At 36.7% G+C, this 72089-nt stretch overlaps 1 protein-coding gene across 4 annotated transcripts; it reads left to right on the top strand.

The window, feature by feature from the left end:
* The first annotated feature begins 22434 nt into the window (after window positions 1–22434).
* TMX3 (thioredoxin related transmembrane protein 3) lies at window positions 22435–53968 on the top strand. 4 transcript variants are annotated; one of them, XM_072852808.1, is made up of 16 exons: window positions 22435–22534; window positions 22838–22892; window positions 27298–27337; window positions 28593–28716; window positions 31944–31989; window positions 33567–33647; window positions 35060–35159; window positions 35412–35489; window positions 37735–37801; window positions 40367–40465; window positions 42512–42569; window positions 43428–43481; window positions 43800–43856; window positions 47403–47532; window positions 49813–49881; window positions 50966–53968. In XM_072852808.1, the coding sequence occupies exons 1-16, from the start codon at window positions 22489–22491 to the stop codon at window positions 51230–51232; spliced, it is 1371 nt and encodes a 456-aa protein (XP_072708909.1). In that variant the 5' UTR covers window positions 22435–22488; the 3' UTR covers window positions 51233–53968. The 4 variants fall into 4 exon arrangements, with proteins under 4 accessions (XP_072708909.1, XP_072708912.1, XP_072708911.1 ...); XM_072852811.1 differs by lacking the exon at window positions 47403–47532 and having other exon boundaries at window positions 50966–51105; XM_072852810.1 differs by lacking the exon at window positions 50966–53968 and having other exon boundaries at window positions 49736–49876.
* The last annotated feature ends 18121 nt before the right edge of the window (window positions 53969–72089 follow it).

The raw sequence follows: 72089 nt of genomic DNA, 5'->3' as shown, positions 1-72089 counted from the left end.
GTTAGTGTCGTAGCACTACTTACAGGTCAACAGCAGTTAAAGAGGCCATAAAAAGCATGGATGTATTTAAGACCTTGCTCCACACTCCTGTGATGACTTTGATTAGGTCAGTGGTCCTTACCCAGGATTAAATCAAAATTAGAACCTAGATCACGTTTATATGTAGAAAGTCAAGCATGAGTCTGTTTCTTGGTTTTGGATAGGATCAATGTAATTTTTTTTTTTCATTTTTCATACACAAGTAATAACTAAAGCAATAGAATACTTTTATCTTTCTGTAGTTTTCTTTACTCAAGGTTATTCTGCACCACTAAAGCATGATCAAAAATGTACTTCCTTTGGATAATTCAATAACCAATTTTAGTTAATAAGTAACTTCTCAGCAGCCTAATGAGAAACACAGGAATCTCTTCCTGCAAGCTTTTACTCTATTGTTTGTTAACCTACCTTGTAGGTTATTTGTAAATTTGTAGGTTAAATTTGTAAAATTTAATCATAGCTTCAAAACTTTATTAATCACCTAAGACTATTTTATACAACGTAAGACAGTACCATGAAGTTATATGCAAACTACTTCCAACAGTATTACTGAAGAGCATAAAAAAAAAGAATGCATTGGTCTGGGCAGAGTGTCAGGCAAATGTCTTGAATTAAAGTTGCGGTACAAATCACTTTTCAGTTACAACAGCAGGAACAGTATTTGTGGATGTACTCGTATGTTACAAATAAACTGCAAGTACTACACCATACCATGTGCTAGAAGTGGTTGTAAAAGAGAGTTGACATTAATCTAAAGACATGAATTTTTATTATAGTTTAAAAATACCCGCTTATTAAAAGTACTATGCACAATTTATCTGGCTCTTTCCCTGTAGTCTCACAGCCATCTCTATGACCATCTCAAAGTTTACCTGTCAGCAATGGTCTGACAGATGAACACCCATGAAGACAGCATGGCACAGCTGCAGGTCAAGGTTGTCGCAAATGTCTTGCACCTAATATGACCCACACTTCTTGCAGAACATCTTTTTTAAAAAACTCTTCCACATAATCCCTCAGTAATGAGAAGCCCCTTGGTAAACTAAGCCATTCTAACTGTACCCTTGAAAGCCCTAAAGTTAACACATATGAAAGTGACTGCTATGGATTAGCCTGAGAAGTACATCCATTTCCCAGGAAATTATTAAGATTACTACTGAGTTAACTGAATTTTCTTTTGAATGGTTATGTTCAATAGGAACATATCAATGGGAATCCTGAGTCCAGTTTAAACTTTAGTTTCCATTTTAATGAGACTAGAGCTTTGGCCATGTTGTTTTATGACTTTTTTACTGAAATGGAAAAGGACACTGCTTATCACCTGCATTCTGACCTTGTCAGGGACTCATGTGTCCTCATCATTTCTAAATGTACTACAGACTGATGTGTATACATTAAAAATATTTACTCTCTCATTTAACATTTTTACATTTTAACTTCTTCATGTTTTTTAATAGCAAACTGCTCAGCACAATCTTGTACTGCTTCAGAGTATCCTTGCACTAATGTATTCTGCTTAATCTAATTCTTTCTTTCTATTCTTAGTGGCTTTCCATTATAATTAAGCACAGGAATGCCCAGCAGAAATGAACAGATGAACTTTCCCAATATCCAAGATCCTATCACAGATAAGCCAAAGAAATACATTCTGTACTGTTTAACTTGACCCAAGTTGATTTAGAATCCACTGAGGTCAATCTGAAGAAGTGAACTTGTTAGTTTAAATTATGTGTGGTTTTAGCCTTGTCTTTATTCACAAATAAGTGCAGTGTTCTGTTATGTATCTTGTGACAAAAGTATCTCTTTGATGCAGAAAAAACCCCCACACTCATGCATATTACCATGGATATATTTTAGTTAAAATTAATTTTATAGTCTGGCTACAAAGTATTTTGATTTACATGAAAAGAGAAATTAGATGGCAAGCTGATATTCACTGAAATAGGAGATGAAACCTACTACCAGCTGTTTACCATTCCTGAAGGTTGTGTGTATAAATAAAAGAATATACAAGTATATAAGGCAGAGATAATTTAAATGAATCAAAAAAAAGATTCATAATCCTGATACTAATATGCTTTCATACTCAAAAAAGCACTCATGAAATAATAAAAACACCTTATCTTTGGCATGAGCTTTTTCTTCCTTGTTGGCTTTAGCAGATGTTAAATCCCAAGAAGAGACACATGACATCAGGTTATTTTAAATCAACCACATGCTTTTGGCTTTAAACTGTTCTTCTTTAGGTGCACCAAGATCTGATGTCTGCTAATAATCCAGGAATTCTGTTTTATACATCTAAATTAAATTGTAATTTGACCTGTTAGTCCTTAGTTATTAATTTTTCCAGTTTCAACATCACATATAGTTAGAACATATATGTGCACAGGTGGCTTGTGCCCTCCAAGGCCAAGCTATACCATTTCCACATTAAAGATAGGATACCACTTTCAGAGCACATTTACCTTACTGTATCTCATCTAAAAGATTATTATCTTCCAAAGCTTGAAATTCTGAGTGATATGTGGAAATGGCTCTACAAGATTTCATTAGCAAGCAGAAGGACAGAGAAACTAGAAAGACTGCTTTCAGCAGATTATAAATCTGTAGATGTCTGATTTTCGTGATGAGTGAGAACACCTGTGTTGGTATTAGCTTTTTCTGCATTTCCTGCTGTAGTTGTCCCTGGGCAGCTGTGGGGAGGCTCAGCGAATTGTAGATCCTTTCTGGCAGGGAAGGTAGGACTGCCAAAGGTGCCTGGCCTGAGTGCCTTGCACTAGAGCCCTAGATTTCTCCATGAGGATAGAAAATTACTTCCTTCCAATCCTCTCCCAGTCACTTAATATTTCCCCTTAGTTCTCTCCAACTTGTGCAATATTTCTAGATGAAATCAAGGAGGTACATGACAAAATTTCTAACTCTTCTAAAGTTCATTCCATGTTTTTTATATAAGGCTGAGCACATGGTTAATTTGTACTCGTATGGTTTACTGGTGTATAATATTTCATTGGAGTTATGTTTGATTAATCTAAAAATATTTTCTTTGCCAATTGAAAACTAGATTTAACTGAAGTCAGAAAGAACATTAATAGGAACCTTTTAACTTCTAACTAAGGCTATGTCCTGGTTTCAGCTGGGATAGAATTAATTTTCTTCCTAGTGACTGGTATAGTGCTGTGTTTTGGATTTAGGATGAGAATAATATTGATAACACACTGATGGTTTAATTGTTGCTAAGTAATTTTTACACTAGTCAAGGAGTTTTCAGCTTCCCATGCTCTGCCGGGCACACAAGAAGCTGGGAGGAGGCACAGCCAAACTGGCCAAAGGGCTATTCCATACCATATGACACCATGCTCAGTATATAAACTGGGGGGAGCTGGCCAGGGGGCAGCGATCGCTGCTTGGGGACTGGCTGGGCATTGGTTGGTGGGTGGTGAGCAGTTGCATCAATTGGGGGTTTTTTTGTTTTTACTTGGGTTTTGTTGCTCTCTCTCGTTATTTTCCTTTTCATTACAGTATTATTATTATTATTGTTATTATTATTATTATTTCAATTATTAAACTGTTCTTATCTCAGCCCACGAGTTTTCTTACTTGTACTTTTCAGATTCTCTCCCCCATCCCACTGGGAGGGGGGCGGGTGAGTGGCTGCATGGTACTTAGTTGCTGACTGGGGTTAAACCATGACGGGCTAAAAGCAGCAAAGATCATGATTATGCTGATACATAATCATATAAGCATTCCTTTATGCTACAAAGGAATCGCTGTCAACCAGTGCCAACAGCTGCAACTTGAAAGGTAGAACTGATGTAGTTTGTCATCTTAATATACTCTTCTACACTTGAGGAAAGTGGATAATGTACAGAACCAAAGAAATGGTGATAGCTCTCTCCTACTTTGCCCAAGTATAATATTTTTAATGTTTGAAGACACTGAAAAATTTTGCATTTTGTCGGTTAGATTTCCTGTTCAAGTTCTCTTCAAAGACTTGTTATATACATGATCGCCTACATATATGAAAGCAGCAAGATCTTTGGGAGAGGTAACATATCTTAGAAAAGCTTGCCCAAAAATATGACTTTTTTTTGCAACAATGTAAAAATGTCTAATACAAAATGTTAACTACCTGTGCAAATATTGTCTTTCTTACTCAATATTTATGCATTTATGTATTTTATAATTCTCCTAATATATCTATGATGTGTCAATTGCCATACGAACATAACTGTTACCAACCTCAATTTGTTTGTGTATTTAGTCAACACAATACAATTAAAAAAGAGAATAGGTTATCTAATATTAAACAGCATAAGGTTATAATCAGGCTTTCTGTATGTGTTCCCTGAAGTAGACTACAACTAAAGTTAGAAGTTATTCTGGTATCTCTTTTTTCCCTGTGAGCACATAACCGCAGTTAGCTCAGATTTTTTTTTTCTACTAATAATATTAATATTCTAGAATAGGAGAAATGGATAATTTTAATAGAAACAGCTAATAAATCAGTTTAAAGAGCATTTATGTTATCTATATGAAATTGTGCTGAAATCAAGAAAATCTTTGCTTAAATAAAATCTTCTGCATATACTATGATACAAATAATTTGCAAGCTTGCAAAGCTAACTGTATTGAGTTATGGAAACAACTACAATTTTTTAGAATATTTTTATATTTATATTATTGTTTATATAATATTTAAAATAACTATTTTCCTAACTATTTATCTTAATTTGTTTCTTCTGATAGTGACCTAACTTTCTCTAGGAAATACTTGCTTCTGGAGTAATAATAGTGCTGCAGAAGTCACTGTTTATAAATCTAATAAGGTACGAAAGTACACACTCACATTCTGAAAAAGAAACCTTGGCTATACACTAAAATGATGGCTCTTGTCATCACTGCAAAATACAGAGAGAAAAAATGTTGTAAATGGAAAATTTTTTAACTTCCCAATAAAACTGACCCAGCAGCAAAAATATTCTGAACAATTATCAGCACATGTGCTATAATTTCCAAACATGTGAAAAGCATCAGTTCTGCCACCTTTTGAAGATTGGACATAGATGTATTAGTGTTTTCAGATGTTTTTGCTCAATTATATGGTTACCTTCTGGGAGAGATACATGTTTCCAGGTAGTAGGAAACATATTCTGTTTCAACTTTACTCCATGTGACTCCTGCATGGGCAAAGATTAAATCAGTTCCTATATCAGTTTTATTAAAACTTTTTATGGTTTAGTTAAAACTTTTTATGGTTTAGTCCTTACCAGTAGGTTATTCTGATTGGAGCTGACTAGTGAAGCTGAGACAATGGTACAGGCACTTGGGCTTAAGAATAACCTGTTTCAAATGAAGGCAACCAAGGAAATATTGATAAACAGTTAAGCAACTGTAAATTATTTATCCATAATGACGTTTACAAGACTCAAAAATTAGTAACAAACAATGTTTTGCTGTTCTGTGGAACACTATGTACCTTATGCACTGTGAGTCAGACAATAGTATCCAAACTCAACACTACTGTATGATCATATAAAGCTTTTCTACTGTCAAAATAAGCTTAAAAATCAAATCACATATAATGAATAAGCCAGAAGTCTTGCCTGGTTCATTTCCAGAAATGAGCGCTGTGAGCAGACACTGAAGAGTGAAGATGAACAGCCTTATTCACCGAATTCCACCCAACCTGAACCTACTGTGAGACTGGCACAATACAGAGGTATTTGAATAATAATTCAACCTGTGTGTTGTCAGGCACAATAGTTATTGAAACTGTTTCAGCAGATTTTGGCTAAGGCATATCATGCACACATATGAAATACTAGATATCAGTTCTTCGTCCACAGATCTCAGCAAAAAAAAGCGAAACAAATCTCTACAAAGCAGATTTCAACAAAAGCAAAAGTATCATTATTCTTATGTTCCCATAGAGAAATTAGGTGGAAAGTTATTTGACTTTATCATACTTAGAAGCATCTCAATAGCAGAACCATGAGAAAAAGAAAATAATGTCCTGAGCATCAATGCAGTAGTACTAACCGGTCTACATTACCTCCCTCACGGTTAAATTTCACCTGCTCTTTGAATCGATACTAATATATTCATTACAAGACAGTAACATTTCTTTTGGGCATCCTGTGCCTTGATGAATAGTCCTGTGGGTAGGACTTTTTGCTGCTAATATTCTGTGAATACAGTTTTGTGCAAGGTGTCAGGGCACCACAGGGGCTGGGAGGGCAGCAGGGGCTCCCCAGGGGTCTGTCAGGGCACAGCCTGCAGCTAGAGCCCTGCCCCGGCCAGGAGCAAGGCAGCCAGGGGCATGGGGCAGCCCCAGCCCCGGGCATGGGGCACCTCCCTGGGGACGGGGATGGGGACAGGCTGAGGCCGTGTCCTGGTTTCGGCTGGGATAGAGTTAATTTTCTTCCTAGTAGCTGGTAGAGTGCTGTGTTTTGGATTTAGGATGAGAATAATATTGATAACACACTGATGTTTTAGATGTTGCTAAGTGGCGTTTACACCAGTCAAGGACTTTTCAGCTTCCCATGCTCTGCCGGGCGCACAAGAAGCTGGGAGGGGGCACAGCCAGGACAGCTGACCCAAACTCGCCAAAGGGCTATTCCATACCATATGATGTCATGCTCAGTATATAAACTGGGGGGAGTTGGCTGGGGGGCAGCGATCGCTGCTTGGGGACTGGCTGGGCATGTGTCAGTGGGTGGTGAGTGGTTGTATCACTGTTTTTTTTCCCCTGGGTTTTGTTCCTCTCTCTCTCTTTTGTTGTTTTCATTACATTTATTATTATTATTATTATTATTGTTGTTGTTGTTTTCCTCTTTTTCACAATTATTAAACTGTTCTTATCTCAACCCATGAGATTTCTTGCTTTTGCTCTTCCGATACTCTCCCCCATCCCACCGGTGCCGGGGAGGGTGAGCGAGCAGCTGCATGGTGCTTCGCTGCCGACTGAAGCTAGAGCAGGACAGGCCGTGACGTGGGCCTGGCTCTGGGGGCCGATGGCCAGGCGGGGCAGGGCTGTGGGGAGCTGGAGACCAGCCTGGCCAGAGCATCACTGGGGCAGGGGCCACAATGGGGTGCTGGGCTGTGGGCAGGGCGGGGGGAGACCCAGGGGTGGGCAGGGACAGGCAAGGCTGGCGATGCCTCAGGGACATGACGCAAGGCACCTAACGATGGCTTTTTTCCCAATTCAGTCAATATCGGATATTTTAAAACAAATCAATATAAACCAAAAATGTGTTACAGAAGTCGACTGAATTACATATATGAATTTAAAAAGATCTAATTATCTTTGATACCTTTAATAGTTACCTTTCATCATCACACCTTGATACTTGGCCATGACTTCATACCTGCATGCAGGGACATGAAATTCAAAGCTAAACTTTAAATAGATCATACTTGTATGATGAATCCAGTGTCTTAAACCATTTATACTATGCTCTTTTGCCCATTTTTCCCATCTCTGACTTTGATTTTTTGTTTCACTGCCTTCTTGGCTTCTCTACCAGTACTTTTCTCCCAGTAACTTCTCTCATTTATTGCTGTGTGACCCTCTGCTGTGGGATTCAGCCATCCGAGATCTACAGCTCTAGTTTGTACGGCCCTTCCACCTGACCTTGGCTCCAGTTCACTGAGAAAACTCTCGTAGGTGTGAGAAAGCAGGCGAGCTAAAATTAGGCAAGATAAGGAAAGTAAAAACAGATGGAAGTGCAACCGTTGGAGCTGCAACATTTAACAGCTTCAGGACTCAAAAGAAAAAGTACTGACTTAAAACTGTAAGACCTTTCCCTGCTGCCAGCTCCAGGGAACTGGAAGACAGTAACTCAGCAGCAGCCGCAGGGCAGGTCAGCCCGTTTGGAGCCTGGCCCTTCCCCAGGCGACCGACAGCTTGTCTGGCCCGTGAGGACTCAGCCACCCTCGAAGGGATGGTGAGCACATTAATATCTAACCGAGGAGCTTGCTAGTCCTAGCCCATCGTCACATGTATTATCCAAGAAACAATCCCTTTGTACCACTCAGTTGTATCTTGCTACAGAGATGAAAATATAGAGGAAAAATTTAGAAAGGATAAAATGAGAGCACTTAATGTCTTTGTGTAGACTTCTCAAAATTCAAAATTAGTGACTGAAAAAGTAAAGATATTTTATTCATTTTCAAAGTTGTCCCATTTTTAGAATTTAAGCCACCCTTTTCTTTGCACCCATGTAAAGTTAATTGAAAACAACACTTTTGCATCAATAATTTTATTGCTGATATGCATTTTCAGTGAAAAACGTTTTGCTGAAAATTCCTACCTAGTCCTTTGTATTTGGATTTGGTGTGGGTCCTCCGTTACAATAAAGCAGATTAAGGCGTGATAGCTCTACAAAACTGAAGTTTCTAGAAACTGTGTATTCATCTAACAACACTATGGAAGAATCCACATAGAAACTAATTTTCAGTTACTGGCACCCATGTTCTCAATGTAAGCAGATAATAAAAGTACATCTAAATTAGCATGAACTGATACAAGCCATTCTGATTAAATCCTGTTAGGAAATTCCTGCAGATATCTGGAAACATAAGATTCTCAGAATATCTAAATTCTTGCAAATTTATGTTAGCACGCTATTTCCCTTCCTTGAAACTAAGACCCTAAGACACAGTGACTGTGATTTCTCAGAAACAAAGTCTCTGGTATAGCAGGTTATTAAATTCTGTCCTTTAAATTCTACTCCAGACTTTACCTGGGACCCTGCCTCTCACATTTTCTGTGATGTTCATGGGTATTTTGAATTCATCCATATTGTACTATGAGGTTTAATGATAAAACTATTCGTATAAAGACAGATGCTATTACAAATACAAAAAAATAATGTTAAACTATACTTTATAAGCAATGATATCAGGGGAAATTTAATATCTGGGATAAAGGAATGACAGAAATTACAAAAACTTTATTTCATGTAATGTGTCAACTTCTCCCACATTCCCTTTCCACTGTATAAGAACTTAAACTCCTTAATCCTTTTTTTTTTTCCATATTGGTATGGGTATAATGCAGGGGATATCTATAAATCATACATAATATTGAATTATTTAACTCGAAGCCAAAGTAAATCATCCCAGAATGAGATTTTAAATTATATGTGTAGTTCATATGTTCATATTCTTCAGAGCTAATGTTCTGAACAATATAAATTTTCTCGCATGAGACTTCTGAATGGAAAGGATTAGAGTGTGCTTTACAAACATTAGATCCAACAACACCCTTATGATAATAATATTTGTATGTGTCTTTGCAGATTAAGTAAATGCATACAGTGTATGTCACACAGGAAGTAAATTACATAGATGACGTGGAATTCAGACTCTTAGACTCTGTCAGATTAGAATCTTTAAAGAAATGTGCACAAACCCTATTCTTAGATATAGGAGAAAAAGAGTGCCAAAACAAGCAAATAAATTTTAAAGAGTATAAATAAAAATGCTGGGGTGTTTTGTTTCTTTTTTAATTCAAACAAAGTTCTATGATTGCCTACCAGAACATAATGTTTTCAGATCAGTAAAAGGAGAATAATTTCTCACATGGATGGAAGAATCAGAACAGAATAACAGCAACCCTCAAAAATATTTTTACCAGATACCTCATTTAGTCTCTTATTATATTATCTCTTCCAGTTTCTGCTGCTGCTAATAATCACAAGATGCTGACATGTGTACAACTAGTTTCTGCCAATCCAAGCAAACTGTAGTAAGCATGCTGTAATTTACAGTCCTGAGATGTTGACAGACTGGTTCACAAGCCAACAAAACATTACTTTCGTTTGCAGCTTCAAAGCCCGAAAGGAGGACATAAAGTTCTGTGAAAATCAGTGGGATGCTGGAAAGCTAAGGCACTGGCTAAGCTGTTCCTTACAAAGATGCTGGCCATCATTCCAGAGGCAATATCACAGATCTAACTTCAACAAAACATCTGGCAACAGAGTTGTTTTCTACACAGGCTGTAAAAAATAGGCTGAGAAAGTTTTTCTTAGGGGCCTCAGCCTGGCATCCAGCTGTGTGTCATTTTTGTGCACTACCAGTTACGTAAAACAGTAATATTTTATTAAAGTATGTTGTATTGTCTAGGTAATTCTGTACCTTGTGCAGGTATTTTCCTGACAAGATAAGTGTGTCCTTTTGAAATTTTGGTATTTCAGGACAGCATTTAGAAAATTCTTCTGTAATTATACTTCTGTCAATTACATGAGGTTGGAAACCTAAAAATCTCTCCAGTTGCTATTGAAACTCTTGTCTGGCAAATGCTGAATTTTTGCATGTGTAATTGAATCTCAAACCCAAAAAGGATGGATAATATGTTAATACTCTCAGATTACTTTAAAGAAAAATACATCTTACTTTTGAACCATGGGAAAACATTAACCTTAATTTTAAGCCTCTAACCTCAGGACAATGGGAGATTACAAACAAAGCCAGGACAGAGCAAAGGTCATCACAGACTGGATGCCTACTGACAGAAAATGTCTGGCTCTAAAAGAAAATTCACAGTACTGTTACATTCACTTGGATGTTTCAAATACCAAGAACGATCTTTGTGGGTTCTGCTGTATCCTTCTACTCAAACAGAACAATCCCATTTGCACTCTGCAGCCACCAGCCCCTGCCCCAGCGACACCCCAGCAGGGCTGGTCTCTAGCTCCCCACAGCCCTGCCCTGCCCACCCATGGGCGCAGGGACATGCCCAATGCTCGGGGCTGCCCCGGTGTCCCCTGGCTGCTCTGCTGCTGGCTGGGGCAGCGGGACAGGCTCTAGCTGCCAGGCCCTGCCCTGACGGCCCATGGGGAGACCCTGCTGGCCTCCTGGCCCCCTGGGGCCACCAGCCTCCTGACGGTTTCCCCCTTTGTGTTGCGCAGTCTCAGAGGCTCAGGCTGTTGATAGATGACCCCGTGGAGCACCCTTCAGCTCATCTGCCCATGTGCAACCATGGAAAGATGTCCTGCGTGAAAGATGATGCATGTAATATGGTTTAAGTTCTTCTAACATACTGCAGCGCCTCTTTTTCAAAAGAAGACAACTTTTCTTACGTGGAAAGTATACAGAGAGGGATGCAATACAGAAATCATAATAGTTACCAGCCAAAGAGGTTGGTTTTCTTTACTACAGTGTCTGTTTTTTATCACAGCTATTACATTAGCACCCCACAATCTACTTGCATCCTGTTGGCTCTACAAATAGAGCTCTGCAGATGTTTGCTATTACGCACAATTTAGAAACTATTTCACCAAAGGAAAAAACCCTGGGAATTAATCACCCTCTTTGTCAAAGGGCCCTTGAAGAATCAAAAATGTCAGAATCATTGCAAACAAATAAAAATCTGCTTGCATGTCCATCTAAAACAATATAACATTGTTCTTATTAAACAAAAATTAATTTAGTTTTATTTTTTTTTTCACCATGCAAGCATATTACAGCCCATGCTACAGTATGTCTATCAACCCCTTCCATTAGAAGGAGGAGAAAGAAAATACTGAGGTATCTGGTGATACATGGACATGTGCAGACCAAGAGTAACAAATTAACCTACTCAGATTCAAGAAGGCTAGTGGTCATCAAACACATAGTGACACATAACTTGCATAAACTAAATGAGATTATTCTTGTGTGGTTAATGACATCTATAGGTACTAAAATGACAGTGGCCGGTATTAAGAAGATATTTTACTCACATTTAATCAGATATGGCACCTAAACCTGATATTGCAAAATAATTTTCTATTTTAACCGTAAAAAATTTTAACCATGGAGTTGCCAAAGAAAGAATAAGGAAGCTACAGAGCAACTATAATTATGTTTTGTCCCAATTCCTCACACAGATGTTGCATAGTGGCTCATTGACAATATGTTTTCCACATACATGAAATAGGGCCTAGTGAGGGGCAAAACCAGATTTTTCAAAATACCAGGATAATAACTTATAGTAAACTATTTAAATAAAGTAAATTTAATTTTTTTCTTTCTTTGCCTTTGTTTACAATTGTTTCCTTCAAAATTTTTCTGTCCATTTATCCTTTATGTAACTGGCAAATTATATCTATGTAATTTCTAGTCTATGCATTCTGAGCATACAGTAACTGACTGCTTTGGCTGGTAGGATCAAATAAAATTAAAATCCAACTTCTAATACAAATGCTTGTTTATTACATTTTATGTCAATAGCTGTGATATTTATGTAGATTTGCTTACTGATGACTAATTATGAGAATTAAATTGGGCACATAAAATAATTCAAAATTGGTAGAAGTATATTTCAAGCAAATTGATTAAAAATGAAAACTATTAGCATCTCATTATTCACCCTATAGTGAATACAATATTTAACAATCGAATAATTAGAAAATTCTACTAGCTACTTAGCTACTAAAGTTGTATCCTTGATTGCACAGGCATAAGTAATTTCTTCAGATGAAAATTATATAAAATAACATTATTATTAGCTGGACTCTTCACAAGCAAAACGTCCATGTTGCAGAGTAGGTGCAATAAGAATGAAGTCATATACAGCAAAATGCAGTATTTCAAACTAGAAAACGTAGTCTTTATAGTTCAAACATATTTGTCATTAATTTTGAGATACAATATAGATGATAAGTTCTAAATGTATGCTGTGACTATTTTCAAGGTAGTGTAGTTATCACAGGAGAAAGGATCTTTGGTATCATTTTTGTAGATTTCTCCCTTTCATTTAAGACACGCCTGGCTCATTTGCATTTATCTGTCCTTGACTAATGCAGTATATTTCCTGTAGCTGAATGGCTACTTGTTTTCCATGTAGTTTTCCATCTCCAATATTTTCCATGTAGCTGAATGGCTGCTTGTTAGAATTACTGATTTTGCACTCCAGGTGCTAGTTTTGGCTTTTGATGTGGTTTTATTACAGGACCCTGGGTTATCTCTTAAAGCTGCAGTGCATAGACACCTCACTTTCTTTTTTTTGTGTGTGTCTGTTTCCCCACCTCCAAAACAGGAAAATACTTTAAGATTTTCAGAGAATTTTGCTTTATAGAATCTACATATTGTCACTTATATGGGAACAAGGAGTGGGGGGAAGCAAGAAACTTGAAAATCTGAAATATTCTCTGCATCTAAAGAATCAGGTAAACACATAAACTTTATCATCAGAGGGCAGCTATGTTTTGATTAATGAAACTGTTATAGAGAGGTCCTAAAAATAAACAAACAAGGATGGTCTGCAGCATGTCCAGACAAAGCACTCCTCTTCTGTAAAGGCTGTATCTTAACACTACTGGCTTGTTACTGTATTACCATGTGTCAGCTAGCTAGAACATGATTTAGCCCCGAGGGAATTCTTAGTCCCTTGATGGCACTAGACAAGGTAACCCTCTCCACCTACCTGATTTGTCCCTGGGCCACAACTGGAATCTTTATGTAATCTGCAGTGCACCAAATTTAGTGTATTTGCTTCTTGACCTCATGATCAGCAGTTACAGATCTGCTCTGGTGTGACTGGTGAGGGACGCTCATGGACACGGCACTGCCCACAGAGGCAGCCAACAGACGCAGCAGTGGGCACAGAAGGGTGCACAGAAAGGGACAGATGCTCTGCCAAGAAGAGTGTCCCTATGCTCAGCAGTGGTGGTGACATCCCACAGGGCACAGTCCCCCACCTTCCCTGGAGGAACTACCTCCGCACAGCAGAGGCCTCAACCCAGAGCGAGCTCCCAAAGGAGCTGCAGCTCTGAAGAGCTGTGGCTGCAGGGATGCCTGGGGCCTCTTGCTGAGGCTGGGACAGGGGCAGATGGGCTCCTTGCCTGCCTGCTCATCTTGTGACGGAGCAAAGGAGCTGCGGGAGGAGGTCACCGGCCTGTACAGCGTCAGAGATGATGAGAAATAGATTGGTGTAAGGGGAAAGAGAAGAGCACCTGCTTCATTAAGGTCATCATCTGATCAAGGACCTTTTCAATGCATTGATCATTATTTACTCAATAATCAGTAAAGGGGGGAACCACAAACAAGAGCCCACAGAGGGACAAACCTGGTCACAAACGAGGGATAACAGAGACAATGCCAAGGACCAGAAGCCTCCAGTTGCTAATTGATGGGCCATCAAGAAACTGCAAGCACAGCTTTGGCCAACCTGGACCTTGTAACTAGTAAGAAGTAGGAAACAAGAGGAACATGAGGTCAAGGGCATGCAAAACTTTTGAAGGAATGTTTAGAGGAAGGGTATTGGGGAGGAACAAAGTGGGAAATAGACAGAAAAGGCTATAAAAGTGACCAGTCACATGTAAAACATGGCCAGCCAGCCCACTGGTCTGACCAAGCCTTGCACCTGATCGCTGCAGTCTGTCCTATCCTTTCATTAAATCCTTTCTTAACTACCTTTCTGTGGAATCTCACTCTCTCATGAATGTGAGTACTGCTAGGGCTAGGTGATAGCTACAGGTGAGATAGACAGGTGTCAGTGGGTTTGTTGCCAGCTACTGGAGCAGGCGAGGGTCTTAGCATCAGTAGCTGGCAGGGGGCCATAGCTCTTGGGAGCATCTCTATGGGTCCTACAGACTTTGTGTCTGGTGTGCCAGCTATGGGAGGGACCAGTGAATACAGACAAGGCCAGCAACTGGAGACAGACTGAGAGCACAGACACCCCTGGCCTGTGGTGTCAGCAGCTGGAGTGCATGGGGGTCTCCGCTCCAGCCACTGGGGTGGGTGTTCCAGGCGCAGCTACTGGGGGGACTGGGGTGAGGAAAGCGAGAGGCTCAGCGACAGCAGCTGCAGCAGGACTGTGAGTCACAGCCCATGTGGCTGGTGCCGGCTGCTGGGGGTCGCTGGAGTGTTTGCAGCTTCCCCAAACCTGGTGTGCATGGGAGCGTGCATGTGTAATTCACTATCAAACTTCAAGCCAGACCAGACGGTGAGTAGGAGGCCCTTGGTTTGGGCAGAGGGTCTGTGCTGGTATTTTGGAGGGGACCCATGAGTGTGGGGTGCCTGTGAGATGCCTCAGTGAGCGCATGCATGTTTGCTAGTGAGCACGGAGCTGAACCACCCAGCAAGTAGGAGACCTGTGGAGCAGGTAAGAGGACCGGGGATCCAGACAGTGCTATCAGACAGACAGAGGGGCTGTGCTGATACTTAAGGGATCTATGACTGTTCATGTGTTTCTGGATTCAGAGTGGTGTGTGCTTTCATTAATGAACTTCTATCTCTACCAACCAAAGAGGAGGAAGGAGACTTGCCCATCTATACTTATGTTTTATGTGAGTCCTGGATGTAGGTGCTGTTGAAGGCAATATATAGCCAGCCATGTCAGCGTCCTTTGTGCATCTCTGTGTGTGTCTCTGGGATACACATTCAGCTTTGCTGCTGGTTGAACAACCAAATGGGAAAGCGGCAGCCACATTCATTGGCCTGGGATGGAGATCCCCATCTGTCTGGGCACACTGGGCTGGGCTCCAGTGGCCAGGCAGGAAGAACTCCTGTGCCCAGAGCTGATGGAGGTGATGGTCACTTTATAACATCCCTTAACAATTGGATCTTCTCCGAGACTCTGAAGCTTCAAGAGTCTGAACCTTCAACAATAATGATGGAGGTGCAGGTAGAGTCTGTGCTTACCAGGTTGGAAAATGGAGCCTCCCATGAAGGTGAAGGCTGGAAGGTGGTGACTTCTGGCACTCAGAGGATGCCTCCTGCTCCACCTGCAGATTTGCAACTTTCTGACATGCAAGTGTTGTCACTTACATGACACTACCCAATCAGGTAGTCATCAGGATGACAGAAAAAGCTATGTAACATTGTTTATCGGCAAGGAACCATTGCTTTAGTAACTCTATTATGTCAAACACTGACATAACTGAAAAGTCTGAAATGGAAAAGATAACTCTACTTACTAGTGCTAAGAAACAAGGAAACTTTTTTTAAAAAAAAAACCTGATAAAAGCTAATAGGAAAGTGTATTCTAGTTTAACTTTACATCTGGTGTGGGTTCAGAGTGTATGGGACATGTAAGTCATTCAGTCCGTACCACTGGGAGCCGTTCCCTTATTAAGTGAGTGACAATAATGGAAGCTTTCTCTCAGATCCTGGATTCTGGACAGTTCCATCAAGTTAAAGAAGAACTTCCTGCCAAACAAGTCGATGTAAATTCCAAAAGCATTATTACTTTGGCTGCAACCGTCTTTCTCCGTTAAAGAAAAACAAAACTTGCAAATACAGGCATTCAGTTTTCTAGACCAGGTCTAAAAATCATCAAGATGTACAAGTAATCTTTGTTTTAATTCGTCTGAATCAGGTCCTTAAGAATTCACTAAAAATTTTGTCTGTGTGTCATTTCAACTTCTTGCTGCCTGGCAAATAACCTTGTAGTTTGGGTCAGGAGACAGGCATCTGCTGCACATGAAGAATACTTCTAAATTTATCTGACCATACCATTACTAATATGTTTTGACTTAAATTACACTACCAGCTATGTTAACTAACATTAATTTAAAGCATATTTTATTTTGTTATCATGTTCTTTCTTCTTATATGCTGAATATTTTGGTAGAAAATGATGTGGCTAAGTTAGGGAGAAAATACCGTTGAATAACTCTTTACATTTCCTCTGGATCTTCCAAAAATACCACGAATCTGTCCTGGTTCCTACAGTCAGAGTGATGGGCAAGTTTTCTGGCAGCCAGCAGAAGTGTAAAAATTAAAGTATAATAAAACTAAATACAAATCTTGCATAGGACAGCTCCTTAGAGTTTCATACATTTCTTTTGCATGAATTATTCTCTTGGAGTTTCAAACGATATCAAATCATTGTTGCAACATACAGAAAATCACTGCACTAAGCATAACAGAAATTCAGATGTGAAAACCACTCCTCAACTGAAATGCAGTTGTAAGTGTTGCAAAAAATAACTTCAAAATGTCTGTAAACTTTTCTAAAAAAAACCCAAACAAACCAAACCTGCATTAATTAGCTCTTAAAGACTGTTAAATGACATCATGGGCACAGGTCTGATAACTGCCAAATGAAAAAAAAAAAACAAAAACAACCCACAAAGATAACTTCCAATAAAAATAACTGCAATGCCAATTTTGTTTCACTAAGGTAAAAGCTGTAAAATCACATTCTAAATTTGGATAAGAATGCTCCTATGTTACTTGAAGTGAATAGCATTCATTTTAGCTGCAAAAGTTCAGTTTGACTCCCACCCACCCCCACCCTGTGTAAAATATAGATACCTAGCATTTAAAACTTCCTTTGCAGTACATGCCCATGCGGAAAGTGTGGATGGGGGTATTTTTTTTACCTAAAAGCCAAACCTGGCTGCTGGTTAAGAACGCCATGGCTGGATGACAGCACCTGTCCAGCTGCTTGTGGCCATGCCCAGCTGCGTTACAAGGTCATGAATCTGCTGAGCTGTGCAACAGGTCCCTGCTGTGGGTGTCAAGAGCTGCTGTGGCAGGATGGAAACGGGAAGAAGCTGCTGTAACACCAGAGGATCCAGGATCTGATTGATTCTGTCTGCCTGCCGGTCTGGGCATGGTGTGAGAAGAGATCTAGCATTAGTATCCCATGTAATTACCTATTATGCTGTGTAATTACCTGTAATTGCCTATTATTTATAAAATGTCATATGCATGGAGTATTATTAAAACTTTTCTATGGTAGCATAGTCCTGTTCTTGTCAGTGTTTCTAGTGTAGAAAGCACTTCCTTGATGTACTAACATGTCAATCTGGACATTAAACTGGTTCTGACATAACTTTTTGGTCATCATTTCAATCTCTTAAAACAGACAGAAATAAAACACATAAACTGAATGCTGAAAACATGAAAAACAAATACTGATTATTCTAACATTAAATTTTGGAAGAAACATATTTTTGCTTCACTTAGCCTATAATATGCCCAAATCTCTCCTCCATATAGCTCTGATAGGGAAGATGCAAGAAAAATATCCATGATAACCATGAGAATCAATATCCAGTACATACTGGATAATATGTAAATGTTCTCAATTTAATTTTCAAATGATGTAGTACCATAATGTAGGAGGTCCTAAATATGTCATATATTATAAATGATAAAGCAAACTTTAAAGTAAACCCAGACAAAAAAAAAGAAAATGTTATTTTCATAAATACACCCAAAGACCACCAGGTGTCTCCGTAATAAAAGGAAAGTAAAAATGTAATGTTTAAAAAAAAAATAAAATTCAATCTCCAAGCCACAAACCACCCCCCCAAAAAAGGCTAAGTTCAAGCTGTTCTAAAAACTAAAGTTATATGGAAAGGTGACATGTTAATACAATATCAGCCAAATTCTGCTGTCAGTGTCAACGGTATTAATGCCACCACATTATGTTTTTAATTCAGATTCTACTTCATGTTGTGCCTTGCAAAAACTGCAAGCATTCTCATGCAAAGCATGTAAAAAAATCCCCAAAGTGTACCAGAACATGTGCAATTACCTGTTCTTCCAATTAGACATGAAATTATTTCACTACAAGTTTATCACTGCTTTGAATTTAACTATGATTAATGACAACCATATTACTGGTTTAGTTCACTTTATGAAACAGCCTTAGGCTGTATCTATAGGAAGGTACTGACACAGTTAAAGTGGTACAAAACCACTATCATAGATGCAGTCACTATGGGAAGATACTACATATCAGTACAGCTTATTCCTGTAACAGAAGAGAAATAAACAGCACTAATATAAACTATTTATAGCAGCATAACTTTGCATATTGTCTATTACAAAATTCAATACTGAATGATACAGTTACTGATATTCTTGTTTGTAATAGTACTTGTATTACACATGAAGACAAACAATTCTGTAGCCGGCATGTAGTTATAAGAGTGCATAGATGTAAAAATGTAACAACACAAGAAGCGTTTGTTCACAAGTGTTCACTTACCACTTTCAAATTAAAGTACATATCCTCCCTTCCCCTTCATTGCTACAGTCTATCTGCTTTATGCGAAAAGCTACTTGAGTAGTATTTATTTAGACCTTTGTTTTGCTTAACATGTCTTTGACAGCAGTTCTTAATTGTGAGCACTGTAATCTTAACAGTTTGATAAAAGGTAAATACCAAGGAGGTGAATATTCTCAAAGTATGAAACACCTGTACCTTATTAACTAATAAGAAACATATTTTTGTATACTTTCAAAAAGAAATCTTTTTTAATTTTGAAGTTACTAAGTTAGTTCTGGGACTAATTCTACTAAAATTAAAATATATATTTTTCCACACATTCTCAGATTTCACATAACAGCAAGGAAAACATGAATAGTTGGAAAACATCTTGCGTAAAATCTTTGTGTAAATGTTCAGAAATAGCATTTTGTAAACTTCATTTTTATGTTTACACATTTCATGTTCTATAACAGCAAATATATTTAGTAAATAATATACAATGAAGTCAAAATATACAGTAAAATTTATATAAAACAAGTATTAAAATGTACCCCAAAATAGTAGCATCATCGAGAAATACTACTGGTGGCAAAATTAGAAGGCATGTGAATTTCTTGGTTTGCCTTCTTCATTAGATAGAAGCCATCCTCTCTGCAGCATCTCAGCTTTTTGGCTTTTCGTAACTCGTAACTTCTTCCCTCCCTATCATAAGCCCTTCATGTAGGTTGCATTATCATCTCACCACCAAGTCTAGCTCCAAAACTTTGTCCACCTCAGAATGCTCTTCCATCTTCTTCTGTGCCTCTTTTTCTCGTTCAAGCTCTCATGTTGCCTTCTTTCCTCTTTTTCTCCCCCCGTCTTTCTTCTTTTCTTTCTTTCCACTCTTCCCTCCCCTCTCTACACTTTTAGTCAGATCTTCCCTACAACCTTTCATGCCTGGCTGGGCAGTGATGGGAAGTCTCCTTTAGCATGGTGTCACAGATACGCTGTTCATTGTATAATAATAAAGTTGTGCACAAAGAACTTTAATATTCTAAGTATTTTATTTATGCCTATGTGTATTGAAACTGACCTTGGTATTCTGTTTACAATGTTAATGAATCTTAGACAGGAAATTATTTGAAAGAGACTATTTCTGTTAAGGCAAAATTCCACACATTCCAGTAAAAATAAGTCCACATCGTATAATTTAGACAGAGTTCTAGATAAGTCCTTTTCCCTGCCCTTCACACGGGGCAAGAAGAGTGGACAACCTGCAAAAACAGACTGAAAATCTTGCAACAGCAAAAAAGCTCTGAAAAGCAGCCTTAGCAGGCCACGAGGCAAAGCTTGTATGTTGCCTTTGTTGAACCTCCCCATCTATCAGATTCAAAAAAAGAACTATCTGGGACAGCAGGACCATTAAATCTTCCTACGCAATATGGATTGGAAGGAGCCTTTGAAACCTTGCATGTGAACTTGTCTGTTCAATTTCCAATGTTTCATTGATTGCTGATCTTGCTATAGTTCCTACTTTTGCCTGCAGTACCTCCCAGGATTTCAACAGTATTCTCTGTGCTTTTTGCTTCCTATCCTTCTCTGTGGTTTTTTTTTTTTCCATACCTCCTGCTCAGTTCATTTACCAAAGTCATCCCTTTTCTTCTCTAATTATCTTTCTTACACTAAACTCCAGTGAGTTTAGTAATCTATTAATAGTAATCTATTAATCCCGTATTTTTTCCAAATGAAATGTTCATAGTAGAAATAACACACACACAAAAACCCCTTGAGATTTCTCTAGATCTCATCTATCATTATTCTATTTATTTCTTTTCATGTCACATGCTTTTCCCACGATACTTTGTTACTTGGCTTCAGTGCAAGAACAATCTTTTATATGCATATCGGATTTTAGGCAGTAAAGCTGCACTATAAATTGTATAAATAAATATAGCATAGTGTTGTGTATGTGGGTGTACATAAATTTAGTTACAAAGAAGTAAATATACAGTTACTCCTTCAATTTCAAAATAATACAGTTCAAGAATAGTGTACAGGCTTGCAGAAGACGACTTTGGCTCACAAAATGCAAAAGTTAGAAAAATCATATTCCATTATTTGCAGAGAGAATAAACTTCAAAGCTGACAAAAAGGACTTAAAGGATGTGCAAATAACTTTATTCAAATCTATACAAAACTATATAAAATGTTCCTTCCATTTTAAAAGTTATTTAAAACCAACCATAAACTGAGTAAGAGAACAGGATTATACTAATTTAACAGTTACTTGGATATTCCCATTTTCTCCCATATGGATTTTCCACTAAAGGATTGATGGGGTAAATTGTTTTCATTGTCTCAGTCTAGACAGCAGCTAGATTAGGATCAAAGCAGATGCCAGCTCTCATTTGGTCAGGCATACAGACACCGCTTAGCTAACTGTGAGACGTTAGCTATACAGAAAGTGAAACGTTGTGGAACAGAAATTCTCTGTATTCAGTGAATGATCCTCATAGTTTATCCAATACAGATGTTAGCAACTTATTAGTTCTCTTACTGATGGGGGTGGGGGGAAGAGAAAAAAAAAAAGTTAGTCTTATCAAAATGTGTAATGCTGCATAATTTTTCAGTGAAGCATGGGTAAGAAAAAGATACATCCACCATAGGTCAGAGTCGGATAGTTTTGAATTCGAATGTGAGCTATGGCATACACTCTCAGGTCTTAACCTGTTTCTCAGCCAATAAACCTATGATATGGTAGTTGGCTTTTCTAAAGGGCTGGACAGGCTGAATAGTCCCAGACCTGCTTTAACTGAATTTTTTTAAAAAAGGTTTCTCAGCTGGACTACTTGCCCTTCCAGGACCTGCAGATCTGTACTGAAAGAAAGACAAGCTAGTTGAAGATAGGAAAGCCTCAACACGTTTGAAAGAATGAGGAAAGCTAAAGGGAATGATATGGACGTTAAGCAGCAAGGAGCAAGCCCGTAGTTTTCATAAAGGTGCTGAAGGAGGGCTGCTGACATAGCAGCACCAGTCAGTGGTGCGGGATGAGCTCTACCCATGGAAGACAGCGGGCAACATGACACGTAGTACACGTTTTTCTGCTGAAACTCACTTTCCAAGGAATCAGAGCATTGATTTTACTGAATGAGAGAGTCTGGCGGGCCAGACTCTGGAAACCACTGGGGAGATGACAACGTCCACCCACGCCGCGTCCCCTCACCGTGTCAGGGTGTCACAATTCCCCCCCTCCCCCCGCCTCCAAGGGCGCCTTTCGGCGGCGCGGAGACCCGGGAGTGGGCGGGGGGCACGCCGCCCCCGGGCCGGGCCGTGGCGGCCGGTACTCCCCTCAGGCAGAACCGCCGCCGCCGCCTTCTTCCCACGCGCACGCTGCCTCAGTTCGCGGAAAGCTGCCGCAACCGCCGCTACCGGACCCCGCCCGCCGACCGCGGCCTCCGCGCCTGCGCAGTGGGGAAAGGTCGACGGCGCCGCTTGCCGCTTCCCTTTCCGGCCGTGCCGCGGCTCCTGTCAACATGGCAGCGGCGGGCGGGCGGCGGCAGTGCCTGCTCTGGGCGGCAGGTAACCGCCGGGCGGCCGCCAGCCGCTCCGGGCGGGGAGCTGTGGCCTGGTGGGCGGAGGGGGGAAAAGCGGTGGGCTTCGGAGGCGGGAGAAGGGCCGAGGGGAGCAGCGGGCAGCGCTGCGGCGGCCGGGGACGGGCGGGAGGTGCGGGGCAGCGGGGAAGGCTGGGGCTGTGGGAAGGCGTTGGAGCCGTGAGGGAGGAGGGGGAAGGGCGCGCTGACGGTGAGCCTGTCAGCTGGCGTGGGTGAGCACCCCCAGTTTGGTTTGGAGATCACTCACGGTACGCTTTTCCTTACCTCGCAGTGGTTGCACATGTAGTGGTATCAGGTGCGGGTTTTGTGGAGGATCTAGATGAGTCGTAAGTACTGAGGTGTCTTGTCTTCTTACTTAACTATTCTTTGTCTTTTTGCGGGGGGGGATGACCCCAGACTGACAGCTTTGTGCAGAGCGTGGTTGTCAAGAAAGCTACATTGGAAAAGTTTGTCTTAGCAGGAATGGCAGAAAGATTGTGGCCTGTATTAAGTAGGTGCAATTAAGGAAGCTGAGGAACACTTTAATTTTGCAACTTTTTTTAAAGCTGTTGTTATAGGTGCTGTTGCCAAAAACGTTCTCAGGTGTCCTTGCTCTTTCTTTCTTTTTGGTAGGGTAAATATATTGGTGGATTGATGCCTTCCCCAAATAAAAGCTGATTGTGTTTAACCAAATTCTTCATTAGAGTTTGCTGTGTGGCTGCCACAAGGAGTTGGGAGAACGAGTATAAGTGCATTCATGCATGGCCAGAAACGGAAGGGAGAAGGAGGCCTGCAGGACTAGTTCATGGCTGCTTGAAGTGCCAATTATATTCCAGTGTAAAAATGTGCTTTCACAACAGATTTAGCCCTGAGACTGTGGAGGTGTTGAAATGGGTAGTCCTGCCCTTAACTTGGTTGTGTAGTGTCATTGTTCGTGTACTGCCTTGCTTTAGCAGTTTGATGGCTACATACTTGCTGTTCCCAAGAAAAACTAACTTTCAAAAAATGAATTTTTTTTCTTTGTTGTCAGATCAGCAGGTTGATCTAAAGTGCTACAAAGCAGCACAATTATTAGAACTGAAATAGAAAGTATAGAAAATACTAGCTGGTAGGGGAGGAGAAGGTGGCATTAGATGGCTGCTTTATGATAAATTTAAGCCAGTCAAAGGCGATGTTTTTGTGAGGGTTCAATCCATGATAAATTGCATCATAGAGCTAAACAGTTAGAAAACCGTTCACTTTTTTACCATATTGCTTATTCAGCTAGAGCAGATAATCATAGGATCAAATGAGGTGCAGTGGAATTATGGGGGAGGGAATGGGAACATATAGAAGGGGTACTGAAGAGAGATACATCAGCATCTCTGAGTTGTGTTTAAAGTGTTGTGAAAAAGAAACCGAAGCACAGGAACTGCTTGGACTTGATTTTCGAAGCTTGTTTTTGAAACTTGCCTCATATTTTCAAGGAGTGAAGATAAAGAGGCTAAGTGAATAAAATAGCGTGTATCTGTGCTCCCGCATCATGTTCCCATATCATGTTTCCACAGGTGTAAATTTAAATGTAATTGATGTTTTGGAGTGAAGAAGCATAATTCTGTAGTCACATAACTTTTTTGAAATAGCTGATAAAAGAAAATCATATTTTAGAACAGTTGATTTTTTCAACTAGAAGACTATACAGATGCCTGTGTTTGCAATTGGGAATAAGAATTAAATGGTGAGTTGTTCGGGACAGGTTTTTTTTTTGTTTTGGGTTTATTTTAGCTAATTGGCGAATGGTGAAAAAGATCAGGAAAACAATTTAAAAAAAAAAAAGATTGGGAGCAGTGACTGGTGAAAGTTTCAAGTTTTCCATTTTATAGGTACCTAAACATTATGGACTTTTTGCTGTTGCTGAAAACTTTGGGTTTTATTTGAATTTTGGTAGTTGCAAACAATGCCTACTGGCACAAGGTGCAGGTCCCTTTTCCAAGCTTACAGGATATAGGAAAACAAGTAGCAGAGAAGAACTAACAGAGGTGCAAGTTACCCAGCATCACCCAACTGGGCTGTGGAAGGGATGCAGGATACGAGCTGTTATTCTTATCAGCTTATGCTGATTGAACTGCTGGCTGCCTCAGATCAGTACTCATCTCGCTGTGATATTTGCTGACTTGTTCCAGTGTGGTAATGAAGCAGATAAGTAATCTGACTAAAAAAGGAAGTATTTTTCTGTCTGTTAGGATGCATTGGTGGCTCAGCCCAGGATCAGAAGCATCAGAAATGGTGCAAGGAGGTTGAGAAGGGAGACAGGGAGGAATAGAAACAGCAGCTGGGTTGGTTTAAGGCCCTTGGAATTGTGGCCTTGGTCTTCAGTTTTGCTTCATGCTGGTTTCTTTTAACCATTAATGATTGAGGGGTACATGGATTAAGTGGAGGTTGAGGCAACATTTGATCATGTAGTGCCTAATGTTGGGAAGTTGTATGTATTTGAGACAAATAATTTTGATTCAAGGATGTGCAACACCTATGTCATCTTCCCACCAGTATGATTGTGTCTGTGTCAGCTGACAGAGAGAGGATTGCATAGCACAGTTAAAAAGAGACACTGAAATTGTACACTCAGAAATATATTTACAGGGCTGAGTAACAGCACCTTCAGAAAATGCTTAAATACCCATTTGTACAGAGATTTCCATTTTTTTTCAACAGTGTGTTGAACTTTCTTAATATTGTCTAACAATTTAATCACTGACATTACCAAAACTAGAATGAGTTTAGATAGTTGGTTTTTGTCACACTTCAGATTTTAGTTTCTGTGGAAGTTTTATTAAATAGGTGCTTGTAAATGAGTGGTACATCTTGAAATTTATTATTGTAAAAACTACAGTATTTTTTGTAGTATCTTAGGCCAAAGTTATTAAATTTCATTGGAATGTTCTGCCTCCAGACGTTTCCTTTCTTTCCCTCTTTTCCTTGCTGTCTACTGGTTTTGTAAGATTTTAGCCTACCTCTCTCAGTGCTTTAATGCTCTTTGCAATCTCCCGTAACAGTTATACTGTGGCAGGGGGAGGAGAACATTTCCTAATAAATTCTTCTGTTACAAACCGAAGGTGATATTCTAAATTGAAGCATGGCCCAGGATCTGATGATTCAGTAGCTGCTTTCTGCCTCTTGCATCATAACTGCTTATTTGACATTGTAATTGGAAGTTAGCTGGAGCTTCGTTAGAGTTCTCAAGAGATGCTAGACTCTTAACTAGTTCTCTCATTAGCTCTGTAGCACTTAGGGTGGTGAAATAAATTTTTAGTGAGGTGGTTGACTAAGCAATTTTGTGACAAAAATGCTGCTTTCCTGTTGCAGTTTTATGTTAGTCCCTGCAAATACTTTTTCTGCTGTACAAACTTTGCAACCTTGGTATGCCATCAATAAAACAAAAAAGGCTTGAATTTACCAGTGAAATGCTGCCATTCTAAGTTTTAGACACTCAGCGCTGTAATTAGATTATATTCATGATTTCTGAATTCTTTCTTTCAAACAGTAGGCTAGCATCAGCATTAGTATTTCTTCAAGACCATTATGGACCATTACAAATATATTCAACTTTAAATAAAATATAATAAATGTTCTTTGATTCTGCTTACTGCCTATGAGCCATTTATAGGCATGCTGCATATTGGGAATTGATGAATTGGGCTATAACTTCTATTAGTTGGATCTTAACTTAGAGCGTAGATCACACACTTATTGTGTAATTATATGTATATATATTCATCTCCTTTTACAATAGGAGTGTTACAGTAAGAGTGTTATGTATTTTATAGCATGTGACATTACTCCCAGTTCTAGTCACTTTTACAAAGCCTATCTTTTACAAAAATAAACCTTAGGTTAAAATTCTGGCTTATTTAATTCTCAACGTAGAAATAGTTAAGTAATGCAATAATTTCTATGATCTGTAGTGACAACAGTTCAGTGAAATGTGTAAGCAACATTTCAAGAGGTATCAAGGAACTTTGATTTATCGTGTTCTATTTTTGGTTTAGAGGTTTTAGCATTTAGTGACAGATTTACAGTTGTTAAAGCTAGTCAGTTCATTAAGATTTCATTTGTTTAGCATTAAGATCATTCAGTAGTACCTGTGTATCTCTGTTTTTTATCAATAACTTGAACATTTTTATTCTAATAAGTTGGTTTCTTGTGTGCACCTTTGATAAAAACAGACACACCTGTAGTAGAATGTTGAAGGAAGTTGAACTAAAACTGGTTTGCCTGTTAACATTAAAGATAATTTAGTTAGTCTACATTCAGTAAAGCTAAGACTAACAGTGTAAACCAATGCTCTAGGAGTCTGTATTAGTTGATCTATAAAAATGCAACACTTTCTAAACAGTCAACAACAGTATTTAATATAACTAAAACAGCTGCAAAATACTTCTTCCCCTTAGATTACATATCCTAATCAAATATCTTTTGTGTGTTTTCTGATTTCTTACTGTTTTCCTGTTTTGGGTTTTTTTTGGTCTTGGCAAATAGTTATAGAAACCTAATTGGCACAACTTTGTATGTAGTATCACGTGCAGGGGCAATCTTGATACTGAAAAATAACTATGTCCTCCTTCCCCCCCATCCCCAAAGAAAGAAACAAAACAGAATTCTTGTATCTACAGTTTTATACCAACTTAATTGTAGACTTTGCCTGTTTCACACATGCACTTCACTTATTTATTTTCAGATATATCATATACTGATTTAATTTTTTTCCTCTCCTAGGTTTAAAGAAAACCGTAAAGATGATATTTGGCTTGTAGATGTGAGTATACGAGAAAAATGGGAAGACCTGCTAGTGGAAATCAAAACACAAAATGTACAATACTGCATTCTTTAGTAAGGCTGCTTCATTGCTTGGAAAAATCGTTTGTACATGGTACAGAAAAATTGCATGACAGTAATTCTTCTGACAGGATGGATAAGCAATCTGTCTGTATTGTTCAGGATGAACCAGGAATTAGGCTGAGTACTGGATGCAGACAGGCTTCATCCTATATTTTACAGTCTTTAAAAAATGAAAGCAGATTACTTAACACTTAACAGTCAGGAGGTGATAACCTCTGTTCAGAACTTTTACAGTTCCATTCTCTAGTTATACCAGCTAATTTGTGTTCTAGATGTTTAGCACTGCAACATCAAATATATGAGAGGCTTCTTTTACTTTTCTAACATATTTGGAAAGATTCAGTGCTCCTTATTTCAGAGGCAAGGAATTATTAAAAAGATTGAGCTTGTTTGGGAATGAGCTAAAATTCTTTTTAGCTCACCCAGATGTGAACTGTAATTCCCAAATTGTATAATTCAGTGGGGAAAACTATATATGCTGATTCAGAATTGATCAGTAATGTATAGTAAAACAAAATCCAACTTTGTCAAGTTGTGACCTGATCTTGTTATACCAAAACATTGGTATCTTCCCTATTAATTTCACTAAGGTGTTGCAACAAGGCATAGGCAGAAAGATGAAATTAAGTCTCTCAGCTCTACTTGGCTCTGAGAAAATGGCATCAATTTTACAGTGTGCTTGTATAAAAGTAGTTGCTGAAGAACTGAAATCCAGAGGGCAGCTTGGGGAAATATACATGCTGTTCCTTTCAAAGAATAGTGTTCCCCTATTGGCAAATAAATTCATATTCCTGGATAGCTTGATTACGTGATCTTTTAACTTTCAAAAAAAAGAGGAAAATATTCCAAAATATATTTTTTTTAAAAAAGAAAATAAATGTTACCGCACAGTCTATTTTAAAATAAGAAATCATATAATAGTCCAGCAATCAAATGTATTCTTTTCAAAATTGTGCTTTCATATTAAAAGTAGCAGCAAATCATAAAAGCTCTGTTTGTCACTCCAGCGTGGTAATTAACTTGCAGTTTTATTAAGACTTAAAGAACACCAAGACGGGAAAATAAGGCTTGCTAATGTATTTGAAGGTTAATCATAGAATCAGCTTCTCTTAAGTATTTCTCTTTGTTAACTTCTCTTCCCCCCCCCCAAATCAAATGTATTTGCTTCTCAGTTTTACGCACCTTGGTGTGGCCACTGCAAGAAACTGGAGCCTGTGTGGAATGAAGTCGGTATAGAAATGAAAAACATGGGCTCTCCAGTAAAAGTTGGGAAGATGGATGCAACTTCCTTTTCTAGTAAGTATGGTTTGGTTAGGGGTAATTTCATGACAGCCTCTGTTTTGAAACTGTTCTTAATTTTTTTCATTAAGTTATTCTTCTGTTCTCTATCATAGCAAATGTATGCAGTCATTGGAGAACAATTTCCTGATCTTTTTCTTTCTAAAAGTGACAACATGCTGTAGTATGCCTTTTTTTATCACACTTGTTTCTGCTTGTGTAGGGAATTCTTCCTGACAAATGGAAGGTAAAAGCTTTTCAAAGATTTGCTTTTGATATGCTTCTTAGAGTACCATTATACAAACATCTTTATGTGGTGCGTCTCTTGACAGCATCCAATTTTAGGTTCCTTGTATTACTGTTGGACAAGTGCTTGTGTTCTTGCTGTTATTCAGGTAATCAGTCTTTAAGATGCTACACCAAAAGCCTGCTGAAATCACTGAAGTCAGTACATCAGTGTTGAACCAATTTCTCCCCGTGTTTCTCTGTAAATGTCTTCTTGAAGAACCAATTTCAGCTATTTTAATGCTTTCTTTTTTGATTATGCCTTTCATACGTACTGACCTTTTCAGAGAAAACCCAAAACTTTAGGTATTCAGAGAAGTGGTTTGGGTAGACATGAGAGGATTTTTGCATGCTTAACAGTATTTTCTTAGTTTTAGTGTGCTTGTTTATTGTCATTTCACTTAAATCTGTGTTGAACCAGGACGATAGTTAAGAGGGAAGGCATAGGGACCAGTGGGGCCCAAGTGAGATCTGTATGTAATAAAACTCTGTTAATACACATAAAGTTTTTAGTTAATACCTGTTAAACCTGATTATTCAGGATTGTTATATTTGCATGAAATATTATGCAGAATACTTTTTTCAGTGATATTTGAGCTTTTCTGTGCTTATACATAGCAGAGTTTGGTCTTTTGAGATCAAAATGATCTTGTCTCAAACACCAATTTATTGTATGTAGCTTTTTTCTGTAAAACCACATAAATTTGATATCATGTTTAATCTTAAAGGTACTTATTTGCTAAATAAAAATAAGTCTGGACAAATAAAAGTTTCAAGATCACACAACCAGGTAACTTCAAAATTGGGAGTAGATTTGGTGGATCTCTAATATTCCAGTCATGTATATAAAATTCTAAATCATTTTAATTGTATAAACTCTTACCCTGAAATATTTGCATCTGTCATCCTGATACTAAATTTTTGTATTTGATACCTAGAACAGAATTGGCACTTTGTTCTAAAAATCAGTTTTGCATATTTAAAAATTACTAAAAACTGCAAGGGTTCCTTTGTGCCCTGGAAATGTTTTTCTTCTCAGATTTGTTACCAGTTTTATGAAGAATAGAGTCCAATAAATCTTTTGAAATAGTTTCATGCTTTTATTTTGAAAGTGGAAATTTTACAACATCTGGATATGAAAAGCTCAGTCAATTGCTTAATGTCTTCCCAATCTAAAGATTCTCTGAAATCAAAGTGATTCAGCGTTGAGAATATCAGAAGGAAATGCAGCTGGGCACACATGTAACTAGGAAGGAACATGAATGGCTGGCTCTGCATAGTTTGTGTTCCTAATAGGAACGTGAAGTAGTGTGAAAAATCTGGACTTTGGGTAGCTTGTCATCAGAGAGTTGAGATCACAGCTGAACATATAAAGCATCCAATAAGCGTTGCCTCTGGTAGCTGTGTGGAATGAGGGTACAGCAGTTACATCAACAGAACAGTCACCTGGTGTGGTATCAGTGGAATTTTCGTGGGGATTAGCCTCAGAAGTCCACTGGATGTGATCAAAGTATAAATATGTCACATCTGGGGCTAGCATAATTGCTGCTGTTTGCCTATACTGCATTTTTCATATCAACAAGTGGATGTGATGATGTAAATAAGTAAGTCACTTCCATGATATTGAGAGGATTTGACTAATCTCCATGACTGGGATGTTTAAAATAATATATTTAAAAAATGTCTATTTTGTAGTTCTCCTGACTGTGCTCAAGAGCTGTACAAGGAGAAATTAACTGCCTGTCGACAGCTCTTGTGATTGAATGTTCTAATACACACTTGAATGCATTCTAGTTCAATGTAGTACAGCTATGAGAGAAAAGGATCAGAATCAAATTGTTCCTAGTATGCATATTTCTTAGATCAGTCTCCTTTGGCTAAGATGCCGGTAGGTGAGCTGCTAGTTTTACTTGTAGTTCTGTGCAATAATTAGGGTTTTGATCCAGGCAGGATCAAAATGGTTTTGATCCACAATTTAGAAATTGTGACCTTAGGGTCACAATTTCTAAACTACTATTCAGAGCCCTGCACACAAGTCCTCCCACATCTGCTGCTCTGGCATGTGGTCGGTAGCTTCAGAATGTTTATGTTAAAAGTATTGAATTTTGGTGCATTTTGAGTGCAGGGGTTGTTTTTCAGTAGGGAATTGCACAAGCATTGTCAGAATTTTAGACTTATTTTAGCCTTTTTTGAAGACTACTTAGTTTAACTTTTGGAAAACACTGAACTGACTGGAAAGTGTAGTTTAAGGTGGCAGTCGCTATGTTCACAAGTGGAAGGGCAGTTGCAAATTGTACTCGTTTGATGGGAGCAAGATACAAGGTTTTTAAACAAACGTGAGGTGGGGGGAAAGGTTCTGCAATTGTCTTAGTTTTTACCACTTTAGTAAGCAGCAGGTAAGTAACTGGTTGTTATTGTTGCTTATTTCTGGTGAAGTTGATGACTGTAGACATTTACCTCTGCAGAATATGCTTTAAAACCTGACTTTTTTGTAACTGCTACAGTATGATACTGCACTTTTGTTACCCGTTACTGTAGCACATGAGTAGTTAATTGTCTTTTATATTTCTTTTAAGCATTAGTATTCACAACTCTACGTCCATGATGCTTAATTCTTGCCTCTGATATTTTCAGCCAATTATATATGCATATTAAATGCATACTACCTTTTGGTGAAAACTGACCAAGCATGTCTCTAGAGGATTCTCATGCCATTTGACTTGTGGCATATGAATTGAAAGTCTATGCGGGGACCCTGCAGTACCTCTGAAAGAGGTCCAAAATTTAAAGATGTAGCTTCATAACAGCAGCTTCTTGAAAGCAAGTAAAATAATTCATACTGAACTAAGTGGTAGGTTTTTCATTTATTTATGTGGCTTGAATAGTAAACTATGTTTAAAGATTAAGGTAGAAGAGCAAGAAGGTCTTGGTTCACTTTGGCATTAACACATTTCTTTCAGGTATTGCATCTGAATTTGGAGTGCGAGGCTATCCAACAATTAAGCTGTAAGTTGATGCTTGCCATTGAATTCCTAACAGTTTCCTATCCTACCACTGATTTCATGACAGTAAAAAAAAATAGTCCTCTTTGTTTGGGATTTTTAAGCAAACCACAAAAAAGCCCCAAAACCGAAAACAAACAAACAAAAATACTCCACCATCTCATTTTGACGTTATCAGGACTGTTTTGCTTTGAAATGCAGTAATATCGAGCATCTTATTTAGAAACAGAATTCTTAAAGGCAGGTTAGCAAATTTGGATTTCATTTAACTGCTGTTTTCTATGCGACTTTGTAAAAGTGTGTGTATATAAATATATATTTCAAATATATATATATATATAAAATTATTACTATTAAAAGGAATTTCATGCACCAATTGATTTGACACCTTTAGAGTGATTCAGGCAGTAAGTGCATACCTGAGTCTTCCTGTTAACATTTTATGAGTTGCTGATGGCATTTTCTTATTTTTAAGTACTTCTCTCTCCTCTTCAGTGTACCTGAAAATCTTATGTAGGTGACAGTAGTGGTTACTATATAGGGTGAAGTGTGAGAGCAGTTGTTTGACAAGAGATGTAGACATAGATTTTTTTTCTTCACGTAATTAAAAAAAAAATCAATGGAAGACAAAATTTATAGGCAAATACCAGTCCATAGTGATATTATATGTACTTGCTTATAAGATGCATAGTGTACAGTCCACTACAAGGTGATGTTAAATAAAGACTTAACAATTTTGAGTACTTTTTACTATGAACATACTGGATTTGTTAGCAGGTTATTGTTTAAGCAAATAATATTCATAATATATAATAAATCTTGTCTAATTAGTTCTCAAAAAGGCTGCAGAGATATTTAGCTTATTAAACTTTAAGGATTAAAAACTTTATTGGCATATAGAGGCATAGAAAATTGGGTTTATGATTACTTTTTTCCTGTGAGTTTCCTAAACCCATATGGATTCAAAGAAAGCCTGTTAGAATTAGTAAAACTTACTTGAATACTCTTATAATGCAAGCATGCTGCATCCCCTGTCAGCAGAGTACAGCAAACTGACCAACACTTCACGGAAGCCTAATTTAATACATACATTCAGAAGTTTTTTCAGGTCATTTGATACTTTTCAATTATAAAAAAGCATTAAAGAAGTTTATATGTTTGTCTTATACCACTTAGGCATTAGTCCTTGTGAAAATGCTGAATGTTTGGTGTTTGGTTTGGGTGTGTGGGTTTTTTTGTGTGGTCATAAGCAAATGTTCTAAATGATCTGTGTGTTTACAAAGTAAATGACTGCTGTGCACTAGAAAAAAATAAGCATAAAAGAATGTTAATTATTTTAGAAGTCAGTAAACCAGATATTGTGTAAATAAGTTTTTACTCCATAATTGCATTGTGTTGCATTTTTGAGTTTTATATTTTGCTGACCACTTCTCTTATCTGACTATTTGCAAAATTACCTTGCTTATTGCTTGCTAAAAGATGACTGTAATAAACATGTGAAGATTGAGTGATTCTATATGTGCAGATGTAGTTTAGTTGATTTCAGTTCTGTTCTTTTTTTTGTCTTTCCTATTTATCTAGCTTAAAAGGCGACTTGGCATACAACTATAGAGGACCTAGAACCAAAGATGATATAATTGAATTTGCTAATAGAGTGGCAGGGTAAGTATACTCCTCTGTGAGACTGGTTCTGGTGACTTAAGACTCCTGTAGGATTTTGAGGTGGGCCAGAAATTAAATCTATTTTAAAAAGAACAAGACGTCAACATGAAGTTAAAAACTATATGTACTATACATGTGGTTGCATGTGAGACTGGTGGTAAGTGGCATGGAGAAAGTAAGTAGAGACTGGCTAGTCACAATCCCTTCTTTACGGTGCAAAAACTAAGGGCTTTTCAAAGTAGTGGAAACTATGAACAAATGAACCTCATGGAAGCCAGAGGCAAGAATACTGGCCTAAATCTTGGCTGATAGATAGACATCATTACTAAGGCAGAATCTGCTTAATACTCAAAAGTTCATTTAGAAATATCAGGTTAATATATGTGTATGCATCTGAAGAGTTGTGGCAATTGGCAACATAAGGAAATTGCTTTTACAGAATTGTTCATAACAATTTCTGTTGGCTTTTTCTTCCTTCCCTATGGTGGCCTGTGGCCTCAAAATGTTATAGACCCTAATCTTTGGGGAAAAAAAAGAATCACATTTGTTTCCTTCATTCTTAAATATAATTAAGAAGCATTCATATAGGTACATAATATTAATTATTGTTCAGAATTCTGTAGCGTAGGAATATGAGTGATCTCTAATAATTTACCAGAATTTTGTAAGATTATTTATTTCTAAGGTCACATTTTCTAGCTTCTGTGCTTGCATTCAGAGTTTTATCTCTCAAATGATTGAGACCTTATTGTGGCTGGGAAGACCTTATTGTGGCCTTTCACTATATAAAGAGGGCTTATAAGAAAGATGGAGAGAGACTTTTTGTCAGGATCTGTACTTACAGGGTAAGGGGCAATGGTTTTAAACTGAAAGAGGGTGAATTCAGATTAGACATAAGAAAGACATTTTTTGCTGTAAGGGACTGGAACAGACAACACTGGAACAGGTTGCCCACAGAAGCTGTGAATGCCTCATTCCTGGAAGTTTTCAAGGCCAGGTTGGATGGGGCTTTGAGCAACCTGATCTAGTGAAAGATGTCCCTGCCCAAGGCAGTGGGATTGGACTAGATGATCTTTAAGGTCCCTTCCAACCCAATCTGTGATTCTGTAGCCAGTAAATGGCATGCATGTTTACATCATAGCAGCATTTTGTACTAAGATATTAATTTCAAATTTAAATGTGCTATTTGAGGAACATAGCAAGTTTATTTTGGGGGGATTTGTATTTTTTTTGCTTTTAGTTGAAACTGAAATAATAAGTTGAAAAATTAAATGAATTTGCATTGGGGAATTTAGTTTTAAAAAAAACCAACACAAAAAACTGTATGGCATTTTCTTGGGGATTTTTATTTGTTTGAGCTTTGGAGCTTGCAGAAACTGAGACTTTTCTTTCTCTTTTTTCCCTCCTCCCAGACCTCTTATCAGGCCACTTCCTAGCCAGCATATGTTCGAGCATGTGCAAAAGAGACATCGTGTACTTTTTGTGTATGTTGGTGGTGAATCTCCTTTAAAGGTTTGAAGCTTGATTAACTAAAGTTACTTCTTTTGGCTATTCACAGATGTAGTGTAAAATATCTTCTAAAAGACTGAAGTGCATTCTTGTAATAAACTGTCATCTTTTTTTACATTTATTGAAGTGTTTTTACAATCTTGTGTCATAACCATATTTTCTAATTACTCTTTGAAGATAAGGTATGTCACAAAACTTTCGTTTGAACCATACTAAAAGTTCAGAAATTAAAAAACATTGTTTGTATTTTTGCAGGAAAAATACATTGAAGTTGCTTCAGAACTAATAGTTTATACATACTTTTTTTCTGCCTCAGAAGATGTGCTGCCTGAGGTAAGCTGTTTCAGTTCCTACTATTTCCACAGAAATGGTGTAGTTCTCATATATGTAATCTTGTTGTTTTGATGGCACAGAGATGGCTTCTTACAATGTACTTGGCTTTGATAAATTTCAAACTAATTACATGGAAACATTCAATTTTTGAGTCTGTATGGGGAAAGAATACAAACCAAATTTCAGTCTGTCATTGCTTTGTATTGGCCAAATTACTTGTTCAGTCATATTAAGAAAATGAAACAGAAGATGTGCAGAACTCAACATGGACCGTACAACCTGCTCAAGAAGGTAGATACTTTGATTTTTAGCCAACACAAAGCTCTTGTTGCTCTTGACAGCCATTTCACCAACCACTTTTATAACTAGTTTGAGGGTCTGTGGCTTGGAGTACCACTGGTACCCTGGTTATCACAGAAGAAAGTGAAAAGGTAAGTTATTTTCACCTTGTGCAATACAGCTGATCAAAACATTAGTCTGCCCAGGGATCAACAGATCCAGTCTACTGGCTGTGGAATTCTCATGTGGCTCTTTGGAGGATTCTGTAACAAGGAAATTATTTACAGTTAGTCACAAGGGTGGAAAAAATTGCTACTACTGTTGTTATTGTAACCATTGTTGCTTATGTGTTGAAGCAAAATCAAGAGGTTTTTTCATTTATTGTTATTTCCAAGTGGGACCTAAGTCTACTCCATGCCTGATAACGCATGACTTTGAAATTAGTTTGGGATTAGCAGGGTGAGAACTTGCATAATTTATTTTTTTTAGGCACCTGCATTTTCCAACATTCCAAGTAGAACTAACCTCATTATAAATAGTGTATTGTTAGATTTCCAGAAGCCTTGCATCAAAAGCTACCTCAATTTGAATAATACTATTTGCACTTCAGCCCCGGCTGAGCAAGAAGAGTACTGTTTACTTGTTCAGTGGAAAGAGCGTAAAAGGCTGGAACTCTGAGATTCTCTGATGACTGTGATTTAAGCAGTGAGCTGTTTTTCCCACCGAATGCAATTTCCCACAAATGTCATTTAAACTGAAGTAGTGATGGTATGCAAGAGAAGATGGAGAGAAGCAAAAATGTTATGAAATCACTGGTTGCTAGTTGTAATGACTAGGCTTTGCATGACAGTATTCACTGTTAGTGACAGCATTCACTGTTTGTCACCTTAGGTAATCTTATTCCAAGCTTCGGGCATCTTTTGCAAGCCATAAATCTGTACATAGCCTGATTTGCCCTTTAAAGATGCTAAACTATGTTTGGGGCAAATAAGAGAATAAAGCGTCATCTAGAATTAACTTCTTGTGCATTCATATGAGCTGTTACATTATAAACCTACTGCTTTTACATGTATTTCCAAGAAGGATAATGCAGAATGATTACAGAAGGCATGTCATTTGGAAAAACACTCATGATACTGTTCTTATGTTTCCCAAACATATCAGTAAATTAGTTTTGATGATGACAGCTGAATTGTCTAATCTCATGATACCGTCCATTCTTACCGACAAATGCTATTAGAATTTTAACTTAGAATAGTAGCAAGCAGTAAGGAGTAGATGCAGTATTTCTTCTGTCGCAGTTTACTGAAAACATGATCTGAATAAGGTTCTTTTCAGTTCCAAGGGAAAGGTTTCTACACCTTGTATTTTTTTTGAGCATGTTGCTGACCATCCTAAATATTATGTTTAAGATGGTAATGCAGGCATTCATTGTTCTGTTTGCCTAAATTAGGGCTATTTGCAGCCCTGTCTGCTGAAGCTGTGTCTATATTCCCATCAACCTGAACCACAGGAAATAGCCCAGATTTAGTGGGACATGTTATCAATGCTACTATTTTACTCTACTAAATGGACAGTCAATATTGTAGAAGTAACAGTATGACAGGTATGCTGACAACAGCGCAAATTGGGAACACAGAGCATGATTGATAACACCCTCAAGTTATGACCTTTGTCCACTAAAGTTCATGTCCCACCCATAAAATATTCTTCATGCTACTGCAGATACTAGTAAAAATCCTTCATTTACACTTTGCGAGACCTACCTCTCAAAAATACGTTTACGTTGTGTTACTTTTTAGTATGCGGAAGCTGATAAATTTATTTTAGTAAATGTAGACAGAAAACAGTTAAATTTACTTTGGGATTTTCCCCATGGACTGCATTTCCACATTTTAAGATTTTTGTTTGTTTGTTTAAAAATCTTTTAATCTTCTATGGATTAATTGAAAACCACCTCTTTCAGTATGTGACATTGCCTGAATTGCCTGCTGTTGTGGTCTTCAAAGATGGAACTTACTTTGTTTATGATGGTAAGTAAAAGTGGGCATTACCTTAAGACAAGATATTTAAAGTATATGTGGAGAAACTGGAACAGTTGGGATTTTTTTGGTGGTTGTGTTGGGGTGCGGGGAAATTCCCCAATTTTATGATAAATAAGAGCTCCTTCATGAAGGAGAAGAGAAAAAACTAATTAGTTCTTATGGAACAAAATGCATTTGAGAAGGAATTGGTTTTAGCAACACTGAAGTAGAAGTGATGACGTTTGTTTTGTGTTATCAGTAAGGTGTAGCTTCTAATGTTATTGCTTTGGCATTAATGCACTTATAAAAGTTATCCCTTCACTCACCATCCAAATTCATCATATCCAAAATAGAAGAAAACTCTTGCTGAAGAGGAGTCACATAAGTTTAATTTACAGTTTCAAACAGTTAATCAGATTTTCTCTAAGTGCTCTTCCTGACAGTCAGATCTCTCTCTCTTGAAGTTAACTTGATTTTTTTTGGATGTGTGCTCTGCTTGGAGATTGGGTCCACTTTGAGCTTTTTGTGCCTTGGCAATACAGGCTGTTTACTTTTTAGTACAGCAAGCCTTCCTTCAAAAACTGTGAAGGAAGAGGAAACTGATTCTGCCTTTATTCCCAATATTAAAATTCGGAGGGCCTTAACCAATAGCTTTGAGCATATGTGACTTTCACATTTGTGTAACTTGGATATTAGTAGTGGGAAAGGATCAGACAGCATAACCTCTCCCTATGTAACTGACAGAGCGTACTATGCATACATAGAACAGTTGACCATTCAGTCTGTTTTTCCCTTCCTGAAAGCGTCCCTTGCAAAAAGAGGTTATGGAGAAGTGGACTGTTGTCACTGGAGCAGTTGATATGCAATTTTAGGCTGGATAAACTACTTTAACTGACTTGTTCAGTGTGTAGGCTGTAGAATGGCTACCTGAGACTAGTAGTGTTTCATAACACCACTGACAGCAGTACACCTGCCATTTATATAAAAAGTGTATATCCATATGTATGGATATCCACATATAAGTGCTAGATTATACTCAGACTATACCGTAAAGCCCATGCTTTATGGTCTGTTAGATGCGCATACACACACGTACTTATATTGCATATCATGGGTTGGCTTATAGGTACACTGCTTATTTTAAAAAAATCTGCTCTTGATCCAGATTGTTTTAAATGCAAGTTTTTACTTTAAATTGAAAACACATCACTTGAAAGGTTATTCTGCTGTTTTAATTTCTGAGGATCAGTAGTACCACAGCAAAATACTCCAGATGGGCCATCAAGGATATTCTTTGTGATTTCATAGAATGGCTGTACTTGTCTTCCTCTTTAGTGTGTTGCCTTACCAATCATCCTCCAGATAAAAGTTCACTCTACAGCCTCCTTGATTTGTATTTGATTTTTTTTTTTTTTAAATATGGGCCTGGAGAAGGAAAGCTTGTCAAAGAGAAACATTTCTGAATTGCTCTTTGCTGTGTGGCCCACTTGCTTTTTCCGCACCTTTCAAAACAAACACAAAACTCATAATAATCCAGGCTTCTAATTCTAAGAGTAAAAATTTTTCTCTTTTATAATGTACTAGAAACATTATTGTAAATCAAACAAGTTATGAAGGTGCAGTGTAAGAGACTGGATAAGGTTATATGTGCAACTGTTATGATTGGGCAGAAATTTGAGGAGTTCACTGTAAGAAAAAGGTTTAGCAAAATCCATTTCAATGCTCTGGCCTTGTCTGGTGTTTTGTTTTGGTTTTTTTCTTCCCCATAGTAGGGGAATGGGATGCAGATCTGTGGGAAGCTTTATGCTTGGAATTGCTTGCGACAATCTTATGACAATTAGTTGTTAACCTGAAGTTATTGATAATTCACTCTATACAGTAGGATTTAAGATAAATTTATTTAATGTGCATTTATATGTGTGTATATATATACACCATATATACGTTTATATACATTTTTCTTTTTAACTTGTGATTAAGGTCTGAATATAATGGTATTGGTGGTATGTGTTAGAATTTGATTCTTTATGGGTTAAAACATCTAGCATCTGAAACTGTAGCTTTCAGTATAACTGATTCTGAATCATATGTAAATATTTGTTCATTTACATTCACAATGCTATTAATGTATCTACTTTTTCTTGATTTCTTTCTATTTCATTTAAGGACTCTCACAAATACTCCTTCTGTAATTTTGTATCTCTTTACTTTGTTTGAAACTTGACCCCTTTCCTTTAAAAACAGGGATTGAAACTGTTCCCTTCTGCCCTGGGTCACAGTTCTCTTCTAGAATAGTATTGTTTATCCTTGGTTTGGGAAAAAATAATTATCAAATCAGCTTTTCATGCTTTGCTAAAATACACTTACTTTTTGTTCAACAATTGAAAATAGCTTTAGAAGTTCTAAAACTGAAATGTCCAGAAATGTGTGAGATCTTGTCTAGCAACAATAAAAGGAAAAAAGGGGGAAAAAATAGCTTTTGCCTCTGTAGTACTGAAATAAATAAATCTGATTGCCCACCTTACAAAAAAAAAATTTTTTTTTTAATGCTTTTGTTTTGTTTTTTTTTCTTAGAGTATGAAGACGGTGATTTGTCGTCCTGGATAAATAGAGAAAGATTTCAAGGTTATCTTAACGTAGATGGCTTTACGCTGTATGAACTTGGAGATACAGGTGAGATGCTGCTACCACTAAACTCTTTGGCATCTCTTGTACTTAACATTAAGAAAAATTAAAGAGCATTAAGAATGTGTTCCTGGAACTTCAAAAATTAATTAATCTCAGAGTTAGAGTTGATAGTGTCAGTCTTTTGATGTTGGTGAGACCTGTTCTGTTGACTAGGGGCTTCATCCAAAGCTTACACTAGTCCTTTGCTCACAACATAAAAATTGCTATGTCTAATCCTGTAGTATTCACAAAAACTTAGTAGGACTTTTAATTTAAGTGCAGCTTAGGTTTTGCATAAATTACATATTAACTCTTGGAATACCTACAGAGAACTTTATGACTGGATTTAGAGGTATCAAATATGGATGGGTTTAGATATGTCTTACATCTAATGGATTCAGATATCTTTAAAGTAGATATGTTAAGGAAGGGAGGAGAGCATGTACCAAAGTGGACCTGTCCTGGAATACTTCAGCTTTTCTGTAGTAAAATTTTTTGCAAGCCAAGTGTAAACTTTGCAGTCAAGTGTCTTCTGGAATAGGCAAATGACTTGTACTGCTCTTAAGGTATACATACTCTGAAGTAGCAGAAGAAATGCTCTAAGTGTTGATTTTTCCAGGCCAGGATACCTTATAATCTACATTCCATTTCAAAAGAAAGAAGTTTATATTCAGTGCAACATTGAGGTATTTCAGGTTTTAAAGGTTATGAAACATCTATGTTCTTACATGTTTGTGAAACTAATATTGTTACACCTACATTTTAAAAGATTATTTACAGAAGTGCTGTTACAAATTGTTTAAATGTAGCATATTTCTTCCTGTTACATTTTTGTTTAACAAATCCTCAAATTACCAAAAAAAAAAAATTATTACTCTATTAATACAATGGAGAAGCCATAATTTATATTTAAGAGCCCTATGTATAAATACACAGTACCTGGAATTTATCTACATCATCTTTTCCAGTCTAAAAAGTAGTTGTGTCCTAGTGTATTCACTAGGTAGTGTCTTAGGGTGTGGAAAGAAATGGGGAAAAGTGAGAATTGAAGTATGGAAGAAGTGGGGTGGTGGGAAGCTGTTGCTGTTTCACAAGAAAGCCTGGGAGTGAATCATTGTTCTTGCCCTCAAAACTCTTCGGTATAACTTGAACAAGAGTGAGTTTCTTTTTTTGAGGGGAATGCTTCTTGTAGCATGGTGATAAGTAGGCATTGAGCAATAGATTGGCTTGGTAGGGAGGTTTTTGAGTGAATCATGGTGTCTAGAGAGACTTAAACTGCACACTTCTGCACTCCAGAGGCTTTAGTTAATTGAGCTGATGACTACACTGTTAACAGATCTGCTTTCCTAACAGGAAGTGCTTGGTCTGGAGAACCTTTGGCCAGCTTTCTAAACATATTGTGATCTGGTTCACCTTAGGAGGCTTTGTTTTTGGAATTTTTTTTGCCTTTTAATCAGAAACACTTCACAAAGTGAATCCTGAAAAGATCAGTATAGTTTGGTGTTTGGTCTTTAAACTCCTCTGACAGAGGTCTGTGAACTAAGTTGTTTTTTGGATGTAATAAATTCTGGGCTCTGCCAGTAAATTTTCCATGTTTTTTTCTGAAAGGATGATACTCCAAATTTTCAGTAGTGTGAAAAATAGTTGTTACTTAATCCATACAATAGGGATTCAATCACTTAGAATCAGTTTGTAATTGCCATTATATAATAAAGGTTTCCATAGCCTCATATTTAGGTATATACAAATATGCAGCTTGAGTAGGGTATTAATTTTTAGCTGTGTTTTCCCACTTTTAACTTCTTTCTATAGACAGGCTTTTCATAGAATGCTAGTGGTGTGGCATTAAGCTACTTCTTAATTTATTTTCAGTAGCTTTAAGAAAATCACAGTTTGGTCAGCTAGAATAGGCTATTTGGCACTGAGGTTGGTTTATACTAAAAACTAATTCCTGTCCCTGCAGAGTATCTGATCTTCTAGGTTGAAGTATTTTCCATCTGAGAATGTGTGCTTCTTTTTAAATGGTTTCAAGTATTTTATTCCTTATTTTAGGAAAACTTGTGGCTATTGCAGTCATTGATGATAAAAACTCTTCAGTGGAACATACCAGGTACCGAATTGAGCATTGGTGAGACTGTGGGAGAAATGTGCTGGTATGACATAGAGAACTTTGGAAGTTTCTTAAATATTAAGAAATGCTAGGCTAAATGAATGGTTTTAACTTGTGGATGTTCTCTAATTTATGACTTCAGCCTACTGAATTTACTTGGTTTATGGCTCTGTTGAAGCACATGTAAGTTCAATGAGATGATGGAAGTTCCTGTATCACTCGTCTGCCATTTGTTAATGAGATCACAGGAGCAAAGAGTGATCGCATAGCTTTTTAAAGCTATTGTGTCACCTTTTAAGCATAGACGAGAGTACTTGAGTTCAGATGACTTTGAGATTAATTGAGTAACTTTAAACAAATGACTGTTCTTCAGCTCAGTTGCACTAGAAATGAATTAGTGATGCTTATATATTGGTTGTCTGTGGAACTTATATTAAGAAGGGGCATTTTCAGTTGGGTTGGAGTTTGCTGAAGAGACTGAGGGGAACAAGACCTTCCTCTGTCGCTTTCTGATTGCATACATAATTAGACTAAGAAAATATTGTTCAAGTACTGTGTATGCTATTTTCCCGGACCTCTTTGGATTTTCTTCAGAGTCGCAGTGCTGCATCTTCAGAAGGCAATAGATGGAGTGAAGCAGCCTGACTGTGTTTTTTGTGTGTTGAGACTATGTGGTAGATAGCCTTTCAACCCTTAGAAACAAAGCAAGATGAACGAGGTGTTTTTTGTTAATGGAATAGAGAATCCTTATTGCTGATGAGGTACTATTTGCTGCTTACTGGGGAAATCTCAATGTTTATTGTTTGCATTTTGACAGAGTATATCCTGGATTATCAATGTCACTTTTTTTCCCTCCAGACTAAAATCTATTATTCAGGAAGTTGCTAGAGATTATCGGGATCACTTTCACAGGTAGGTACACATGGTATTATGATATCTTAGAAAGGTTAATGCAGAAGTTCATTTAAGACAGCAGTAATTTTTTTCTACATGAAAAATGTTATAGTACCTGCTTTTTTATTCATATGCTGATATTTAATAAGACCATTCCATTAACTGAGTGTGTTTTGGGATGCTGACTGTCTTGTACATCGTCAATTTTTGAATTGTATTGCTGAGTGTGTGCTCTCGTCTTCAGTTACAGGAAAAATATTTAAGGAAGAACTTTTGCTGAAACCCACTGTGTTGTTTTCTTTTTCATCATTCTGTTTTTCACTGCTTCTCTTACAGGGATTTCCAGTTTGGCCATATGGATGGAAATGATTACATTAATAGTTTACTAATGGAGTAAGTAAATTCTTATTTGAATATTCTTTCTTCTCTTGTATTTGTTGCTAAGTATATTTAATTGAAAACAATCTTGTGAAGAATTCTTGCCTGTCATGGGTTAAAAAAAAAAAATAGCTGCCCTCAGAATTCAGCATGTGACGTAGTATCAGTTGTTTGTTAAATTAAACTGCATAATTTACTGTTAGAAGTTTGGCTTACTGATAATGCTGATTGACAAAGCTTATCTTTTAGGTCTACTTTGTGAAATTAATTACTCTATTAGAACTGTGAGGTTTTTTTTCTTAGTTAAATTTACAGAGCACTAGACAAATTAAAAGTTATGTCAATTTGTAACAGGAAATGTAAATAATGTTTATGCATTATCTATGGTTTTTATTTCTGGAGAGGCACATTTTATTCTTGATGCATTTTTAAGACATGCATAGAAATATGCTTCTGCAGAGAACCAGCATAAAATGCATGGAAGATGCTGTCTGCACTTGATATGTACATGGTACATTGTGAAATATGGGTATTAACAAGATGCTTGACATTTCCCCTTATTATGATCCTTGTCAAAAAATGCATAATTAGAGAGTTAAGCTGCTTGGCATTTACAGTTGACTACTTATTCTCCTCTGGCCTTTTGAGTGAAAGAAGGGAAAACCAGGGGTCAATATGCCACCTCTTTCTTGTGGGTCAAAGCATGAACAAAGCATGTATTCATGCCCCTAAAGGTTCTAGGAGCTTCATAGGCACTCAGGAGGCACAAGGTCTGTATTTCTGTGGAATGTCTGTAGATTTACACCTGAATACAATTAATTTAAAAACAGCTGTGTCTCAATTGAAGTTAAGTGATGTGATTGATCTAGTGCTTTATAGTTGCCAAAAGTGAGACCTTCCTCACTTCATTAATTGCTTCTTCTGTGCAGGCTCTTATGTCTGACTGTCTGCTGAGCTGTTTCAGCCTGTTTATCTGGCAGAAAAGTGTTTGCTTTTTTGGCTAGGCGAGTAGGGGAGTTATTTTGCTGATCCAACAAAACCCTTAAATGTCTTCACATGTATTCTGCTGAGTACCAGAACTGATGTGCAAAGAAGCAGGGGAGGGCGATGAGGTCCCTAGGAGGAAGAAAATGAAGGGGAAGAAGACAGAATTGCCACTTAACAGTGGTAGTGATCTAGTGGCAAGATCTGTTTAGCTGGATTGTTTAACTTAATCTGCAAAATGCCTGATTTTATAATTGTAGTATATGGTAAGTTGCTGTTGAAATACTCACAGGCTTTTAATTATTTTCTACACAGAGTGTATACATTTCCAGCATAAGTGGAAAGCAGCAGAAGAATGCAGCAAAATATATTCAGTGTTATAAGTAGCTGCTTTTCGTGCGGTTACTTGAATAATTCGAGCAAAACCGTATTGCAAGTCCTTCAGTTTTCCACTAGATGGCAGCAAGTGGAAATAGAAAAAGTCTGAATAGTGAGAGGTCTATTGCAGAATACTTTTTTACTGTGCTAGATGCACATAGGAACAAATTCTGTTTCTTCACAAAGGACAAAATATTGTGTGACTCGTGGGGATAGAAGTAGTAGTCCCTGACAGAAGTACACTTATTAACTTGGCTGTAACTCCATTAGTAGACATAATTTATCTGTCTCTTCAGCAGTGGTTGAACATGCTTTTGGATTAAAAATGGTATAGTTAAAACTATGCCCAAAAGAAAACAGAATAGTATGTATTTTACTGAAAGCAAAGATACATTTTTGTGTAAGCTAACATATATAGCATAACTGGAATATCAACTGTAGGTGTATGTAGAGTATTAATTCCTCAGCTCTTGGAAGAAACATTAAACGTGTTTTTATGAATCTCTGTATAGCATATAAAATTTGTATATGGAGTTTATCTTTCAGCTGCTCTACAACCAACTCCAAGAAGCTCAGTTACCAGACTATTAGATGCAATAGAAGCACTTTTTTCTTTTTTCTTCTTTTTTTTTTTTTTTTTTTTTGGGGGGGGGGGGGCGCAATCTTTTCTGCATCCAAGGAATAAAACTGGTTCTGTTTTGGCTGGGATGAGGTATTTTGGCAGAGGTTCATAACTTGTTACCAGGCACTTGCAGAAACACCTGACTTGGTTTGATTGCCTCCTACTTATATTTCTTGTGTGTTCCTAATAAATAGAGAATAAAAATGTCAAGGGAAAAGTTGTATTTAGAGAGTCTTATGTTGCAGGTTGTCACTGTTGACGAAGTTTTGTTGTTTGGTTAGTTTTTTTAAAGTTCCTTTGACAAGATGAAATTATTTTGTTATCTCTGTAGTTGGCCTTACATTTTTCTGAGGTGCCACCATGCTTTCAACTTGAGTCCTAGGAACGTGGTCTGCACCTTAAGTCTTAAAGTGTTCAGCTTTCTGGGAGTTTAGAAAATTTTCATGTGTAATTATTAAACTTATTCACTTCTAGGTTTGGAATTGATTTTAAATTAAGAAACAAACAAAACACCTAAAATGTGTGAGAAAATTTAGAATAATTTCTGTGACTTCAAAGAAAAATGGCAATCTTGAATAAATGCTAAACAATATTTTCATGAAATAATTGATTATGGATTGATAGCCACAGTTAAGGCTGAAATCATCATCAATATTACATGGATTACAAATGTACATGGGTGGGGCACTATTAGAGAAGAATGAAAATGTAGAAAAACAAGGTTTGCATTGCTTCTGCTGTGAAGGAAAGCCACCTAGTATTTAAATTCGTTATTGACAGAACTGTAGAAAATTGGCAGAGTACAGGAGATTTTTCACCTTACTTATTTAATGTATTTTAAATCTTTCTTATTGAACAATGTTCTTATGCAGTATTAAATTTCCTAAATCTGATCTAATTTTGAATTTAGGGCTGCTTTGAACAGTAGGTTATACTGGTTTATCTCCAGAGATAATTTCTAACCTTTTTTTTCTTTTTGTTTTCTTTTTTCTTCCTTTCTGATTCTGTGATACTAAACCATGCTTATGCATGTGAAGGTCAACTGCTGAGTAATAATTGTTTAAAAGCTCTGCCATATCTAAAAGAGATGTAGAAAACTTTGGTTGTTATTGTTTATTCTTTTGACTTGACAGGTAGAGGTTGATTGATAGAAATGATCAGTTAGACCATGGCTGTATGGGATTGAATTTTTGGATTATGCTTTTGGCTTTGCACACTAAAACACTTAATGTATTGTACTAATAGTACATTTCATATACAAGGCTACTATCTGTGATCTCTTACTAATTGGCAAGTCATAACATACCTGATTTGCAGTCACTATGGGTGTGTAAAATGCAATAAGCTTCAATAGTGTCACTGACACAGATGTGAAAGAAAAAGTAATGAGAAGCATGCTCACACCATTCAGGTGATTCTTTTTGCACTTCCTTCTTGCTTTTAAGGAACTGCTATAAGGAATACACACAAAGTGAAGATTAATGGATACCCTTTTAAATGATGTAGGAATTATTTGAATTGCAGTGTTTTACACAGTAGTTCTTTAAATATATAAACTATCTGTTTTATGTTTCCAGTGACTTGACAATCCCTACTATTGTTGTATTGAATACCTCCAATCAGCAGTATTTTCTACCAGATAGGCACATTGAGAACACAGAAGACATGGTTCAGTTTATTAACAATATCTTGGATGGTACAGCTGAAGTAAGTCTTCATTGTGACTTGGAATATATTGGTTGGTGTTTATTTCCTTAGATGCTTAAGTAGGGAAAAAAATTGGTTACTCTGATTGTTATGCCATGTGTTTTATCTTCCTGTCCTGTCTGTCTTCCTGTCTTGGGTGCTGTCAGTGAATACATGATTGTGAATTCTTGAGGTGTGATGTTGCTCGCTGTTCTGACTGCAGAACCTCTTGTAGAAAGCAAGCTTTTTTTTGTTTATAGCATAATGTTAGCTGACTTCTCTTGATATTCCTTTTATTGATGTCACTGGTAAATGGAGAGCTTTTTATTCATCTCCTGGTTTGCTTTAAATGCATTTGTTTAAGATTGTCTTTATAGTGCATAATTCATCTCTACCCTTTCTTTTGGACAGTAAATTAATAAATCCAATATCTTGATGAATTATAAGTTCAGATTAAAAAACCAGTGGTATATTTGCTTTGCATTTTACTAACAGATACAAGCTTACCTCTCTCTCTGCTCTAAAACTAAAAATGAGCTGTCTTTTGTTAAAACAACAAAATTAATAAATCCATCTGGAATTGATATCTTGGACAATTTTTTAATGTTGACAAAACAAACTCAGGTTTGCCTGTTCCCTCAGTGTACTGTAAGTTGGACAGAAGGCTATGTTGTGTGGATGAGGAAGGAGATCATGGATCAGAGCATTCATTTGCTCTTATGGGGCAAGAAGGCTTTCCCACGAAGGGAGGCAGTGCTAACAAATCATTTGGCTGACTGTTGGGAGAAGCCTATGTTGGTTTAAGCCCTAGTTCACTGTATATTGAATGCTTACTGTGTTAGCCGAATCCCACTTTGTTATGCCAGCAGTTTTAGGTCATCAGGTGGTGATGACAAGTAATGCTGTAGATCGTTTCAGTCATATGGGGTACTTTGGTTTATTTAATCTGACAAATTGATGTAGCAACATAATATAGGTGGATTTGCTTGCTGTTCATTACTTTACTGGCCATGCTTCTGGTTGCAAGGTGAGGGGTATTCCTGTAACTTATTTGGTGGTTCTTTGTTCTTCAGTTCCCCTTTTTTAATGCTTTAATTGCATTGAATTATGTTATCATTTGACTCTATTTAAATATTTGACTCTATTTGACTCTATTTAAATATATCCTTCTAGTTGAAGCAACAAATAAAATTGGTTTCTGTCTGTTTTTTAACTTTGAGGAAATTCGTTTGTGATGCCTTGTGTTTTTTGCCATAGTGTCACTTAGGTCCTTCTACGTTTTGTTTGCAGTATTTCAGCTAGAATGATTAAAGGTCTGTCTAAATTCACATCTCTATATGTATGTGAGAGTGCTAATACAAGACAGACAATACAGGATGTGACTTCATTTATATGGTGTCTATAGACATTAAATGGCACTACTTTGGCTCCATTCAGGCCCAAGAAATTGTGCAGCTGTTGAGGAATGGCAGTCTTCAACGTATGCTGGTAAACAAGTAATAGGATGCAGACTTTCTGAACCACAGTGAAATTTCTGAGAAGTATAACATTTCCCCCCCCCCACTTCCTTCTTTCCTTGGGAAGTATTGTATTATTCACCTTAACTTTCTTGTGATTTTCTGTAAGGCCAGAAGATAGCCTTCTGTGAGTCTGTTTCACCTTTGTGGACTTTTTTGTCATTTGAGGGGTTTTGGTCAGGGTCAAGTGCTGATCAGTTGACTTCCAAAATGTAGGTTTTCTTCCCATTTGTTTCTCTGGCAACTCAAGCCAGATGAAGACTGGTCCTGTTCAACAGACAAATTGCCTTTGGATTCATGTAATTATTTTAAAGACTGCTAAATTAGGTGGCAATATAGGTATAGTCTGTCATTGCTTGACACAAGTTTTCTTTATTACACCTTCATATCTTCTTGTTACTTAGTTCTTAGATTTTTCTAACTGCTCCTGTCATAATCCATAAATAGATATCCATCAGCTGCAGGAAAGTTCAGAAGATCTCTGCAATTTCATAATTGCTCCATCAGGACAGTTGGTAGTTTCTGTTAGTGTTCCTCTATGGAAGGGAATGGAGGGCCAGTCCACTGTTAAAGTTTGCACTGATTGTTTAAAACAATTGGGAGAGTATTTTTCATGAGACTATTGAAATATTTGTCCATGCTTGAGAAGTTGGAGTGTCTGGGCATCATGAGATGCAAGAATAATTACTTTTCATTTCCTTCTAAAGGGACTTAAGATTGCAAGGTCTGAAGAATGAACTGAAAAGTGTCAGCAGTTTTGATATGGTTCCATTTGAAATTTCAGGCACAGGGTGGTGATGGACTTCTGCAACGAATCAAGAGAATAATCTATGATGCCAAGTCTACTGTAGTGGTAAGTTTTATTTTTTGTTAAATTAGATGGTGCCTTTGTCAATCAAGATGCAAATATTTTCAGAGAGTTTAGAAATCTTTTTATATAAGTTTGTTTATCTTATATATTGTGTATATATTATAGGTATATATAAATTAGGTTTAAGCCAAATGAACTTCTTGACTAAAGTTTTTAATATTTTCCAGCGTGCTAAATATTCAACATACATTAGTTTCTTCATTTTTCACTCCTTTTCTGTATTAGTCTGACCTGTATTTTAAGGGCTAGAACAGGGAGAATTCAAAATCTTTTCCTTGACCCTTTTGACATCCTTTCACTGAAATTCATAGCACTTTCACATTCCGAGAAATGTTATGGTTTCAGTCTAATTAGTTAGAGCATAAGGGGATTAAATACTACCCTTGCTGTAGTTTTAAAGCAAATATTTTTAACATCTTTCTTATAGGTTAATTATGCTGAACAGAATTTTGTTGGGAAGATGTACACAAATCCATTTTTTTCACTTGGCCTACACAAGCCTACACAAAACTCGTACTGTGAATTTAATTTGAAACACATGTTTCTGTACTAGTGGCTTCCAAACTTCTGTGAATGTGCAACATTTAGCCATCAGTTTCTGAAACCAAAAATCCTTCCTCCTGTGCCATTAAACTACTCTTCAATAAGAAGCTAATAACAGAATGTTTCTGCAGATACCTTATTACTTATACTAATTTTTGAGAATGAGACACAAATGAGAGATGAAACTGGTGGCTTCAAAGTGTTAACACTGTTAGAACAATTGTTTCTCAAGCTTCAAACAATGAATAGGATATACAGTTAGCATGTTAACATTAACTATCCCAATGCCACATTGTAATATTTGAACTTCTAAGTGTTTTTTTATGAACTTATAGTAGGGATTGTTAAAATGAGGATGACTCCTCCTTTCTGGGGGGAAAACAAACCAAAAAAACACCCAAAAACTGCCCTGGCTGTCATTTTTGATGTTTCTGAATAAATACACAGAGTAATAAGAGAAGTAATGCGGTAATTTTGTATATTCACTGAAAGTTTTTTTTACTTGAAATTTGTGTTTCAACAGTCTGTGTTCAAGAGTTCACCACTTCTGGGATGCTTTCTCTTTGGGTTGCCTCTTGGGGTCATCAGCATTATGTGTTATGGAATCTGCACAGCTGATACAGATGGAGGGGTTGATGAACATGAGGCAGCTAAAAAGGAAAACGGTGATCGGGAGCTCACGGATGAAGGCAGTGAGGAAGAACAAGAGGAGGAAAAGAATGGAAAATATACAGAACTTTCAGATGGAGAGCTTAAACAGAAAGACATAATGGAAAAGAAAAAAGACTAACTTGTTTAGCAAAATAATTCTCTAGAATTTCCAAATAGACTTATTTATTGAAGATAATCATTTATTGATGATCTTCATGAAAGAGGACCTTTTTGTCTGCATTATGGTAGTTTTGACTTGCATGTATTCAAATTTTATCAGAAATTGACAGGGAAAAAAAAAGGATGTTCTCTTAATTGTCTTTAATAGATTAACAGAGAGCAATTTAAACTGAAGAAATTTGCAGGTACACTGTTTTTTTGAGGAGTTTTGAATTGTCCATTTCCAGAACAGTGAGATAAAGATAATATTACTTGACCTTAGTGTATGTGGTGAACTACTACTAATATAGCCCAGCTAAACACTCACTCACATAAAATTAAGGCTGAAAACTAAGAAAGATTAAGAGATCTGTAAAGTCTTTCAGAGCCTGATAGCTAAAGACAACTTTGAGTTTTCCAAGAAGTCATGTGTTCTACCTGTTGCACATTATTTTGGAAAAAAAACCCCAACCTTTTCTATTTTCTCAAGTTAAATGTAAATTGTTAGGAACTGGAGGACTGTTTTACCATGTAATAACATAATTATTGGCAGCCAAGAATGTTTACTTGATATAGGATGTGGGAGTTATATGCTAAATTAAATCTTTATTAGTGCTTTAGCAGCTAAAAATATTGGAAAATTACATTAGAAACCTTTTAGAACATGATTGCCTGTTAAATTGTTTTGTATGAGTGCTTACACAAACTTGTAGTGCAAATGATCTTTAAGTTTTCTGAATCCACAGTACAACTTGATAAAGACGTAAATATAAACACACTCTGACTATTTTGCATAACTGTCTAATGACAAGCTTTTTTGAATGGTGTAAATTTGTTTTACAGTGTTTAATTCAGATTGTTACATATCTTTGAGGTAGTTGGTGTTGATACTTTTGTTTGTTACCTACTCTGAAGGAGGGAGTTAATGTAGCATAATATTAGCATTTATAGAGATTGGTCAGTATAATGCACTTTTGTTACCTGTTTAATCATAAAAGTCACTTTTAATACAACCCTGTGACTGTGAAAAGGACTAATTTGTGTCCAGGGTTAAAATCTCCAAGGATAAATTATAAAGCAGCCTTTGGTGTCGATGTCATGGAAAGTACCACAGAAACAAAACGTACATTGCTCTTCCTCTTAGTATTCATGCTGGTTTGGGTTTTTTTGGTTTTTTTTTGTTTTTTTCTTTTAAAGGTTATATTACTGTATAATACAGATTATAATGTCCTTATAAGGCAGCTCGATCACATAAGAAATTACTATGCTGTAGCACTAAAGTAAGGAATTTTAAATAAAAAACATGGGTAAGCTTAAATAGACAAGTTCTGTGTTTGAGTAAACCTGATGATGATATAAATCATAACCAGGGAAAATGTATTGCATCTTTTTTCCTTGTAGGAAAGAAATTTGTTTCTTCTGTTTAAATAGCTTGGTAACAGCTAGCTTCATGTTGCAGTGCAGAGTACAGTAAGTAGATGCCTGACTTCAAAGATTTTTGTTATCAGTCTAAACAATATCTAAGGAGATTAGAAATTTTTTCAGAAAAATTCCATGTCTGATTTTGAGTCCAACCTTTTTCTTTTTGGGAGGAGAGGAAAAAAAATGAGTTCATAGAATACTGCGTAGCAGGTGTCTGATATGTTTTTTTTTTCCCCTTTTTGTTTTCTCCGTTTTCATTTTTTGTCATTATAGCTAGTTGTACATAGTGAGTTGAGTTTTCTTGCTTTTTGATTTTTTTTTTTTGGCAGAATCTTTGAGGTATAGTTTTAACATATATTTGAAGAGTGAGATGCTTAAAAATGTGTTTAGAAAGTTTTTTAACATGGTGTAGAGCTCTTGAGGTTTTTTTGTTGTTGTTGTTTTTTTAAAAAAATCACTTAATGACAAGCCTGTAAATTTCTTTGGACTTTAGCACAACTCAGTGCTGATGGTAAAAATGTAGGACTGTTAAGGCAGTAATATGTTTTCTTGATTTGTCTCTTTTCTCAAGATTTCAAATACAGATCAATTACATATTTAATTTTGGCTCAGGCGGGAAACCTGCAGCTTTTGACTTAATAAGAAAACTGAAGTGGTCACTGGAACACTGCTGTTCCTTCTATGGTGTGTAATTTAAAAAAAAGAAGTTCTGAATTCTGCTGCACTGCTAAGAACTGTTTCAACTATGAGCCTTCATTTTTGTGGTTATTTTTGTTTGTGTTTATAATCAGTAGTAGCCAAATAACTTGCTGAGAAATCTTCTGAGATATGGACCGGAATGTGATAAATACTGTGTGAGAAACAGATCACACTGGAGTCTGTTAAAACTGTAACACTTAACTGCTAAAGGTAGGAGGAAAGCATGTGTCTCAGTCACTTCTGAACTGTATTATCAATCAGATGTGTACTGAACTGTTGAAAATTAAACTTGAAATGTACTGCCATTTTCACCAAATCCTTCTCCCAGCTATATTCAACAAGACACAGGGAGAAGAAAAGCATACAAGTCATATACTAGGTGTCAGAAGTGATGTGAAATTAAGGGTTTTGCTGTGGTCATGGAACTAATCTAGAATGCTGTCTGAGGGGGAATCTGGCATTTTATTTTTTTCTTCAGTATCTAAAGGTTTCTTAAAGCAACTTCACTGTAATAACTTTGAATTCATTAAATAACGCTGCTTTTTTAAGTCAAGTGTAAGTCTTTTGTTTTTCTGTAATAAAAACATTTAAAAGAGCTTGTTTCCTTTGCTTAATTTACAGTGTGTTAAGCTCAGGTATTACACATTGTGTAGGAGGCCGTGTTTCCTGGGACACTCGTAAGCGTACTTTAGGCCCCAAGTAACGCAGTACAGAAATGCAGCTGCTAGATTTTAAAAAGAAAACTGAGTTCATCCTGTCTGATACCTTCTCGTCAATATTTTGAAAATACTCTCTAGATGTAGGAGTTAGTATTTACTTGTCTTTTATTTAGTGAGCATCCTAGCAGTATAGAACAAATGCATTTCTGAAAAAGAAATTTTAAAATACAAGTTCATTCCATTAGCATACTCTCAAATTCTTACAGGAGTTTCAGCAGCAAAGGGAACCTGAGGCAGACTGTTCTAGTATACGTCTCCTTCTGGAAGAACTTGAGTGGCCTTGACACTTGGACGTGCACAATCTCTTACTACTTCATTATTTACCTAGGCTGTTTTAACAGATATGTCCACACTGTGGTGCTCACTGGTTAAAGGATGGAATGATTACACTCTGGTAGATCTGATGTATTGAAGATGGCAGAGAAGTCCTTAATTTTCATGAGGTATTTAAGTGAAAGGTTTAGCTTGCTATGTTTGGGCCCAGAACTAATTTACCCTGTTTCTCTTTTGTCAGCATGTTTGAAGAAGTGGCTGTACTTGGAGGAATGGGAGGGTGGAGAGTTGTTCTGATGACAGCCAAAAGCTGAAGTCGGTGAAAAGGGTGCAAAACCAGAATATATTTCCTTTAAGATGTTAAAATCTCATGAGACTACAGATGTTTCAGGCTGTATTATACTGTGACAGAGTGGTACTGGCTCTCAAATCTTCTCAGGGAGCAAAGCAGCTTTCTTCTGTTTTGTTCCCATCACTGAGTACATTGGTAACAGATTGAATCATATGAAACTGTTGCATGTTATATTGCTGTAACTGATGAAGACAATTTTGACAATATTGTGTTGAATGCTGTGTTGAACTCTTAACTTGCAAGGTTTTTGTAGTCTGCCTAGGCAGTGTACGCATTCCCAAAACAATTCTATTTCTCTGATTTCTGAAATTTTAACTATTTTAAAGGATTACTGCTGCTATCCTATATATCAATTTACTGACATATAGCACCATTTAGCTCCTGTTGCTAGCAAACTTCCTTCTGCTTATGCACCAAGGAGTATAGAAATGTTTGCGGTCTTTTAGCAAGGATAAATAGACTACAAGTATTTTACATAAAGCATTTTTAATGGAGTATTGTGGCTTTTAACAATAAAACCTGAAAGAGCTAGAAGGTCCTTTGAAGAGGAGCAAGGAAACCTTTAAGACAATTACTAATGAGAAGAATAGTATCGCTGTGTAGCTCAGTTTCCCCATAAGTTTAGGTTCAAGAAACAGAAAACATCACTGAATGAGTGTATAACTTGACAGCTTGTTTGTACTGAAAACGGTTTTGCTTTTCTGGTGTGTGCTTGTCGCTTCACTTTCATTTCATGGCTTCTAGTACTTGGCAGCCCCTGTTGCAAGGTTGGCGTAGTCTTCAGATGGGTTAATGACTGCCCTGACCAAAATGGTGGGTGGTTTTAGGCTGTCTTGAGTTAAGGGATTGAAATTTTGGTGAGTACTATGGCTGACACATGAAGGGGATGAAAATGCATAGACAGGAGAAATGGGAATGGGAGAAAGGAATGGAGCAGGGCCATGTATTCTCATATGTGTCTTATGTTTTGATATGGATGAGTGACATTTAGCATACATGCACAGCTAGTGGGAGTTTAAACCCTTCCAAAAGAAATCTTGTATCTCCATTTACTTTAGAGAGCCTTTGGCTGGATGAGTTTGCCTTGACATAGAGCAAGTAGCTTTACTACCCAGTTAAGATTACTTATGGATGTTTTTTCTGTTTCTCAGCAGAAACATACACTCCTAGTCACTCAAAATAACATACTTTAATGTTCATTTGTTTGAAACAAAAACCAAAAACCAACTCTCTCATCTTAGGTTGCTATGCTGCTACTTTAAAGGAATAATAACTTAGAGTATATTTAAATTCTTGCAAAGGTGACAACTTGTAGTCTTAATGCTTTCAGGAGTTAGAGATCTAATCACTAATCTAGGATTTGTATTTTTCTCTTAAAGAAGTGGTTTTAAAAAAAAATAAAAAATAATGTTGCAACAATTGCTGCAGTTTCATTCTTTTTACCTGAGTAGTAAATGTTGACTCTTAATCCAAAGCAGACAATGTACTGTTCATAGACTGTAAAAACTTTAAGTGACTCAATATTAAAAGAAAACAAAAAGACTTTGGGACTTCAGTATCTAAGTATTTAATCCCCTCCCAAAGTATTTTTTTTATTTTATCATTGAGTCATTTTGACTTAGAACTGACTGTAACTTTTTAATTAATCTTTAACTTTTTTTCTTAGTATGTTTCTCTAGAAGAATTTGTCTGAATATCCTGACAGTACACTGTACATTAAAAATTGAAATGCAGACTGGTGTTTTGGATGGCCACTGGCTAATTTTGTTTATTTCCTCTTTGCTTTTGTAAAATACGTCTTTTTTGATCTTACCTTTGCACAGCAAGCCAGTTGAACTGCTTCTACTTAGCACTTCTTGCAGGATCACACAACTTGCTAAACATGTGCTGTTGTCCTCAGGTCTATGTTAAAGTTTATTAGATAACATTTTCTAAAACCAGATTCTGAAAAAAAAAAAAAAGAAAGAAAGAAAAAAGGATGCCACGTAGAAGCTATCAAAATAGCAGAGTGGTTTTGTAAGACATTTTTGGAGATTCTTTTTGTCAGCAAACATTAACTCTTCAAGTGTCAGAATAACTTTCCTGTCCCTAAACAGAACATTTTTCAAAACAGGAGGACTTACAGAAAAAAGGTGGTCCTATGGTAGACTGCATCTCAAGTAGGATAAGGCATGTAGATGGTCTGTATAGAAACATAAAGTTTCTAGGAACAGAATTCCCATTTGAAGTAAGAGATCTCCTTTTAAGTGAAGTGGAAGAAAGCTAAGGCTTCCTTCTTTTCAATCACTACAAAAATTAAATTTGAGGGTATTTCCTGCAGAAAATGGGAGAAATATTTGTTGGCCCAGACAAGTCCTTGACAATGCATTAGTTGCTCCTGAGCTGGAGAAAAAGATTAATTGCCTTCAGCAGATTTATCATTTAATAGCTGTGTCTGAGCCTCAGTGGAGAAAATAATTATAAATTATGCTGTGCCTTCATGCAAAATCATGCTTTATGCAAATAAAAAACACTTGAGAATTGAGTTAAAACTTGAAATGGCAATACTATGGTGCATATCTTCCCCCTTTTCTTCCCTATCTTTTAAAAATATACTTTTTAAAAAAACAAATGCAGAAGGAATGCATATTTTTATTCCTCATGGCTCATTTATGAAATCCCAAAATGCTTCAATCACATCCCAAATGCCAGGAGTTACAAGAGATGATGCAATATATTGTGGTGTTAACTTTTTAAGATTTATCTGATCCTACTGTGAAGTAAGAAGTATCAAAAGGCTTTCAAAGGAGGTTGAAGGAGAAGAGGAAGTATTTTCTGAAAGGTAAACAGAAGCATTGTTTTGTGTTGAGTGCCTCTGACAGACAGATGTACCAGAATATGAAAAATACTCTTTGGAATGGATCTTTAAGTAGCTGGGAGCTTCTTGTATCACATTGTTGTGATTTAAAATAGAAGGATTTCTAGCAGAGTGAGAGTAATACTTGATTTTTAGAACAGGATTTAAATGCAGATATGTATCTTGAGCTGAACATAGTATATTTCTATTTTTATACTTTGCATCATGTGTTGTTATAACCTAAGTGGTCTGATTTCAAGAGGAAAGCTGTCAGTGCATTCATGTGAATCTGTATTGGGTTTTAGTTTCCAGAGAGCACCTGGAATTCAAGCATAATGCAGAAGCATGGGGTTCGTTCAGTGGGCTGTAACTCTGCATCAGCTTCAGTTGTCAGAAATCTAAATGCTAAGACATACTAGAAATAAGACCTCAAGCTGCTCGCTTAGCTTTGCAAAAGCTCAAGCCATGTATGGAAAATAAATCAAATGCAGGCATTGTGTGTTAGCTAATGGAGAACGATTATCTATGGCTTAAACAATCCCAAGAAAGAAGTTGCAAACCACCTTTTAGTTTTGTAAATAATGGTTATGAGGTAGGAGGAGTTTTGCATACTGACATCTTTAAGTGTTGCATCCAAAATGTGTGATCTTGGCTAGAAATGTGTAGCTAGGCTCACAGAGGAATGAAATTCGCAATGAGGGCTAAAGGCACGATGATCTTAAAGTAAGACTATTGCTCATGTTAAGGTGTAATGGAGGCTGGGAAAGAGTTATAAAGGAAGTGCATAATAAAATAATGAATCTTGTAAGATTCACATTCAAATAATATGCTACTCTATCATGCCAGTCTTCTTAAAGAGTGTTGATAAGCCTGATGCTGTATCAGGATATGATGCACCATGTTGGTAAGAAAAAGTGAAAAGTTTCCATAGCACTGGCAGTTCTTTTCACTTCTTCCCTTTAGAAGAAAAAATACCTCAGTGCAGACCCTTGATGTGAACTAGCACGGCTGAGCTCCAGCACCAGTTCCTTTTCCCATGCCATTTCCCAGAAGCAGGAGCTTGACTGCACAGAGCAGTGTCTGGTGAGCAGTGGCTCTGGTAGGCTTTGTCACACATGCGTGGGTTAGCCCCAGTGGTTTTCAGAAAGAGTTGGAAGTTGGCCACAATGAACATGAGCCTGACAAGTGCAATAGCAGAGACTTCAGGAGTCTCAGCTTTGACATGCAGGACGTGTGCTGCTGTGTATAGTTTTAATGACCATCTGAAGGCACAGGGGAAAGGACTCTTTCTAAACACTTTAAAAAGTCATCATTGCATGGCTGTGATGATGTATCATAAGGTGAGCAGACAGAAAAGCCTGTGGGGTATTTCCTCTGCTCAGGCCCATGCATGCTTGTCTGAAGCTAGGACAAGGCCACTCCATCCTGGGGACAGTGAGTTCATGGTCATAGATGTAAGTTGGTCTGTGTCTGTTGGTCCTTGGGCAGTGAACTTGCCCTGTCATGTTTAAATTAGAGTGTAGACATGCCATAGAGCATTAAGTTCAGTTTCTGGCCATCTTCCTTTGACGTGGAGTGCAGTTTTAGGCAAGTTACTTAGGCCATAGTTTCATTATACTGCAACTTTAATGATAGTGCTGGCTTAAGGAGTTTCTATCCTCATGCCTTTGTACACTGCCCTTCAAATTATGACCACTCAAGCTGTCGGAAAAGCAGTGCTGTAAGTGGATAAATGAACTGCTCCAGGTGAATACAACTCTTTGACAGAACAGCATGCCAGGGTATGAGAACACAACAAGGGTTTGGAAGCAGCAGCAGAGTGGGAAACTTTAAGGATATTTCATGACAAGCTGGCTATGCTGACTTAGGTATTTATTTTGTCCTTTGCTTGCTTCCTCCAGAAAACAAAGCTGATTTGGTGGAGTCCTTACAGTGAAGAAACTCTGGGTTGCTATGCCCTGATCCCTCTTTCAGTAGTGCAGTAATATTGTTTGTAATGTATCTTAACCTCTCTTTACTAGGAGACAGTTAAAATGGAAGAGGAAAAATCTTAAGTTTTGTCATGTTAGGCAAAATGCATCTTGCACAAGATATAACTAGGTAAGAGTGGGAAGGATGCACTTCTCAGAGTGTAACTGTGGGCAATCACTGTCACAGTGATAGGATGACTCACTAGGTTACACATTTGTAGATAAATTCTGCTTTACAGTTCTGCATGTACATTTAAAACCATAGAATGCTTTAAGTCTGAGTCCAGACTCAGCAATCCTTTTCATTTGTGCATGACTACCTATGCAAATAACTAAGAGAAACAGGAGCTATGTTATGGAAAGGAACAGGGTTTTCAGACTTGCATTTTAGGAGAGAAATTTGTTTCATGTATATAGAAAGATAACTACATGAATTTTAGACTAATCTGTCTGCATGTAGCAATTACAATTTTTTTTGGTAGACTTTTCCATATGAGACTCTTAAGAGCTTTATGAGGTGGGTAGATTTAAGAACTGTTGCAAGAGAAGGTCAAATGAAAATCTTACATATCTGCAATGCTTTATTTTGGAAGTACTTTTCTCAAGTTAGATGAAAACATTGTGGTTGAAACCTTGGAGAAACAGAGGATAGAGTACCAAGTGTTATATCTATTATGCTCCTAATAACTTGACAGAAAAGCAAAAGGCACCTTTAACCAGCAGTGGCCAGAGATGCATGCTGATGACTAGCAACAGCCTTGACCACTCTTCTTGGCTGAAAAGACTTTCTTCAATCAGTTAAAATCATAGAATCATTTAGGTTGGAAAAGACCCTTAAGATCATAAAATCCAACTATTAACCTAACACTGCCAAGTCCACCACTAAACCATGTCCCTAAGTGCCCCATCTATGAGTCTTTTAAGTACCTCCAGGGATGGTCACTCAACTATTTCCCTGGGCAGCCTGTTCCAATGCTTGACAGCCATTTCAGTGAAGAAATTTTTCCTCATATCCAATCTCAACCTCCCCTGGCACAATTTGAGGCTATTTCCTCTTGTCCTATGTCTTGTTACTTGGGAGAAGAGACCAACACCCGCCTTGCTACAACCTCCTTTCAGGTAGTTGCAGAGACCAATAAGGTCTCCCCTGAGCCTCCTTTTCTCCAGGCTAAACAACCCCAGTTCCCTCAGCTGCTCCTCATAAGACTTGTTCTCTAGACCCTTCACCAGCTTCATTGCCCTTCTCTGGACACGCTCCAGCACCTCAATGTCTTTCTTGTAGTGAGGGGCCCAAAACCGAATACGGTATTTGAGGTGTGGTCCCACCAGTGCTGAGTACGGGGAGGCCAATCACTTCCCTCCTGCTGCAGTTGGTCACTTGCCTATTATATATATTAACTTATTCTGTTGTTTCCCTTCTTTTCTCCCTTCCTCTAATTTTCATTCTCTTTTTCTTTTGTATTGTATTTGTATTCCTTTCCTTTTGTAACTCTTTTACCATCTTAGTTTCTTCTGCCTTTTTCCAAGCTTTCTTTGATTCTTCTTTTTTTTCCCCTCCCTCTATATTAGTAGTCAGAAATATACAGAAAATATCAGATAATGATGAAACAATCTGTAGTTAAAACTCTTCATTCAGGCTCCTGTGTGATCTCTTGGGCTGTTTCATAATGTTGTTTCCTTAGTGGCCCAACAATGCTCAATATTATGGTATCTTACATAGGTTTGTTCATTAATTTTGACTGGCTGAGTTGAAATTAATAAGATATTTTATTATTAAAATAAGGGGAAGGCTTGTTACAGGTAATTTGCAGATTTGAGATTTAACAGATTTATATGTAGTACATAAAACATTTTGTCTTTAAGCCTTCCTCTTCGGATTTGTCACATTTCATTCCTATATTCAGAAAACAGGAGAATTTTGGATTTGCCTCTTTTGAATTTTTACTACAGTTAATGAAGGATTCCTTTCAGTGAAGACCATACAGATAAACATTTGCTGATTAATTTTGTCTTGACCTCAGATGATAAACATGGTCTTGCAAATTATTTCTTTCCCTCTAGCCAATTATTAATTTCTGTGATTAAAATATTGTAGATACAAAATTATCTGGTACTCCTGTTGTTCGTTAATCTTTGGATCAGCAATTGATGTCTAGTTAATTAGAGTATGGATGCAGAGCATGTATTTCTCAGATTGGAAAAACAATGATTTTTTTTTCAGAGGGCCTTTCTTTCCTCCCTGTCTCCTGTTTTTATAGTTTTGAGTGAAATCCAGAGAAAGCAGATAGTAATGTGATCGAGAGGTGAGTCATTTTAATGCAATGGCACAACATCTGTGGAAAACACAGTGGTTACTGTCGAAGAACAGTTGATATGTTTGTTCTCTTGGCAAAACTATTTTAACTGAGCATAACTAACGCTCTGTTTTTCCAGAATGCCATAATGGCGCTCTGATTCTCATCTAGCCAAGGTGTATTCATGGAGACATCTTCCTCCTTCCCCTTCTTTGTTAATGTAAACATCATCATAGAAACAAACTGCTGGGTCCTGTGCAACTGATAAGCTGTGTGGGTAGTTCTCATAATGAAAATATCTCATTTTGTTTGTTTTAGACATGACCAGTGCTTCTGTAATATTCACAAGAATAATTCCCAATTAGTCCAAATAGTTTATGCTTGAGCAGAGGTATAAGATCTCTATGGATTCTTCAAAGCTTTCTACCACTGTAGTTTATTACCTTTTTGCAAGGTAATTTTTATTTGTGAATTGCTTGTTTTTCAATGGCATTATGTTAGCAAACTTCTAGTTGTGCAAATTCAAAATTTCTCTGCAGCCTACAGAAATGGAACAAAAATGATGATTCGGCAAACTCTCTCTCTTGTATGATGCAACCCCCAAACATCACAAATTAAAAGCTAATTTGCCTGTGATTATTAAAGCTTAGGCATGAAGACTGCTAGTTAGTGTAATTTCTAGTATCTGTATCTGCTGCAATGAGCTGAAATGTTTGATTTTTATATGGTGCTGTTTAGGCTATGCCACAGCTCAGGTCTCCCAGAAAAAATTATATTAGTCTGGTCCTGTGACACCATAGTTGAGGTCTGGTAAACTGTGGTTCATTGAAATATCTGAGCCATGGTCTCTGGAGATGAAAGACTAAAGTAATACTTAACTTTAACAGAAGTCGACCTACAGATTGTTCAATGCAAAATAACCTCTCCCTGTCAACTCTCTGAAACACAGCTGTAAGAAACAGAATTCTAAGGTAATTGACTTCTGTCTCAATGCTTTTGCATTTCATTGACTATCAGGTTTTTCAGCACCTTTATGCTGTTCTAGAGTAACTTGCTGTGTAATGGTAAGTAATATAAATTTATAATTTTATAGACTCCATGTATCTACACAGTCACTATGAAATGTCTTTAAATGTGGACAGTGTAAATATAGAAATAATTGAACTCTCTCTAAAACTGAGAATCCCAATGAGAGACAAAATATAAAACTTCAAAATAAATTTATCATTAATAAAATAAAATCTAATACCTAGATTACATAGGTGTTACTAGATCACACCAGTAACAATGATAATATGCTTATTTAAATTAATGTCTATGTCTTTTCAGTTTCATATATTCACACGAGGGCAATATTAAAGGATTGTGTAATTATCCATTCTTTAATTCTTCTGAGATTCAGGAAAAAAATCACACTGATGAATAAAAAGAGAAAAAGATTATAACTGTCAATCATTTGCATAATTCAATTTTTTAACAGCATGTGACTCACTTACTGGGAAGGTTAATAGAGAAAATTTAGATTGTCTTCCCTGAAAAATAGATTTAGAATACCATGGGTGGTCTGTTCCACAGAAAATCAAAAGAACATCTCTGTAGTTAACGCTATGCATTTTTCAACAAAAATTAAGACAGTTCTGAACAATTGCTTGTGAAAACAGACCATGGAATTTAATTGGGATTTCAAATTTTAATCTTCCAGAAGTGCTTCTCTCTTAATATGGTAATATTAGTAAATGCCAAGTCTCTGAATCTTACTCTGTCTGTTAACGTGGGATCTTAATAATTAACAGCCTAATCCAATCCTCCTAGTGCAAGGCCACTGGAAGTCTCTGAAATATAATTACATATTTAGAAATAATTCAGTGGAAAAAAACATAGTGTTTTTCAAGAGAATTTTTAAATAATAATGATTTGAAGTCTCTTCCTTTAATGTTTTCTCAGGTTGAAACATTCTAACCTGTTCCTCATAAAGCACTTTGTCACTCATTAGTTACAACCCACTAATAAACCCCAGAAGTGGATTTTAATGCTTTATATTTGAAAATAATTGGTCTACACAGTTTAAAATTCTAACATATACATTTGAGAAAAAGATTATTGTCAATTAAAACCCCCTACTAATCGAAAGAGAGACTACATTGCTACAATGAATCATGGGTTTGATTCAGCTCTAAAATAATTTTGTGCATTCTGTGTTTAACTGTTAGAGGTTTAAGTTAAAGTTGTAATATTAGCTGTGTAGAGCTAAGTTATCTGCTGCAAACCATTTGTTTGATTTTTATGAACAATTTTTCTAAATGCTCTGATTACCATATTGAGCTGTCTTTGGAGTAATCCAAAATAATACCTTACTGTAGACAGGTAATAAATGCATGCACCTAAACCAGTGAATTTGCTTGAAGATTACTCTGCTGTGCTGTTCCACGTGGGCTTACAGAACGTTGAGGATTATGCCATTTCGAAACCAAAAAAATGAAACCCCAAACCAACCCTAATTTTTTTTTCTGGAGCTTTCGACTACCGTAACTCAATGCATTTGTTTTTACTGTTGTGGCCCATTCATGAATATGCTATTTTTCTCCATGCTTAGATACTCTTCAGTTGTCTGCCTTTAGGATAGAGGCAGCAAAACAAAGTGGATTATATTTAGATATCTATTAGTTTCAGTATCTTTCTCCTCATACTATTCTACTCAACTGTAATTTCTGAATGTATGCATTTCTAGTATGAGGATACTCTGTCCTGTTCTAGAAACATTTCTAATGTGGTGCACTATGAAATTGTCAGATAACTGAATTTCTGTGACTCTTACATCATGTTTTCTACTAAAATGCAACTTTTAGAGCTGCCTACTAATTATTTTTTTTATATACTTCAAGACATGGAGTGTGAGCTACTCTTTACCCATTTTTCCAACAGTACTTTTAAATTCCTTTTCTGAGAACTCAGTAAAGCAGTATGTAAGATCTTTAAGACAACCTTTTTCACCAAAATGGGAATGCTAAGGTAAAGGAAGCCAATGGTCTCAGCTGGTTAGGTGCCTGAATGCTGTTCATACAACATGTTTTATGTCTGTATCATGCTTATAATACATAAATGTTAGACACTTTGGCAGTCTGACCATTAGCTGTATATGATTTTATTGTAGGAACTGCTGGAAAGATAATAACTTTTACAGTAGGTCTTTCCCCCCCCAGTATTTTCTATTTTTAATGTTTATTTTCTGTGCCAGTTTCACTAATAGGAAAAACAAAAGTAAAAACCCAGGGGTTTGATAATGCACTTGCTGAGTTATGATTACTCTTTGCCTATTTCTTTTGAAATTAATAGTAAATTAACTAATTAATGGTCAACAAAGAAGTCACCAAAAGATTCAACAATGTGCCACATATACCTTACCTGGCTACATTTTTTGCACTTCTGATTATAATGAATACTTTTTACTGTATCATGTCATTTTAAAAAAAAGGCATTTTACTCCTGTTGTGTTTAGATTACCTTTTAAATCCAGTGTTCTATAGTGATTCTTAATAAAAAAATGAGAAGTTAGATTCTAACTTAGAGTACAGTTAGCATTAAGGTTTTTGGTAATCATTAAAGTCATGTGGATATTTTCTGTTCAATGGCAGAGCTTTTATTTTTTAAAAATTGTTTACTCTGTTTAAATTCCTCTTTTCTTAAGTGTGGGAAGCAAAAGTCACAGTCAGGTTAATAATATGTCTGGTAAGAAATAATGCTATTTTTCTGTTATGGTTATCATTTTTACTTACTCTTATTACTTCAAGAATTTCTGAATATATTTTTTAAAATGAACTTGAGTGTCATCTGAGTGTTTCAGAAAGTTAAGTGTTTAACATGCCAGATATAGCCAAACTTTTGTAAGTTTTACATTGTACTGATGGATTGTCAGAACAGATACTTTTCAAAGGTCAGTACAGGAGCAGAATACAGATTTAAATACAGATTTTTCATGGTATAAACAAGGATTGATGTATAAGCAAGATTAATTTTTATCAATAAACACTGAAGCATAGGAAAAAATTATCTAATTTTCAGCAGATTATAAATGACTCCAAAACTAGTGAGTATGGTTCATAACTTCATCATGGTTTCCCCGAAATCATAAATACAAATTGAAGGTGTATGGGGAAAATCATGGGAAGAACATATTTTGGTCAGGGACATAGGCAGAATTTAAAGGATGTGTTGGATTTACTTAATTAAAAGATCTAATAAATCTCTGTTTTTCAATGTGGAAAATCTATTGCAACTTTTTCACACAAAAGAAAAAAAGGGGCAACAGAGGAATTAGGCATACATTCAGTATTGGAAAAGACTGGTAAGTGTATATCTATGGTAGTATAACATATGTAATTTATGATACATATTTGTCAATAAAAATAAAAACGGTTTAAGAAAAATACTGTCATAATGACAAACCAGTTCTGAGATCCAGATCAGCCCTGATGTTTTGCTAGATTGGAAGCTCTTTGATGTCGTAATGAAGGCAGTGGAATTTCAGTACAAACGTGTAACCTGTTCAGCAAGAGTGATTTGTTGACCATGGTAAATGACAAACGTTAGATAGACATGCTCTTTGAGGTGCTGCTAGGCCTGTTCTTTCTGTGCATGAGGCTTTTATAAAGTGTTCGCTATTACTTACGCGCAGCTAAATGGGAATATCCCTATAATTACAGTTTTGTATGTCAAACATCAAACATTTAAAAAAATATATCTCTCTGGTTATTGTGTTGGGATTAAACCATGAGCTGTGTGTTATTAGCTTGCTTGTAGCGCTTAATGCAGGTTGTAACTAAGGTGTTTGTAAATCTTGCATAATGGCCTAACACATTATTGTTCTGATCTTGTGTCCTATCTTTTATACTATTTTACTGGGTTTTTGTTTAAAATATATTGCTGTGGTGTTACCAGTTTTAAAAGTTTTTATATCCTGAGCATGAGTAGCAGCCATCACACTTCTGGAATTTCTTCCAAGTGGGCAATAACATGCTTCAGGAATTTGTACAAATCTGCTTCATCACAGTGAGGTTGATGAAATATAGTGTGTTGCTTTGTGTCTTAACACACCTGTGGTTTGTATGCAGTATATTGGTTAACAAATGCAAAACCTGAAATGTATTATTGCTTGGAGGAAGAAAAACAAATACATGGAAGGGAATAATTTTGAATAATTTGATGACATTTACTTGAGTAAAAAAAAAAAAAAAAAAAGATTGGTCAAAGTTTTCGGAAAAGAGGGGAGCATTTTTTAATTAAACAATAGTCTCCCAGTCCTGCTTTGCTGTCTCCTTCTTCACAATTTTTATCAAGCTTTTTTCAGTGCTGACATGTCCTATATTCTAAAAAATATTTTTCTGAACAAGTTCAAAATTAGCAGTAGATGAAAAAAATGGTTTTCATTGGAATGTGCTTACTCATTGAGGGGCAATTCACAGAAATTTACTGTACTTGAGATAAAAAAAAAAGAGAAGAAAAAAAGAGGTGTTCATTTAATTACCACTATGATTTTTTGTCTAAATGGTGGAGAGGAGAAAACTTTGCCGTAAAGGCTTTAGGATTAGATCACATATGGTTTGGGAGATAAGAGTTAAAGTCACACCTATGCTGTTTGGTTTGAAGTAGCTTCTTCCATATCTCTGAAAGCTGGTTCTCCTAGGTCCCAAGAAAATATTACTATTATTGGTGCATTGGTCATATAACAGATTGGCATGTGTCGCTTGAAAAACTGCAAAGAAGGTACCAGTTACCGTTGTGGTGTTAATTGAAAAATAATAAAAATAATACCAAGGGTTGGTAGTAATTACTTTGTTTAAATGTTTATTTGACATTGAGACATTAAACAAAAAAGAGCTCCACATTGTTGTTCATTAGGTACTTGTTACCTATGTACATAACAGGAACGATTCCTGTTTCCAGTGCAATGAAGCAGTGATACAGCCCAGGAGGTCTTTTTCATTCCTCTTGGCAATCAGTTCACACCAGTATATGAGTATTAAAAATTGTTCTGATTAGAAAGAGGAAAGCTGGTGATGATTCTAAGGTTTCAGACAGAGAGGTACTTACATGCCTGTGCTCTTAGGTGTTGATTTACACTTTTATAACAATCGTAGATACATGGCTTCTTTTTGTATGAGATGGTCTGTGACTCTCTTTGCCCCACATAATAAGGATAGTCTAACTTAGGGATGTTTTTCCAGATCAATAAAGGGAGAGAAACATCGAAGATTTGTCTTTAAGTATTCTAATAATAAATAACAAGATGAATTACCTGTACTTGTTTTCTTCTCCAAAGAAGCACAAAGAATTTTAACTTTTGCATCATCACGCTTTCTTTTCCAAAGGAAGATGATAGAGTTTGGAGCTGGTGCACAAGGCTGATGACAGCCACTATCCACACCCTTTGCCATTTTCCTTTTAATGATTTATATTTGGATGATCATTAGCTGGCAAGAAAAAATGTTTCCATAAGCATACAAGACATCCAGGATCATATCCCTAATTACTATTATTTGGAAAGATGACAGCACATTTCACTGTAATTATTGCTCAGCTGGATGTGTGCTTATGAAAAAAGAACTCATTTCAGATTATTGTATAGAATGTTAGGATGGCACTCTCTAATGTGTGGTGTTTGAAACCAGCAAAGAATAGACTTGATATTCTTACTGATTTCTAAGCATAGCAAAACTGTTTGCAATAGATCTTGTGAATATTCAGTTTCTTTGCACAGAAACTGAGAAACTTGATGTTAAAAAAAAGTTTTAAAACATAATTGAAAGCAGGATTAGACAAAGACATTACTGAAGACAGCTGGATTAGTTTAAAAGGCAGCAAACCAAGGTTATGGCTACTGTAACTTCATCATGCAGAGAATCCATGCTTGAATGTAGTAAAACTAGCCCAAAGCATTTTAGTATGTCCTTAAAATATAGTCCTATTTAAAAGCTGACTAGAAAAACTGGAAGGTGCTGCTTGAAATATGTGATACCTGGGTGTGTAGATGTTTTCCTGCTTATTTTCATGATGTAATTAAGTTGACGTTCCACTTTTTTTTTACTGGGTTAATGAAGTATTTTTCACTGTTGTGATAGTGAAGCGCCAAGAAGAAAGGTGTGAGCTGGATTTTCTTTCTGTGTATCAGCTGAAATTTGGAAGGTCTGTGCACTTAGGAATGTATTAAAACAACTATAAAAGTAACTGAAAGCAGAATCTTACTCTGGATTGTCTACTGAAAATAATTCAATATCTAAAAAATTCAGCATAATGAATTTTTGCTCAGATGTGTTAGGTGAAGTTGCATACGTATAATGGGGAACAGTACTTAGCCAATCATACCTGAATTACTGGTTATCTTGGTATAAAGGGATGCATATTCAGTCCTACGCTATTTTTTTCTATAATGTGTGAAGGAATTTCATTAACAGTTGCGAAAACAAGTTGTCCATGACAGTTTTCAGGACAAAACAAAGCACGGCTAGATGAAACTAGCACCTTACACTTGTCTTAACTTAGATCATTAACTTACTTAAAATTCAGTCCTGTGAGCATAATGATATTATATACTGCATCCTGCTAAAAAAACCCAACCAAACCAGCTGTCTTCTTTTGAACTCTCTCATATCTTTTGATAGTATACACTGATGCTGAATCAAGAATAACTACACAATGTTTTGCCAAAACATTTGCACTGTGTGTACTACAGATTTTCTATGCCTAATGCTTACTGAATAAAAGCTGCATAATGAATCTGAGTTAAGCTATAGTTCCTTTTGTTATGATCTCTTTTCATTTTGAAGATGGTAGCACCTATATAGCTTTTATAGAACGTTGATGGTATTTTGCTTAGTAAAGCTTGATAAATATAAACTGAAGTGTGTATCAGAAACTGTTGTAGAAAAGTTAAAATACTATTAAATGGTCTTGTTAAAAATCTGATCATGGCCACTATATATTAAAGTGCTAAATGACACATCAAGGATCATCTTGCCAAAAGGCAGAGATCTCAAAGCAAGCCAAGAATATTTATTAAAGTAAAGAAAGCCTACTTACTCAGGAACTTCTAGTAAAGGGAGACAAGAGCCTTCAAAGAAAGGTGTTGGAATTTATACCTGTGTTTGTGCAGCTGTGTTTGTAAAAGAGTTGGAAGTATTTGCTGCACCATTGTAAGATTATGTTTGTACACCGTGCTTGCACAGGAGCTGGAAATATTTACTACTTTGTACTGAGAGACATCAGCTCTCTTCATGCTAGTCCTGGCTTATGTTTTGACCTCCTTTCATACATTGCCATTAGTGTTTGAGTTGAGCTGCCTGTCCCTTATGACACAGTAATGAACTAGAGGTAAAAATCTGTTGGAGGAGCAGAGTTTGAGTTGGATGAGCAATCAGAAGTGAAATGGAGCCTATTACACATCTAAAACCAATCCATGAAAATACTTCCAACATAGGGCAACAGTAGCTATCGCTTTGACTTGCACTACTGCCTGCTTCCATCTAAACCAGCGCTTCCAGCTCCCTATCCCTCTTTGACACTTTTCATTCTATGTCTTGTGCTCTGCTGAAAATGCTCTGCTCATGTTTCACTGAAATCAATTGCTAATCCCCTACTATTGGGAAGGCTCTGAAACTTGAGGCAAATACCATTAGAGCAATGCCATTGCCTGGCATTCCAGCAAATGTGTTAGTTTGTCTGCCCAAACCTGCTGTCTAATCATTCTTGAATGAGCAGAGAAATCACCAGCTGTCAGGCCTGATATGCTCATGCTCTTTCTCATTGAAGAAAGCATGTGTCTGTATATATATATTTTAAAAAGAATCAAAATTGGGGTTTGCATTTCTGAAACATGGGGTCTTCCTTACTCCTCGTACACAATACTGTCTTCTTTATATACCATGTTGTGTATATGTGTAAGATATCCACTATAGAGATCTGAAACAGCCAGGAATTTTAAGAGTCTGCCCCTGATAATTTTAACTTACGAGTCTTCTACTCCCAACTGCTTAAAATAAAAACAGAACATAACTACATATTTTTTAACTTCAGAATAAGCAATTCATGGCAAATTTTAGAAATCTTGAAAAAGTTACATCAGGCAGGTATTGAACTCAGTTTGTCAGAACCAAAATATTTCCTCATCTCTGTTTTTAACATTAGACAGTTCCCAGGTAAAAGCAAGAGCTCTTTATATTGTAAATATCAGTACATGAGACTCTTACTTTTTTGCTGGGATGGAGATCTATATTTTAGACCTGTGCCTCAAGATGTTGAGCTCTACTCTTCTGCAAAGAAATTTTAAATTAACATCTACAAAAAAGCATTAGAGGAGAAAATTGATTTTTTTTTTTTTTTTTAAACAACAAGCACGCTTCATTAAAAGTTGAAGCTTTAAGTTAAGGAACAGAATAGGAGCCAACTTGTGTTCTTCCAGAGAGCCTCAAACCTCCTGTTATCCAACCCAGTAAATGCCTCTCCTTGTTTTATTCTTTCAACTCACACTGCTCAGACTGAATCTTTTCCAATTAGCATTGCCTGTCCAGGTAAAAGATCCATGTTATCTACTCCATTGTTTGGGCAGTTAGACTGGTGGGTTATAATCACAGACCTGGGGATTTATAGGTTTCTCTGTGTGGGAAAGTTACTGCTCAGTGAGCTGAGGTTTGAATTTACAGTACTGCTAGTTTATTCCACTTCCGTTTTTAAATACAGTTGTGAACAAGCTCATTTGAAAGTGAACTTACAGTACTTAGAGTAGGTTACCTGGCAAATTACTCAGCTATAAATTCTAGCTTCAGTTTGTGAAAAGGGGTTGTGTTTTGGTTTTTTTTTTCTGTAGACAAATAAAATTCTTCTTTTTATTAAAACTTATTAATTGCAATGTATGCAATGTTTATAGTTTTATTCTATTAAGTTAACCCGGTCACTGTTGCTACTGTTATTAAGGTACATGAAAAAAGAGCCAATTAAAAAAAAAAAAATACTATGGAAGTGCTATAGAGCAGAGGTGAAGTACAGAAGTAAGGCCTACAGTATGACTCAGATCAGCATTCTACCTGGGTTCTGTTCTAAATATGATGACAATATGCCTTAAGTACAAATGATGTTGTTGCTTGCTCTGATGAGGTACACATCCTATAATTGTTTGACCTTTCTGCATTCTGCATATACTGCAACATTATAGGTGTGTGTCTTTCTGATTGGCGCTGTGGATATTGGGAAAAAACATCCCATTAAATGGAGCAAAAAAGTGGC

The sequence above is a fragment of the Ciconia boyciana genome, chromosome 2 (assembly GCF_034638445.1).
Source record: "Ciconia boyciana chromosome 2, ASM3463844v1, whole genome shotgun sequence".
Classification (NCBI taxonomy): Eukaryota; Metazoa; Chordata; class Aves; order Ciconiiformes; family Ciconiidae; genus Ciconia; species Ciconia boyciana.
This window is presented reverse-complemented; position numbering and strand designations above follow the sequence as displayed.

Excerpts from the sequence above, each read along its gene's own strand:
- TMX3 (XM_072852808.1), top strand. The coding sequence starts at position 22,489 with ATGGCAGCGGCGGGCGGGCGGCGGCAGTGCCTGCTCTGGGCGGCAG. Across the intron at positions 31,990-33,566 it reads GGCTATCCAACAATTAAGCT|CTTAAAAGGCGACTTGGCAT; the intron begins GTAAGTTGATGC and ends CTATTTATCTAG. Across the intron at positions 43,482-43,799 it reads TATCGGGATCACTTTCACAG|GGATTTCCAGTTTGGCCATA; the intron begins GTAGGTACACAT and ends CTTCTCTTACAG.